The 60948-nt window shown below is 38.5% G+C and overlaps 5 protein-coding genes across 14 annotated transcripts in view; 3 read left to right on the top strand and 2 right to left on the bottom strand.

Annotated features, from left to right (window-relative positions):
* Positions 1–398: 398 nt before the first annotated feature.
* ABCI12 (cobalt ion transmembrane transporter) lies at positions 399–7846 on the top strand. The gene is made up of 9 exons (XM_077363358.1): positions 399–817; positions 1772–1888; positions 2120–2356; positions 2784–2948; positions 3085–3160; positions 3518–3582; positions 5050–5216; positions 5319–5440; positions 7593–7846. The coding sequence occupies exons 1-7, from the start codon at positions 461–463 to the stop codon at positions 5200–5202; spliced, it is 1170 nt and encodes a 389-aa protein (XP_077219473.1). The 5' UTR covers positions 399–460; the 3' UTR covers positions 5203–5216; positions 5319–5440; positions 7593–7846.
* A 1030-nt stretch (positions 7847–8876) lies between these two features.
* On the bottom strand, positions 8877–32616 carry LOC143852223 (branched-chain-amino-acid aminotransferase-like protein 2). 9 transcript variants are annotated; one of them, XM_077361606.1, is made up of 20 exons: positions 32366–32609; positions 31528–31626; positions 31035–31106; positions 29806–29898; positions 25629–25766; positions 25094–25152; positions 23397–23499; positions 22535–22723; positions 22295–22395; positions 22043–22097; positions 21733–21819; positions 21467–21518; positions 21291–21376; positions 20654–20707; positions 20448–20531; positions 20237–20308; positions 17054–17134; positions 10679–10714; positions 9685–9833; positions 8877–9527 (listed from the first exon to the last, which is right to left on the bottom strand). In XM_077361606.1, exons 1-19 carry the CDS (start codon positions 32450–32452, stop codon positions 9705–9707), a joined length of 1677 nt encoding a protein of 558 aa, XP_077217721.1. In that variant the 5' UTR covers positions 32453–32609; the 3' UTR covers positions 8877–9527; positions 9685–9704. The 9 variants fall into 9 exon arrangements, 5 of the variants coding, with proteins under 5 accessions (XP_077217721.1, XP_077217722.1, XP_077217723.1 ...); XM_077361607.1 differs by having other exon boundaries at positions 8877–9516; XM_077361608.1 differs by having other exon boundaries at positions 8877–9470.
* Positions 32617–33302: 686 nt separating this feature from the next.
* On the top strand, positions 33303–34043 carry LOC143853222 (uncharacterized). The gene has a single exon (XM_077362956.1). The coding sequence runs from the start codon at positions 33303–33305 to the stop codon at positions 34041–34043; it is 741 nt and encodes a 246-aa protein (XP_077219071.1).
* Positions 34044–36371: 2328 nt separating this feature from the next.
* TLP18.3 (thylakoid lumen 18.3 kDa protein) lies at positions 36372–41749 on the bottom strand. The gene is made up of 3 exons (XM_077362522.1): positions 41206–41749; positions 39530–39722; positions 36372–36837 (listed from the first exon to the last, which is right to left on the bottom strand). The coding sequence occupies exons 1-3, from the start codon at positions 41638–41640 to the stop codon at positions 36590–36592; spliced, it is 876 nt and encodes a 291-aa protein (XP_077218637.1). The 5' UTR covers positions 41641–41749; the 3' UTR covers positions 36372–36589.
* A 16996-nt stretch (positions 41750–58745) lies between these two features.
* The window catches only part of DAL1 (E3 Ubiquitin ligase family protein), an 18478-nt gene continuing 16275 nt past the window's right edge, over positions 58746–60948 (top strand). The window contains exons 1-2 of one of the 2 annotated variants that reach the window (XR_013237146.1): positions 58746–59132; positions 59238–59290. Coding sequence is in view for 1 of the 2 variants with exons in the window: in XM_077363293.1 (XP_077219408.1) it covers positions 59059–59132; positions 59238–59290 (127 nt within the window). In the remaining variant the exon portion in view is untranslated. The remainder of the gene's footprint in view (positions 59133–59237; positions 59291–60948) is intronic. The other variant, XM_077363293.1, reaches the window with a different exon arrangement.

Raw genomic sequence — 60948 nt, 5'->3', positions numbered from 1 at the left:
CAAATGTCCAGTTAGAGTATGACACCTCATGATCGCCCACTAGATCAATTCAATTCTGCCGATCAATCACACTACCAGTTAGGAGAATGCTTTAGTGGGGCGCAACCTCATTGTAATATAATACAGCGCTCTGCTACAAACATAGTGGGTCCCGCCTTCGATTGATCCAAACCGTTCATCTGAGAAGGCCTTGCCTTGATCTCCTATTGGTCCAAAATTAAAGCCGATGTACAAATTAGTAGATGTTAGAATTGGACAATAGGTTAGGTATATCATGTGGGCCATAAGAGATGGAAAGCAAAATTTATCAAATGAACGGTCCAGATCAAACAAAGATGGGACCACTTTCTCAGTCGCGAACGCCCGAGCATTCATAGTTTCATACCCTAATAACGTTGTTTTATCCGATTCTTCTTTCCTCTTATTTTATCTCAAAACCCAAAACCCAGAATTCTCTCTCATGAACTGCAAACTATGTATTCGCCCAACACTTTCCTTTTCAATTCTCTTTCCAAATTCTACACACAGAATCATAAATTCCATCAGTTCCAAACATCGTTTTTCCTCGAATTCTCTACGCCTTGTAACCCATTTTTCATGGAAGAAAACCCTCTATTTACCAAACAAGAGAAAGCTCCTAATTCGTTCAATGGCAAACGAGAAAGGAGACAAGGGGAAATGGGTTTCTTGGGTTCCTCGTGTTTTCGTAGGAGAGAAGATTTTTAAGCTGATTGCTGGTGGAACTTCGAGCCCCATATGTCAATTTGTCTCGTCTCCTACCACATTTCTCCACTCGCTTGACCCCAGAATAAAATTGGTATTTTTTTCTCTTTCTTTTCATCACAATTTCTTGATTTTATGCTCTGATTTTCTTTTACTTAGATGGGTTCTGGTTAATTTTTTGATTTTTTTTCACAATCTTTTCACCGCATTTCTCCATTCGCTGGACCCAAGAATAAACTTGGTAGTTTTTTCTACCTTTTTCATCACAATTTCTTGATTTTATGCTCTGATTTTCTTTTACTTTGATGGGTTCTGGTTAATTTTTTTATTTCATCACAATCTTTTCCCCCAGAATAAAATGTTTACTGGAGATGTAGAATTTTCATGGCTTAGTTTATAAATGGATTGGTAGTTTGTTATTTTCAGTATCATGGAAAAAAAGGGCTAATGTAAATTATGAGATCATCAATATTTTTTTCATTTCATTCCAAGAGAATCAGATGCACTATATTCTGCTGATAGCTTCTTTTTTCTTTTTTGGGGGGGGGGGGGGGGGGGGGGGATGCTGCTAGGTTGCTTTTCTTTTCAATGTTTTGGCTTAATTTTGGTAAAGGAAATTTTGTGGTGCATCTTTTTTTTTCTTGTGAATTCTCTTTCATTGGGTTCTTCTTTGGAGCTTTATTGATAGGCATGAAAATGCTGTTTCAAGGGAATAGGGGATATTCATGGGATCTTTTGCTTCGAAAAATTTAAAAAAAAAAAGAAAAGAAAAGAAAAGAGGGAAAAACGTAAAAAGGGATCGGTCAATTGATATTCGCATTATATATACATGTGTGTGTGTATTCCTGTATACAATGAAATATAAATTTTTTGATTGCTTTAATAGTCACAGAAGCCTACAGTTGGCTCTTTTTTTTATTATCTATACATAGTCCTTCTTAAGTATGGTTGTTTGTAGAACTCCATTGTGTATCGTAGGCTCTTTTGTGGAAAAAAAAAATCAGGTGAAGAAATTCTAATTCTAAATTCAAGTTTCTTACTTTTGCAGGTATGGCTTTTGGCTCTCGTTCTCTTACCGGCTAGGTCACACATTGTTATGCGCCTTGGATTAGTCATATACCTTGCTCTTCTATCAATCTGGACTCTTCCAACACATGTGTGGACGGTATGTTGATGCTTGTTATACTACTAATAGGAAATTTCATGTATTATGTCTATTGGTCTTACATTTATTGATTTATTATTTCTCGGTTGCTCAAAATTTCATTGTTCATACATATAGATTGTCTTGGTTATTCTTTTACTCATGTGAAGATCGTAAGTATGCTAATAATCTTTTTGCTTTTTAAAGTTTAATAACAGGGCACTCTTAATGGCTTTCCAATGTCTTTTATAGGATCAATTGGGCCGAGTGGCTTTACTTTCGGGGATTTTATTTCTTATGCTGGGATTGGGTTCTGATGGTGTGCCTCCACTCGTCCAGTTAAGAAATCCACCACCAACTCTGATAGGATTGCCTAATATCCCTGCGAGCTTGGCAGGTTATTCATATTCAATCATGAAGCTAGGGCCATTGCAGCTCACAAGAAAAGGTCTCTCGGTGGCAAGTACATCTGCATGCTTGTCCTTCACTGTACGAATTTTTTTTCTCATGTTGGTTGTCATGCTTTGTCATTTATCTTTCATCATTACATTTCTTATCTGGACGACTTAATTGTTAACCATAGTTGGAAAATATTCCAGTTTGATAAATATATGCTTGTCTTCTTGGTAGTCTGTCACCTTTAATTGGTAATTTATGGTTTAGGATAACAAAGAATTGTTAAGAAGATTTGAATCCAGTAACAAGTCACGCGAATTGAAGTCTTCTCACTACACCAATTTTCTCTATACTCTCATATTTCCATTGTAGCATTTTTAGTTTATTTCCTTGTTGATATTGAATAAAGTAGATAGGATATTGTTAGTGTCATAACTTATTCAACAGTCTCTTTGTTGAAATTTCTTTTATTAGGAATTGCACAATTGCCTTAAGAAATATATTTCCCTTTGTTTGCAAGATCCTCCAAAGTGCAAGTCTTTGCTTGACTACAACAACACCAGAGCAACTTGCATCTGCCTTACAGTGGTTTATGCACCCTCTGACACTTATTGGTGTTCCAGTTTCTGAAGTAATACTTACTCTACTACTTTCTTTGAGGTTTATCAATCTAGTATTTGATGAGGTAAGTTATAAATTTGTTCAGCGTGTCCATTTTTCCAGTTTTTTTTTTTTTGAAATTTTCTTCCTAGATTTTGCTGATAATGTTATCCCAAAGCTTTCTTTTGCGCTTCTAATTTGCGCCTACATTATGTTGGCAGGTCCGTAATGCTGCATTAGGGATTGTGGCTCGTAGAATACATTGGCAACAGTTAACAGTGATGGAAACGCTTGATAGTAAGTATACTCTGCCTGTAATTAGCCTTTTGTGGCAAGATATTCAGTAAACACTTGAGAGCAGCCACATAGGCTCACTTTCCAACAGATTTTGTCATTGTTCATGAGGTGGCATCTCTCTCATGAACAGACGTTCCGCGAAATGCCTTTTGCGATGGACCCTAGCAACTCAACTCAACTCAACTAAGCCTTTATCCAAACTAGCAAATTCCCTATTATTTTTTTCAGGAAAAACTTGCCCTCTGAGTGGCTGATTAACCCTCTAATTAAACTATTGAGTTTATAATTTTTTTTTAAATGGACTATTGAGTTTATAATTCACGTTTATTTTTCTTATTAATGTTTTTTCTTTTGCAGTTTTTGTTATGTATGTTCGTCGAATATTCAAAAATATCTTCAGCCATGCCGAGCAAATTTCCCAGGTTAAGTGTTTTTAATACTTATCATTATTTCTTTTATTTTCTAAAGGGCGAAAGGAAGGTGTCCTATGATGGCACCCCAAATTGTGCCTTTCACAATCTCCATTAGACATGTTTATGAGGATTGATGATTTATACTCATCATTTGGTGGTCTCCTTCATGGATGGACCACAATGTAAAAATCTCACTAACGGGGACAATCCTAACCGACTGATCAGAGGTATGCAGTTGGGCAGCTAAATCGTAAAGGCTTATATTGTTAGGATTGTCTGATTGTTACAGTTTTTTGCACTATTGCTCCTCAATATGGGGTCCACTAGATGGATAGTGTGGACACTCAAAACTTTGTGCCACGTATATAGTGGTGATGAGCAGAATACTGAGGACACTTTAGGGTGCCATCAGGAACACTAACTACTACTTTGTTAATGTTTGTGAAATGTTTATAATCATGTATGATTTAGAATAAAGAAACTTCCATATATCTGCATCTTTGCCAATTTACTGAAGTATGTTGGCTTTCTTGTGATTCTAAGATTTGTTTTGTGTGCTTTCTTGGGATTCTCAAGAAGACCTTAAAGTTTTCAGATTGCTTCCCTTCTATTTCTATTTCTCTTCTTCCCTACCCTTTCTTCTTCTTCTTCTTCTTCTTCTTCTTCTCTCCTTTCTCTTTTCCTCTTCTCCAGGCCTCCATCACTTTGTTTCACTCCTAATAATGAGAATTGTCAACTGTATTTAGTTGCTTATAAGCCTATTTAGGGAAGGGAAATTGGGTTTTTTGGTTGTTCTTGCTTGTTGGAGTTCTTTTCTTATATTTTCGTTCTGTATTGACAGGCTCGGTCTTGGAGCTTGCCCTCTCCTTCATTCTTTAATACAATCCAATACCATTCAAAAAAGAAAAAGAAAAAAAGAAATCCAGGTTTTAGAAATCTCTCCCCTATCCTGAGATTTCTAAAACCTGGAAACATGGGAGCGTCTCCTACTCTCTTGCTGACGGAAAGAAGGGCGAGAAATCAGAAAACGAAGGCTGCTCTCCTTCTTCTCTTGTCTCCCGTCTACAATTTTGAAGAAATCCAAGATTCTAAAATCCGCGTATCCAAACGGCCCCTAAAGGTTTCTTACTGGAATCAGGCTTTATGGTTGCAATGAAAACACTTCTGTGGAATGTTCTGAGCATTGAAGAAAGCAAGCTGTCTTGCTCCCTAATCCACATCTATGCTTGTGCAATCACTCCTTATGCTGCTGAGTCTTTTCTTGGTTTAGAATGTAGCCCCCAAATCTGGATCATAGGCTTATTCTATTTTTTATTCATTTAGAGGCATTTTATAGCAAAGTATCTCAGTTAAAGTAATTTAGACTGACACTGTTTTAATTGGGAGCTGCTATTTATGCTAACTTGCTTGGTGCATTGCATTGCTAATAGATTGAAAGTTCTGCTCTTACTCTCTTCCTGGATGTGACTTTTATAGGCAATGATTGTTAGAGGCTTTCGAGGTGATAGCAAGACACACAAGATTTACTTTTTGTCAAACTCTTCAATGGGGATGACAGATATCATTTCCTTGTTGTGCCTTCTTGGCTTAATAGGCACAGCCATCATGTGTGAGCTATTCATTGTCTAATATGTATGCCTTTAGTAAGTATCATGCCATTGTCTTTCTCCCTTTATCTCTAATATTTATTTGCTCGAATAAAAATCTATTTAATTTAATTGATAGCAGATGGCTGTTTTTTTCAGCCTCTATTCTGAAGATTCTTGCATGAATCTGGCAAAGTCAATATTTTTTAATTGCATGGCTTGCCATACTGCCTGGACCGTGAGGTGTCGAATAAGGGAATTCACAGTCTTCTATCTCACAGGTAATGTTTTCTTTACATGATTTGTATGTGTTCTTTCCTTTTGTGAATATGTGAGAACTTCATAACAAATAATTAAACTAGAGTAATCTTGAGGGGCATGTTGCTGGGATCGACGATCAGATAGGATCAACCAGAGAGAACCATTTGAGTTGATTTTCAACCGTTTGCTTTTTGGTCTGATCCATGTCATCAGTATCAAGGCTTTAAATTTCAGTGGAGAACGAAACCAAAATAAACCTTACAAAATTTGATCGAAATTTCGGTTTTCCCGAAATTTAAGGAAAATCCCAAAAAATCTGGAATTTTTAACACTATTTAATATTCTCCCGAAATTTCCCCGAAATTTCAATAATTTCGGCTGAAATTTTAGGACGAGATAAAATGTCAATTTATTGGTTTCTTCTTATTTCGCTTGAAATTTTGGTTTCGGTGAGGTCTGAAACGCATTCCGAAACCGAAATTTAAAACCTTGATCAGGATAACATGGGAGCAGATCCTTGACCTTTAGGCATTCAGGAACTTTAATCTCTCCCTCATTTAGTGGCAAACTTACATGGATTCTTCTACATGGGCGAAGAATCCATGTTGGACACGTCTCGGATTCCAATACTTCAGGATTCTTTGAGACACTTCTAGATCTCTTTTATTTGTTTTTTTTTAAATATTACTTCTAGATCTCTTTTATTAGGTTTTCCAAATCCGATGCTCTATACGCATGTCAGATTCCGACACTCGTATCCCATACTTATGCAACATAGAATTAGTGGGAACAAGGTTTGCAATTTCCTCTAGGCAAACTAAACAGAAAGACACTTTTTCTCATGGTTAGATATGATACATAGTGTTGGATCATGCTCCTAGATCTCCATATTCTTCATATAGTGAACGTAAATGTGGCGCTTCATATGCTGCCCCCACGGTTGTAGTATTTAGCTCCTGCAGTGCAGTTATCATTTCACATGGATTAGTGGGAACAAGGTCTGCAATTTTCTCTAGGCAAACTAAACAGAAAGACACTTTTTCTCATGGTTAGATATTATACATAGCGTTGGATCATGCACCTAGATCTCCATATTCTCCATATAGTGAACATAAATGTGGCGCTTCATATGCAGCCCCCACGGCTGTAGTATTTAGCTCCTGCAGTGCAGTTATAATTTCGCATGGATTTTCATCCAGTCTCCAACCCTATTTTGAGAATCTGTGGCTGTAAATCACTAAATCAGGCATAATTACATGGTGTACACGCGTAGCTGCACCGTAATGGGGAGCCAACATAGGTGCCACCCTTGATGTCTGGCTGCTGTTGGATAAATTTCGAGTGTGACACCAAGTCCTTGTTAAACAGATGCCATACATCTCTTCTGGCAATTCACTAATGGCTTGCCATCAATCTACTCCCCCAACGCGAGTGCCCATTGCAGTTTCTCATACTATGTTGCATTAGTACGGGTACGAGTATCAGAATCCATTACTTGTATTGAGTGTCATATTTGGCTAACCTCAGAAAAAAGGATTCGTGGATTCACCAATATATTTTAATCAATTCTTATCTTATTTTTTACATGATAATATGATTACAATAGTTAATATATTGAAATTTTCAATAGGTCAAGTAAATATAATGTTTAATTTTCATACAAAAAACTTACTACTAAAATAGATAAAACTCAAAACATGTGATAGTTGTAAATTTGTTGTAGTAGTTATTAGAAAAAATAGATAAAAGCAACCTAGAAGTGTCATAGTGAATCCTATCCTAAAGCATTGGAATCCGACATGGGGAAGTCGCTAGTTCAAAAGAATCCATGTAACATAGCTCATAAGCCTACACCATAATTGGACTGAATTAAGAGCATCAGCCCCTTGCCAACTACCACCTTCAGAGTTTGAGATGCATCAGAGATGATCAATCACTTTCATGTCTATATCCTCTGAATATATCTCCGAAGTTTCCACAATCAGACTATCACAAACCCAATTATTTTCCAGTAATTAATAGATGGGAGATGATTTGTTCAACCCCTCCAGGAGTGATGCTCCCCCCCTTCAACGTGAATTGTGGCCATATATTTCCCTTCACTATAAGCCAAGATTTTACATGCCCTGTTGCTTATTTGTGTGTATATCAATTGATTGTTGCAATTTGCAGGAAATGATCACATCATACCATGTGCACTAATCCTGTATTTTAGGCCATGTTCTTTTTACACCAATTGTTTGTGAGATTGTTCGTCTGAGCTGCTAAAAGGGCGGGGAAAGTGCGATTTTTTCCCAAATTCTGAGCAATTGTATAGATTCTCCAGATTTACAACCATCTTATTACAGAGTGCTATGCTATTGCCTTTTGTCAAAAGTTTGATTATAATTAAAAAATCTCAGCTCCTATGTATTGTCCTAGCTAAATTTTTATTAGATTATGGAGAGAAGCCTGATAAATTCAAAAATGGTGGGTGAATTCAAAGAAAAAGCCCCTCTTTAATCATTGATACACTGACAGGGCAATCATGGGCATTGAATTCTTCTGACATAAGTACTAAAGCCCCTCTTTAGTCATTGATACACTGACAGGGGGTGTTCCTGGTGATCATAAGAGGCGGATATATCACTTCCCTTCTTAAAAAACCCAAGGTTTTTTTTTCCTATTGAAGAAACTCTGCAAAAGCTCTGATTCTGCACATGGATGGAGGTGCTAATGTGCATGAAATTGATGAAGAAACACCAGCGTTATTAAACCTGATATCTGCACTCCCTTTATTTTGATATTGGCACTCCTTTATTTTGCAACCCTCATTGGCTGGTATGATTCTCAACAACCAATGATTTGGTGTTTAAAACAAAGAGAGGAGTAACAATACCAAGACAAGGGCGTGCGGTTATCATCTTCCTAATTATGATCCAACTTCATTGTATGTCATAATCGGCTAAATTTGAACTTTTTCTTACATTTAAAAAAAAAAAAGGATGAAGATATTTGATTTGTCACTCATCTGACTTTCCATTTGATTTGAACCAAAAGAAAATCAGAGCAAGAGAATAAAATATAGAAGAAAAGGGGTGGAAATATCATTTCCCCTACTAAATGCTCCATCCATTCAAATATTATTATTTTGTCCTCTCACTACGAAAACCAACATCTTAAAATTTTGCCATCAGATTAATGGATGGGCAACGGTGCGGCTTGATCAATGCCCATCACTCGAAAATCGCACGCTCTAATTGGATGATCTGAACAGCATGTGGAGCTTTGATTCAGTTTTTCTTGCCACCCATTTACATAAGCTGCTGATCAGATGGTTAGGATTGTCAGTGGACGCGGGACAATCGCTTTGGCTGGCGGAGTCCACTGAATGAGTGGTTTGGATCATTTCAAATATCATGGGGTTGGTCCTGCAAGGGTTGCAACCCCAATTTTCTTGGGATGGAGAGATTCATCTTACAATTGTAGAATGATTAGATGATGTAAATGTACCATATCAATGGTTGGGATCATGCCTCATCTACAATGTCCCAGATGGACGGATGATTCAGATCCTCCAGCACTAACGACATGTGTGCACACTTTGAACTTGAACCTAAGACAAATCTTTCCAAAGCCCAACTCTTATCTTAGAAAGCAATACATTTCAAATATCAAACAATAGAGGAACCCTTCAACAGGGTGCAGCAACATTGTAAGACAACGAGGCACATCAACTATGGCAGTGGGCCCCTTCTCTGGTTGATCTGAACCATTCATTTGATGCCTTGTTTTGAATCTAAACGATCCCAAAATCACCCTGCTGATCATCCAACAATGCGCATGTGTCGACCAAAATAACACATTATTGAATGTCCTCGAAACTATTTACGTGATTTTCAAGCCATACAAGAACTGAAACAGATGAGGTGAACGGTTTGGAACAATCAAAGGTGGGATCCACTGCCATTGTGGGTACACCCTAATAAATTGCTGGGTTGACCTTGAAGCACAAGATGAGCATTTCTACTGCTCCCAAGAATGATAGTCATCTGCCTAGAGCGCTGCCCACTGGAAAAATATCAGCTTGCTGTAATTCTTCAATATGGTTTCTGATCTTCCAGTTAGCTCCAGAAACAGAAAATTTTTAACCCAGATCATAATGTTATAGGCCAAAGAAAACATTTATTATCAACTAAAAAAAGCACACACGGAAACAAAGTATTTCAGGAAGCTTACAACTAAAAAAAGCACACACGGAAACGACGTATTTCAGGAAGCTTACACCATGTTCAAGCTGTGAACTCAAGTCCCAGTATATGTAGGAATAGGCTCCCCTAATTCTGCAGTCAGGATTTTGTAAGCATTTTGCAGTCTTCTAGTCACAGGTCCCACTTCTCCGTTTCCAATCACGCGACCATCGATCATGACAACCTGGCATTACAATGTTCTTTTGATTATGAAGAGTTGAATGAAATGAATGCAATTTGAATCCGTAGTAAAACAAGACAATAAAAGGTAGGAGATATCTCAAAGTGAAAAATGGGATAAAATGGGCAATGGATCGAAATTGCAAAGGATGATTAAGGTGGAGTCATTGGATTGCACACTACTTGGAAAAATATGTGGGTCTTCTTGCTTCTTGGACCCAACCGTATTGTCTTTCGGATTTTTACCAGAGCTCATCCCTATGTAAAACCAATGTTTCAAAACTTGGATTCAGACGTGACACAGGAGAGTCAACGAATGACACAATCTATTTTTCATTAGCTCAGCCGAGTCAACGGAGTTTTGATTGACTTGGTATGACAAAACTTGAACTTGGAAGAGAACTCGGCTAAGGTAAAAAGTAGTTGACTTGAGTGGGCCGAGGATTGATGCAGAATATTTCAAAAATCAATCATTGCTTTTGTTGGAACCTGGGAAGTGTAGTCGTGGCTGTTTAGAGACAATGGAACATGAGTAAGTTTTTTTCTATGGCTAGGGCTTAACTAGCATGATGCTCTTTAGACTAAAGCATTGTAGTCAAATATCACAAATATAGATAAATAAAAGGGGCTGATATCCGCATGGCCAAAGTTTGATAATGGGACGAGCTCACCTTGTTTTACATTGTTTAACCAGCTGTCAAAGGCTATAATAATTCCCAAAATTCTCTAAGCAGCCAATCAGAGAAGTGCAAAACAAAGTGAATCGTCCCATTATGAAAAAATTGTCATGTGGATATCACTAGCCCAGACAAATTGTTCATTTCATTGCTCCAAGTAAATAAGACATACCGGGGTAAGTTCACCCATTGTTCCTGTAGTCCATACCTGCAAGTCAAATATGTTATCATCATCAGATGAGGCCTGCAAAAATTTTCAATTAACCAGAATTTTGTTGTAAACAAGATGGACATGACATTTTGAGCAGCATTCTTTCTAGAGAAAAGGTCTATCAGGGCACTGAATAAAGCTGGAGTAAAGTGAATTATCACCAAAGGTAACTTCTGTCTAGATCCAGTCGTTTTATTTGACCTTCTCCATTCTTTGGTGGGTGATTTATATTTTAAAGAGGTTGTGTGCTTTCATAGGGTGTCGAAGTCCATTATTTGAAATTGAGATGTAAAATTTATGAGTCCTTTTTGGAGGACTTTGCGGAAGAAATTTGGTAGACATCTCAAATATTCCACTACCCATTATCCGCAGATTGATAGGCAAATCGAGGTGACCAACCAAACTTTGGGGATTTATTAACATGTCTTGAAGGGGAGCGAGTATGTACATGGGATCAGATTTTATCCCAAGATGAGTATGAGTATGACAACATTCTTAACCGCAATACAGGTCGCTCTCCTTTTTAAATTGCATATGGAAGAACTCCTAATCATGTTCTAGACCTAGCTCCTTTGCCTACACTAACATGCGTGTTAGTAATGATGTTGAAGCATGTCGACCCTGTGCTTCGGTTACATGAAGAAATGAAGAAACCAATTGAGGCTAGCTAGGCTCAAGTACAAGGAGAGGGCTGATATGAGTGGAGGACAAGGAATATAAGGTTGGTGATAAGGTTATGGTTTACTTACAGAAGAAGAGATTTTCACAAGGAACTTATTATAAGTAGAAGACTGAAAAGTTTGGTCTATGGAGGACATGAAGAAGGTTGAAACGAATGCATATATGTTAATGTTGCAAACATATCATAATATCAGTCCCATCTTTAATGCTGCTGATCTATAAGATTATCAGGGTAATGGTGAGAGTGTATCACATGAAGGGAACCATGTTCGTGATGGTGATGTCCCAAGGAAGCCCACGAACTAGATTGAAGAAATTTTGGAGTCCAATACTATCTTCACTACAATCGATGTTGTGGGAAAGGTTCTTGTAAAGTAGGAGGGCAAGCCACCCAATGAGAACACATGGATCACTTTACGAGAGCTACGGGATCTTGATACTTATCTTTTTCAGCAGTGCAACAATACAACATGATGAAGTTGAGTTCTTCTCATCCGGGGGAGTTGATAATTAGGGATGATGACGAGCCTTGAAAGTGTATCAAAGGAGGCGCCAACACAAGAACTTTAAGTCAATGGATGGTGAAGAGTAGTTCACTGCAGATTTTAGCCATTAAGGAGTTTTCTACATCCTTTTGTTTGGTTTATTATCAGTTTTATGCATTTTATGGGCATATTAATCTTTTCCTCTTGAGTTATGTTTAATGAATGTGGGTATTTTTGTGGTTTCAAATAATTGTTATAGGGTTTCCACTCACTTGAAAAAAAGAGTAAATAGTGCTATTTGAAGGAGATGGATAACTAGGGTTAGCTTTCTCCCTCTCTTTTGCTTTGGCTACTTGTTCCTGTTTTCATTGAATAAATCAAATGATTCTTGTGGTGGTTTTACATTCTTTTCTATTTCTCTTGGATGCGTCAGAAACATAGCTCCTCTAGGCTTTCTAGCTGAAGGAGAATAGGAAAAAGGTTTGCTTACTGAAAAGGGATATTTATGAATTAAAGTATTAACCTTCTCTACCGTTGGACAGATTTAGCAGAGCAACAATAACGATTAGTTTTGAGAGAAGTGCAGATCTTTTATGAATAAAGAGAACAATCTACAATTCTTATTGTGTATATCAATGATATTTTAATACATGGAACAATCCTAAGGCTATTTAAGACCTGGATGATTATTTGCAAGGTCTTCGATATCAAAGATTTGGGGCCTTGAAGTTCTTATAGTTTGAAGTGTAAAAGAAGAGGATGTTTATCTCTTATCACGTGTAATGGCCTCTTGAAAGAAATAGGGGAAGCGGGGGGCAAAGAGGATCACGCCAATGGAGCAAAATAGCAATCTTTATGAGAAGAATGGTCATGCCTTTGAGGATCTGCATATGTAATAGTGACTTATAAGGAAATTAATATACCTTAGTACCTTACCACAGTCCTGATATAGTTTATGCAGTCAATGTAAGAAGAGATAGGATCTTCTTCAATAGGAACTTGAGGTATCTAAAATCTTCTTTTGGAAAGGGTATTCTATATGCAAAGAATGCATGCTTACGGTAAGATGCATATTGTTTCAAGTATTACACTTGTTGGTGGGAATTGTATCACATGGAAAGGCATGGATGGTGCAGCGAGGTCATGTGCAGAAGCATACCAGGCAATGGCACATGCCACATGTGAGATTGTCGAACTTCAATCTCTTCTGCCTTTTTTTTTTATAATCACGCATTAAAATATACTGATTCAAATCCTATATTTCATGGAAGGGATAAACATATTGAGGTGGATTGTCACTTCTTCATGGATCATGGGATATCTAAAGTACTACTCATCTATCAAGTCAGAAGATCATCTCGCAGATAATCTCAGTACGAAAATTGAGAAGATAAGACTATTTGGTTGTCCTGCCAAGTTAGGAATGCTTGATATTTATGCACTAGCCTGTAAAGAAGTGTTGACAGACCAACTGCTTATTTATTAGATAGCTAATAACTCTCTTTTCCCTCAATATTTCCTTCCTTTCTTTTCTTTTTTATCACTTTTTACCCATTTTCTTGAAAGATAACTTTATTAAGAAGGTGAAAAAAAGGAAAGAAACAAAAATGATGGGACATGTCAAGATATCCATGTTGCTGATGAAATCTGACCTAAGTTGAATGGGTCCCAGCTGGTAGCACACTTGAGGGGATGACCTGCACTCAGAATCAAACGGTCAGAAAGCCACCCGAAGTTTTGGACTCTGGGGAGGCTCTCATATGCTTAAGTAATAATTGGCAACCATGATACGAGCTCTCTGATGAGAATTTTAGAAAATGACTGAATGTAAAAATGATCAAAAGTCCCTTACCTTGAAGGTTGTGTCTCTATTTATAGGAAAGATTAGGGTTATTGCCATTGGTTGGGTGTCTGCCACATGTCCACTCCCGATTGGTGCCATGTGTCGGCTTTCGATTGGGTGTTAGTTATTACCCCCAACAATATATATGTTTTGTAAGGAGTAAAATTATTAGTAAATATGTACTCAAACACTGAATGTTTCAAGATAAGCTTATCTCGACGGGATAACCAAAACTAGGAACAGTTTATCCATGAATCTTTTATTTAAGAAAAACGTACTTGAATCATGTTCGGTATGAAAGAACAAACAAAATATGACTGATGTCACCATCAATAGTGACACTTCATAGAATTTGGCAGAAATGCCCCTATCTCTCCTAACAGGCTCCCTGATCCTCACCTCCAAGCAGACCCTTCCATTTTCGTCTTCCAAAATTTTCACCTTCAGGCCTTCATCTTCAATGTCGGGCTTTGGGATCCCATTTAACTTGCTTTCCATCATCTAGTCCTACCCCGATGATCAAATTGCAGCAATATAATGCCTCAAACTGCCATCGTAATATTAGTCCTAGTCCATGAAGTGATTTATGATTCCATCTACAACCACCAAAATTAGCAGAAATACACCCAAGAGTCCTTAACAAAACACATGTCTCCTGTCAATGTGATATTTTTGTTCTAATCTCTCAACGCCTATAAATATGTTTTTAGTTATTATTATTATTATTTCGAAAGAGAGCGACCCTTGGCGCAACAGTAAGGTTGCTCCATTGTGACCTAGTGGTCACGGGTTGGAGTCATGGAAACAACCTCTCTGCAAAGCATGAAAAAGGCTACGTACATCTAGCCCTCCCCAGACCCCGCAATGGCGAGAGCCTCATGCACTGGGCCGCCCTTTTGTTATTATTATTTCGGAGTACGTGCTTTGTCCCTTTCGTCCCCTTGGTCTCTTCAATTCCATGGTGGTTGTTTTAGCTTTGCACCACCTCCTCTCCATCTCTGCTATTTCAGTGCTTCATGGACTGTGACTCCTATTAGAGTGGCAGTTTGAGGCTTTATATTATACAATTTGATCACCAGAACAGGACAAGATGATGGAAAGCCAGTTAAATGGGATCTCAGAGCCCGACATTGAAGATGAAGGCCCGAAGGTGAAGGTGCAGGTGGAAATATTGGAAGACGAAAATGGAAGGGTATACCTAGAGGTGAGAGATAGAGAGCCAGTTAGGAGGGATAGGGGGTGTTTCTACCAAATTCTATGAAGTGTTACTACTGATGGTGACATCAATCATATTTTGTTTCTTCTTTCATACTGAACATGATTCAAGTATTTTTTTCTCATATAAAATATCCATGCATAAACTGTTCCTAGGTTCGGTTATCCTTCCTGGATAGGTTTATCTTGAAATATTCAGGGTTTGAGTACATATTTACTAATCATTTTACTCCTTACACAAACATATATGCTGTTGGGGTAAAAACTAACACCCAATCGAGAGTTGACACGTGGCACCAATCGGGAGCGGACATGTGGCATACACCCAACCAAGGGCAAGTAAGGACTCTAATTTTTCCTATAAATAGAAGCACAGCCTCCGGGGCAAGGGGCTTTTAATCATTTTTACATTCAATCATTTTCTAGAATTCTCATCAGAGAGCTCAACTCAACTCAACTCAACTAAGCCTTTGTCCCAAACAAGTTGGGGTCGGCTAATGAATCCTTTAGAAAATTTTCATGAAGAAGGTGAAAGGATCTACCCCGCTCAAATTAACTATGTCTAATCCTGACACTAGTTGGGTTCATCTATGCATTTTCTTCCATTCTATCCTATCCAAGGTCATGTTATCTGTTATGTTCCTAGCCCTCAAGTCTTTCCCCACTGTTTCTACCCAAGTTGTTTTCGGTCTGTCCCTGCCTCTTTTTACTCCATCAACTTGGCACAAGTCAATTCTTCTCACCGGAGCATCCAAAGGCCTACGTTGGATATGCCCAAACCATCTTAAGCGGTGCTCCCTCATCTTCTCCTCAATTGGTGCCACCCCTACCTTTTTATGGATGTCTTCATTTTTAATTCGATCTAAGCTTGTGTGACCGCACATCCATTTAAGCATTCGCATCTCTGATATACTCATCTTATGCAAATGTGCTTTTGTGCATAAGATGAAATATCAGAGAGCTCATATCATGATTGCCAATTCTGATTTAAGCATCAGATAGCCTCCCCGGAGTCCAAAACTCTGGGTGGCTTTCTGACCATTTAATTGTAAGTGCAAGTCGTCTCCTCAAGTGTGCTACCAGCTGAGACCCATTCAACCTTAGGTCAGATTTCATCGGCAACAATATACATAGAGCAAAAAGATGCATGCTAGGCTAGAAAACGGCAATGGATGTGCAAAGTACCAACAATTAATGATCTATTACGTGTATGAAATATAGACAAAATTATTAAACACTAGCATAATGTGAATGCTCTTTGATATCTCCAAACTGACTAATGCAACTCCAAATTCTCGCTAAGTAACAATGTTCTAACATACTATTATCATAGTTGATATTCCTCACTAGGATTTTTTTTTTTTTTTTTAATATTACTCACTAGAATTATAGCATCAAACTATTGTTGGAAATAGTAGGAGAAAAGCACTTTTGTCTTTTGATAAAGAATGCTATTACTAACCTTTCAACTCTAAAAAGCTCTGCAAGGAAAGAGGTGCTGGAAAGAACGGTGCACTTTTACAGTCTTTCAGGAAATAACTTAAATGTGCATTTGCTGGAAATTTAAAAACACGGAAGAATAAAAACTGTTAACACAAAAACAATTTGACAACATGAGAAGTTTAAATGGGTTCATGCGATTAATTATGTTTCAGATCATATGAATTAACATATTAACTATAATCACGAAGAGCATATAGGCCTGTTCCGCTCCTTCCTAGAAGACAGTTATTGGGCCCCACTTCTGCCTGTGTACATGATAAAGATCCGTTGATCCGAATTGCTACCATACAGGCGAAATGCAGTTGAGAACACTTTGATTGGATGATCCTATGCCCTTGATCCTAAACTGATGGTTTTTGTAGTCCTTCATCTTATGCATGGGATGTCCATTCAGGATGGGAGTAAGACAATGTGGGTCGCCTCATGATGTTCTAAAAGATTATCTTTTCTACAAGATCAGCAGTCTTGATTTCATAAACATCTCCCCTTATAGGGCCCAAAAATTGTGTTTTACCACTGATCGTGTGAAAGTGACTTTCTGTGTAGCTGTTCTCTTTAAGAATATTGTCAGAAAACTATAATCAATCATACAAGTGGAGAGTAAAAAACCTCATCTGCAGTATGGAACTCGGATAGACTGATGCGCCGTTCGTGTAAGACAAAGTTTTCTTGTACAACAAGATCCATCACCTGCATCTCAAAGAACAAGAATATCAATTCGATGCCAATAAATTCAAGGTAATGCTAATTCAAAAAAAAAAAATTTCTTTTTCCTTTTAGGAATGCAATTAAATATTATCCCATGTGACAAGGGCTTGGTATTTTTTAGTTGCGTTGAATCTGGCAATACATATCTACGTGGACACACATGTCAATTTGGCTGGATGAAGCTCTAGGTTTTTATACAAAATTTCCAAATTTTTAAGTCTTCGATATGATTTTTCCTTATTACCTGGATTTTTTTTAATGATATTACCTGGAATTTTTTATTTAAATATTCTTTTTCAATTTGATAGGTAACAAGGACACCATTTTTTTTTCAACATGGGATAGTAGAAACACGTTTTTTACAGCTTACAACTAATAATGGTGTTGAGTTCTTAATAATCCACCCACAAGAAATGTGTATGGAAGAAGGGAGAAGGAATAGAAAAGGAAGAAAAGAACAAGAAAGAGGGGAGAATTCGTGGAAGGTGTTGCTTAGATAGATCAGTGATGATTAAAATGGGAAGAAATGGAGAGAAGAGATGGAGAAGAAGAATAGAGAAATATGTGTGAAATGCCAAAGGAGACGAGAGACGTCATTTGCCTTATATTAACATAGACCACATATTACTATAATACCCTTAACAAGGGTGAAATAAATAAAGAACATACATAACGCTAACAAATGCCAGTACTCCTCTGTATACACATATAACAAGACTCTCCCTCAAGCTGGAGCATATAGATCAGAGTCATCAGACATGCCCACCTTGACACAAGTATCCTTAAAAATAGGAAGATCTAAGACCTTAGTAAAAATATCGGTCAGCTGATGTGACAGAGGAACATAAGGAATTACCAGAGACCCGTCACTGAGATTCGTCCTAATAAAGTTCACATCAAATTCAATATGTTTGTTTCGTTCATGAAGAACAAAGCCAGAGAAAATGTGGAAATTGGACCACCAATAGAAAATCTCAACTCAGAGATCACAAACCCACAGAAGCTCATATGCCAATAGACAGAACCATATATTCCGCTTCAACCCTAGAGAGAGAAACAACATTGTTTTTGCTCTTCCAACAAACTAGATACACCCTTAAGAAGACATAATATCCAGAAGTAGAGTGACGATCTGTAACAGATCTAGCCTAGTCTACATCAGTGTAACTAGTAATATCCAAATGACCATGTCTACGATATAAGTCCACAACCAGGGCTGAAATTAATATAGTGAAGGATGCGATGAATGAGAACTAGATGTCAAGAACGAGGAACATGCATAAACTGGCTACGCATGCTGATAGCAAAAAAAGGTGATATCCGGTTGAGTAAAGACAGCCAGCCAGACATTGGTACTCATGAGGCTCTATAAGAAGATCGCTGGAGTGCTTTGGATTCATGAGAAAATGAGAGGGTTTGCACCTCAACATTCTAGTGTTGTTCAGAAGCTCAAGTGCATACTATCTCTGTGAAAGAAAGACCCCTTTTCTAGAACAAACAACCTCAAGACCTGGAAAAAACTTCATGCTTCCCAAATTCTTAACCTCAAAAATACAACCAAGCTTCCATTTCACATAGGCAATGAAGGAGGCATCATCTCCAGTGAAGATAATGTCATCAAAATATACTACAAGGATAGTCCGGCCAGAGGTGCCCGAATGAATGAAAATAATATGATCAGATTGACATTGTTGAAAGCCCATGTCACACATCACTTTGCTGAAATGCTTTAACTGTACTCATGGCAACTGCTTCAGACCATGTATAGACTTGCAAAGATTGCACATCTTCCCTTCCTCACCCTAAAGCAGAACGCCATGTGGAGGATTCATATACACCTCCTCTGTGATATTCCCATGCAAGTTAGGCCAATGCAAGGAGTAAAATAGCACAATACAATTCAATTTTTAATCAAGACTACTGCCAGAAAGAAGACTGGAGCACAGATGATGACAAAACAAAACACTAGAAAGCCAAAAGGAGGATGATATCGAGATTTCTCACTACCACATGACCATGACAGGAGCAGAGAACCCACCAGCAAAGGAAGATGGAACTGAAGTACCTAGAAGCTCAGCAGTTGTAGAACAGGAAGGTCTCACTGGATTGATGGTAGGAGCCTGAGAGCACACCTCAACGTGGTTCATCTCCGCCATCTCAACCCTCAAGAAGCTAAGCAAGTCAATGGATGCAGTGAATAAAACAAAGGATGAATTGGTTGCAACCCTGTGAGTGGATGGATAAGTAGGAGTAGAAAGGCAATTTGAAGAGTGAGCAGGATATCCATGCAGCTTGTAACAATGGTCACGGTCCCAATGACTCCACAATCCACAGTGAGAATAAGTACTAGAAGACTTGTCACGCCCATGACCAATACAACCACCACAACTACCATGGCCCCGATCATCACCATCATACAATGGCTACATGAAGATCGGGAGCTGTAAGGTCAAAAAAATGCAAAAAATAACTTCTTTTGAAAATCTTAAAAAAGGATAACAACACCAAACGAGGATTCCAATGGAACAAGGTTCATACTAGATTGCTCTCCATCAAAAAACGACCATACCTGTTGGCGCCATCGTCCTTACAGTGCTGACAACATGTATACAACCGCCTTACGGGTCATTGACGTTTCGGTTGCTCTTTTGATGTCTTATATTGTCTAGAAGAACTCTGATACCAAATTGGTTTGCAAGTTTAGGGTAAAATGGAGAAGAAGAAGATAGAATGTAGATAGTATGGGAGAGTTAGAGAGTTACTCCCTACTCCCAGCTTATAATAATTTGGAAAGAGATTACAAAATAAAATCACATAAATAAACTCATGGGGTCATCTAACTATAACATAGTACAAAGCTAGTAATGTTCAACCGCTCCAACCAAGGAGGCAAAGACAACATCATATGCTTGATTTCCAACTCAAGTAATGAGAGAGGTCTAAAGTATCACTAGAACTTTTTTCTGTCAGGTGTTGCAAGCATTTATTGCCCATTAGGAATTGAAAACAAAGGGTCCATGCATCTCTTCATGGTATTCTTTTAGATTCTCTCTCAATTAGGAGTTGGTAGTTCATCCAACTTACAGTTGTTCTAGTTATGCCAGGAAGGCAGTAGTCTGCATGAGGTGTTGATACACGCCCTTTCTTCACTAAGAACTGCATGATAAAATACAAGACCATTTTCGATTAGGAGTGCAGCATGGAAAACAATTAAAGCAAACTTGAGAAAACAATTGCCTTCCTTACAATAATAGATCAACATGAACAACAAACCTATGAGAAAACTTAGACTCACAATGTTCGTAGCATTTGTTTCTGACACAAAACCATCATGATCTAACATGATGGCATCATCTGCCTTTGCAAGATTCCCTTCTACCTGCACCAGCACAAGTAGCTCCCTGTCATCAAGTCAATCTTACTTTGGAAGTCAACAAGAAAAACTATAGAGACAATTTGTTTCAATAGAAGAAAAATCAGTTTCCATTCCAAGTACAAAACCTTTGCCAATATGTTGTTAAGAAGATTGTTGTGATGAATCTTCGAATCCAGGTTCTGGAAAAAGGCACAATGAAAAATCAGTTCATCTGACAATGGAAGTCACCTACTGTCTAAGATGAATTAGGGACCAAAACAATCTCAAGATAAGGAAAGCTTTGCAGTAATCAATTTTGGTACATTTAATACGTGTTTGACATATAATGGATTGTATGTTTGCATTCTATGTTTATATACTAAGAATGCAAACATGTATGACAGACAACCAGGAACACCTAATTGTTTGGAAGGAAAAACTGATGACTTAAAAATAAACTCAACTTAATCAGAATCCCAGACTACATATCCTGGACATATCTAAGCATGGTTGTCCATATCCAACAATTCTCAATCAATACTACTCAGACAGTGTATGAGTAAACAATGCTGAAGAGGACTGTGTGTGAGAAGTGGAATGGATTCAATTCTGAGCAATAAACTACAACTTATATCCAGTTTATAAAAGCATGTGCTTTATCCAGTAAACAGAAGTCCAATATATTGTGTTCTTTAAGTTGCACAGCAAAATGCATATATTCCTTACTTGCACAATTAACAACACGAGTGACAAAAAATAGAACAGTATCCCTTAAAATCTCACATTTGGTGAATTCCGACGTGTGGTGGCAGTCACCAAAGTTATACCAGCTGAATTGTCATATACAGGTGGTTTCCACTCGGAAAGAACTGCAATCCCTCAACAGAATAACTCAGTGTAAGAAAGTTCAGATCAACATATAGCAGTAAAAGTTAAAAAGAGAAGCTTGAAGAAGATACCAATTAAGGTACATCCATAAAGATTAAAAGCTGGGCTCATTCCTGATGTAACCTGAAGGAGAGAACTGTACTATGAATTGCAAAGTATTGAAAGAGTAATAAGAGATTAATGTGTAGAAGCTACATTAGAATTTCTACAAAGAAATCACTATGTAGAAGCTACACTAGAACGTTAACTAAAAACGATTGTAAGGTATTTGGAGAGAGAGAGAGAGAGACAGTAAATATTATCTGAAAAATTGGAAAGACATTGTTGAAGAGATAACCTTTTTGCCACGGGTTAGAGTGAGTCGGATGTGTGCATTGTTAAACATCCCATTTGAAATGAGAGTCTTGAAGATGGCTTTCTTAACCTGCATTTTAATGTAGAAACATGGTAAAATCATGAACATAATAATTTATTATCCTGTCACAAACTACAAGTGTAAATCAACAGACCACAACAGTTCTCTTGGCGGATAGGCAGGAAAAGAACCCATGAACTAAGGTATGACCCTTACCACATAACTGCTCAGGAACAAGACTTAGGGCAACATAAGACCAACAAAAAGAAGTAAAATAATGTCAGGATGTCACCTCTTCACGCTTTGGAACATTGCTGAATGCCAACGCTTTTGCCGAGTCGAACAACCTGATAAAGATGAAAGAAGTTCCTGAAATGAATTTAGGATGTAGTCCACGGAAATTGTTTCGATAGGATAAACTTTATTCAAAATCATGTCAAAGAAAATAAATATTCTGGTGTTAAAATAATATCCTACATGGTGGTTTCTCGAAAAGTAATCGTCTAATCAAAAGATTTTTCAATTTGTATTTAAACTGACTAACCGATCTAGGTGTTCATCGAGCTTAAAAACTTTTCCATTGTATACGCGAAGTCCTTCCCATGCGGCATCACCACCTTGGACGACTGAGTCAAACACTGAAACCTTTAAGCAATCACATGGAAAGAGTCAAGAGAAGAGATAACAAGCTAGTCTGAACATCATATCATACAAATGAAAAAGTGCATGTTTTATTGACATAGCTTTTCACAGAGACATTCTTACAAATTCAATTTGCAAATACCTTTGCAGCCTCACGAGGCACAAGCTCATCACCAACCCAAGCAAGCAGCTTCTCGTTGGCAGGAACAGGAAGACTAGGAGGAGGCAAGGGGTACTTTAAAAAGGACGACGTCCGCCTAGTTTGGCGCTTGAGCATGTTGTAGAAAGGAAGACTTTGTTCTAGCAAGTCAAATAGCTGGGATGGAAATGGCTGGAAAAATTCCAAATTTCAAGCATAAGCTAAATAAACAAAACAATCACTATAAATACAAAGCTCGTCCGATACCAATGGTTAGGATTAACGAAGGATTTTAAGGTGTTTTGGAACTATAAATATAAAGCTTTGATGTACTTCTCAAGAGGTAAACGAATGTTACGAGTTTTACCTTTTGGGTTTGACCCCATGTTGATTATACGTTTTGATCAAATCTATTGTTGTTTTATTGATGTACTTCTCAAGAGGTAAACGAATGTTACGAGTTTTACCTTTTGGGTTTGACCCTATGTTGATTATACGTTTTGATCAAATCTATTGTTGTTTTATCTCTTACATTGTTCATTTGTTTGGATTCCTCTGGATTATTTGAGCGATTGTTCAATCCTTTACTGAGTTTTATACTTCTGATGTATTCCTAATAGTTTACTTGCACATCATTTTTTCACTAAGAAACTGAAGTCAGCTCAACATGTTTGATTGTGGCTCAGTCATCTAATTCATTTTACTCTTGAAGGTGCTCCATAATTGTCCGGTTGAGTCATACTCATGTCCCCGTGTTAAATATAAAAAAGAAAAGAAAAAGAATTGATTATAGAAAATTATATATAACTTTGCCCAGCATAACAAATAAGTAGTACACTATTCCTATCTTTAAACTAATTCTTACCGAGGGATAAACTGCTGCTGACTTGAAAGATGTTGATTTATGGACACTTTTATACCACCATGGAGCCCAAATCCCATCCACTAGTTTTGGACCGGCTTCCCACCTGAAGTAGAACATGTTTTGGCATCAAGAATACAATATGCACTAGCAAACAACCACTCAAATGGAAATGGACAAAGTAGAATCACTCACAAAACTTGGATCTTCGTATAATTTTTTTTATGAAGGGATAATATATTCATATACCAGCTTTGAGATTCTTCCAATCTATGCAACTAAAATATTATCATATGATTAAGTGCACTTTCGTACTTTAAAAGCTTTCACTTCTTTGCATTGAATTGAAGAAACGATGGAAATACAACCATTCCCCAAAGGGGAGGATTTTGCATGAAAGGATAAACATAATCTAAATTGAAGAAAAGATGAAATTAGAATCATTCCCCAAGGAGAGAATTTTGTGTCAAAGGACCAGACATAATTGTCTCACAGGGGAACAATATAAGGATTTGTTAATGGGTAATTGTTAAATACCGTGAAATTACATGGTAAAAAAAATGTCCAAGAAGCTCCCAAACTATATTTGCAAAGGCCTATATATAGGTATATGAAAAAAAGGACGGCCCAGTGCACGAGGCTCACGCCATTGCAGGGTCTGGGAAGGGCTAGATGTACTCAGCCTTTCCCCTGCTTTGCAGAGAGGCTGTTTCCGTGAGTCGAACCCGTGACCACCAGGTCACAATGGAGCAGCCTTACCGTTGCGCCAAGGCTTGCCTATATATAGGTATGAAGTTAAATTAAAATCGATTGTGAGGAAAACATTGATTCATAAGTATCCTTAAACTTGAGAAAAATATTTTTTGTTTGAATGGCGCATAAAAATGAGAGACTTGAACGTGAAAAAGAAAATATTAATGCAGACCATTGATCTGCTCGTCTTTGTACATATGTGCATGAAAGTGAGCGCTGCATGTGTGTGCATGTATGTCTCAATATATGTTAGATGTATATGCATACATATCTACATGTCTAATGATGTCTGTATATTGCAAAACTGGGGACTCTATGAGTCCCAATGTGTGTGCATGTATGTCTCTCTATATATTAGATGCATATGCATACCTATCTAGATGTCTAATGATGCCTGTATATTGCAAATCTGGGTACCATATGCCTCCCAATTCACCTCCAAATCACGCAAGAAAATTGCTACCACCACTACAATGGGAGCTCCAAACTTGAGATGGACAAAAAACAGGGAACCAATCTGTGTAGCTAAGATAACTTTGTAGTTCATTGTAATGATGCCACGCCGTTGTAAGGCATGAAATGGCAGCTTTTTAATTTTTGGTTTTCCTTTTTGTTTCTTCCTTTTTGCCCCTTTTTTCCCTTTTTTTTTGGTACAGCTTTGTCGCCTCTTATTTTGTTATCAAAACACTAGTTCAAAAAAAAAAAAACCACCCAAACTCGCAGTTTATAGGAAAATACTGAGGTCATATTATCAACCCTTAAAGAAACTAGGTGAACAAATAAATTTATATTCGCGCACTATGAAGATGCTTGCATACTATTTCTCGCCATCACCATTTTTAGGAAGTCAAAAGATAACCTAGCTATAAGTAGTACAAAGTGTACACTAACCAACATAAACAAGTTCGAAGCCTATTTTAATACTTATATAGCATTGTTTTGCGTACTTGAGCATCGACTTCTGAAAAGGAATATCCAAATCTTCACAAAGACCATGCAAGACTGCCTGCATATAGATGAAACAATATTTTTCTTAGTTACTGGACTGTGTATTTTAAAGTGAATGCTATAACATAATAAGTGTTAAAAGTATAAAAGATTAAATAACGCCTTCTCCAACAGCTTAAGCTTTTGGTGTAGCTGGTTGTTTCACATGGTATCAGAGCAAATGCCTGGGTTCAAACCTCCCGGATAGCAAAAATCCACATGCAATGGGCAAACCGAATAGAGGGGCCACATGTGCCATGTGTAGGCCAACCCTAGAAAGAGGGGCCACACGCGAGGGGGAGTGTTAAAGTATAAAAGATTAAATAACGCCTTCTCCAACAGCTTAAGCTTTTGGAGTAACTGGTTGTTTCACAATAAGCTCTTGACATCTGTCTTGCAACTACAATGGAAAGTCAACATAGGCACAAACAAATATTTTTGCAAGACTTTAATAGAATTTATTAGCAGTATGCACAACACGGAAAGCTCATTAACCTCAGGATCCTCTTGTAGCTCTGCTGCATCTATGACAGGTGGAGGGCTCCCAAGTTCACAAAGCTCACTATATATGGAGACCAAGCCTGCCAAACCCAACTCAAGAAAGGATGTCGGTATGACTTTGTCAAAGGATGGCTGAAAACACATCAAAGAAAGCATAGCATTACATATAAATAGTTAGTAGACTTAGGTAGCTTCAGTAATATAAATAAAAATATTTCCTATTACTTACTACACTTTTAATCAAGCATTCATGATAACAAATGATTAATATGAGGTTCAATATCAACCTCTAGGGTAGCAATACTAAGAAACAAAATGCAACAATGGAAGGAAGCTGATATTAATACCCTCTTGTTTTGGTAGAATACACCCACCTTTTATTTTAGTTTCATTGGCTCCTACAACTCACCAATAGTTGTAACAGCCCATGTAAAAATCTAAATAGAGAGGGTTTATGATACCAAAACCAAGGTTTTAAATTTCGGTTTTGGTTGCCACTGACATGGAAACGTTTCAGTTTCAGTTTCAATAGAAATTTTTAGTGGAAATCCTGTAAAATCACGGAAACATATGAAAACATATGCCAATGATAGAATTATAAGATGAGACTTCAAAAAATGATAGAATTAGCATAAATACACTCAGAGACCATCACATAAGCAAGACAACCACCCATAATGATTTAACAACATCGAACACCTAGTTACATGCGTTGTCGTGCATGTTTGATAATTTGATACATACCACATTTCACATGTAATTCATATATATATATATATATATATATATATATATATATATATATATATATATATATATATATATTACATTCCACATGCAATTCGTATAAATATAAATATGTAACACATACTGATATATATGAGTATGTGTTACATATTTATATTTATATGAATTGCATGTGAAATGTAATATATGTATTATGCAACATGTAAATTATTTTTTTTGAAAGAAGTGTAACATATGCAATTCATAGAGGGCGAGCCTTGGCGCAACGGTAAGGTTGCTCCATTGTGACCGAGTGGTCATGAGTTCGAGTCACGGAAACAACCTCTCTGCAAAGCAGGCGTAAGACTGCGTACATCTAGCCCTCCCCAGACGCCGCAATGGCAGGAGCCTCGTGAACCGGGCCACCTTTTTTTTACATACAGATATAGTATGTCATTACTACACTTATATGAATTGCATATATATCAGTAACACATACTGATATATATGAGTATGTGTTACATATTTATATTTATATGAATTGCATGTGAAATGTAATATAAGTATTATGCAACATGTAAATTTTTTTTTTTTGAAAGAAGTGTAACATATGCAATTCATAGAGGGCGAGCCTTGGCGCAACGGTAAGGTTGCTCCATTGTGACCGAGTGGTCATGAGTTCGAGTCACGGAAACAACCTCTCTGCAAAGCAGGCGTAAGGCTGCGTACATCTAGCCCTCCCCAGACGCCGCAATGGCAAGAGCCTCGTGAACCGGGCCACCCTTTTTTTTACATACAAATATAGTATGTCATTAATACACTTACGATTTTGATTTTGGTACGTTTCAAGTTTTGGTTTCTGTTTCAAGAGGAGGGAAATAGAAAAATTCAGTCATTTCGCGTCGGTTTCGGTGGAAATTTAAAACCATGACCAAAACAAGGGGTATATATTATCAGATTCCTAGAAAAAGAGAGAAATATGTTACAAAGACAAGTTTGTAAATCTACACCTTTTAGAATTCAATGTATCAGTCAACTAAGGTATTTTACAAAAGCTTTCAAACTATGAAAGCATAAATACAACAAAGAACAAAGTCTACATAGACACAAGTGCTAGTGGATAGCTTGAAAAGAAGATAATGGAGATGGCCGTAGAATACGGAGATAGCTGACAAGAGGTGCACTGGTGAAGGTTCATAAGTGCGATCGAAGTAAAGGTAGAGGAAAGTAAGATGGCATCAAAAGAGGGGGGAAAGTGATAGGAACTGTTTAAGGTGGGGCTTAGGATTGTCCGGGAGAAGGGGTGAAAGTTTCTGATTGTTACAAGAGGTTGGAAAGGAAGGGGTTTTTAAAGAAACTTAAAGGTTTAGGAGTTAATTGTCTTTGTTGATCTAATAAACCAGGTCCATTCACTTTGCATGGAAGAAAGATGCAAGCTAGAAGGAAGAAAGGAGAGAAAGGCAAGAGAAGAAATTGGATTACTGGAAATGTAAGTAATCGCCTAATTATCACGGAAGATCATCATTGGCATGCAAACTTCAAAATCCAACTCTTCCATAAGGGTCTTCGGCCACATCAACTCACATGTTGTGTGACACATCACACGATGCTCTGTTTCTACACTGGATCGTACAACTTCATAGTTGTATGTGCTGAAGTTGTCAATCACCCAGGCCTGTCAGAAATTGGGGTGGACTTCAGGGATGAGAATGTTCGCGAAGATGTGGGAATGTGGAGACTAGTTGGAAAGTTAAATTATCTCACTATCACTCAATTGAGTATAAGCTTATGCGGTAAGTGAGGTGAGTTAGTTTATGTATTCTCCTAGTTGTGCCACTTTTTTATGTCATTTGTACCTCAAAAAGGAATTCTATATGTTGCTCATGGACATAGGGAAGTAGAAGCTTATTATGAATCATGATACATAATGGGAAGAAAATCATGAAATTATATGTAGTGCCCAGATCTAGTGTTAAAGCTAAAAACCGGGCTATGAGTCCATGAGACATGATACAATGATGCACCAATCCATGCATCCACCAATCTAGTCTTCCATGAGAGAACAAAACATATTGAAGTATATTGTCATTTTGATAGGTTGAGAGTGATTATAAAAGAAGGTAGCTCCCTATGATTGATCAAGAGAGATGAAGCTCACTATTGTACTCATTAAGCCAGTTCCAAAAGGTAGTCTTCATGGGACACTTTCCAAGCTTGCAGGATAGGATATCTATGCCTCAATTTGAGGAGTGTCTGAATTAATTTTTTAATAATTTCTGTTTGTTATTACTTGTAAAAGGAACTTCTGTAATTTGAAGAGAACTACTTTTGTAGGGTTAATGGGTCATTTATGTAATCATTATTCCCTCTGTCCATGACTTCTCTTCTGCTCAACTCTCCCTCTTTTTTTCTTTTCTTTTTTTTGTACTATTGGTGATTTTACATATGCATTTCATCATGGATGCTGCATGTTTAAATAATTTGGTTTCCCAAAATATAGTTCTAACTCCAAGACTCATCCAATGCAAATAAGGTTGGAAAGAAGATTATTTAGCGATGAGTTGTTGCCACTTCAACTTTCTGACTGTGTCATGAAATCCTAAAAGACGAGAAAGCAATTTTGGAGGAAAAAGAAATGTGTTCCCTTATATTTCTACAGTACAAGTAGTTCCAACCATATTATAGCATAAGCAAACCATAAGACGCTTGTATAACAATTGTCCCTTGTGTGGGTAGCACTGAAAGTCATCTAAACCTTAATCATCACAACTATCACAGAAGCACCACTAAAAGTACAAGTACTATGCCAATATCATGGTAACAAACTACATACTAATATCATTTCAAAAAAGAAAAAAAAAACTACATACTACAAGAAGCGTCATTGCGTGTCCTTTTGTAACAACCTATTTTTATTCTTTGGTAGCCACAAGTATTAGGGAGCAAATAATAAAGAGAATATAGCAATGTATCTAGGAGGACCATTCAAAAGTAAATTGCAATTTATAAATGTTGCATTAATTGTTTACTTCCTTCCAAAAGGTTGGACTGAATTGTCAAATATCTTGCTTATGCATTTTGTGTTACTATAGATGATTGTCACGAGGATACTATTCTCTAAAGAAAATAATACAATAACACCTCTCTTGCAATTATATAAAAGAACTTACTAAGCTAAGAATGCAACTAACGTAAATTGTACATCAATTTTAATAATTTCACATCAAATAACAAATCAACAAGCTTTTTAACTAGTAATAGACTGGAGTGGGGATTAATTGCCAAGTTAGATAAGCTTATGGGGAGAAAAATATGATGGGATAGGACTTAGGACAGAGGAAAACACACTACAACAAACAAGGAAAAATGTCCAAGGGATTTCATGCATATGCATAAGTTATATTATACTAACTTGAAACAGAAAGATATCACTACAAAAGCTTACCAAAATATCCAAGGGATTTCGTATCAATATGAAGTGCTTTCCTTTCTTCATCACTTCATTTGTCAAGCCAGGCACATGTTGGTTTGCTATATGCTGTAGACAGATATTTAATGATAAGAAAATAAGAAATATTTCATTAAACCAAAACCAAAGCTTCAAGCTTCCAAAGAACAAAGAAACGCCGTTAACACTATTACACACAAATGCACATCCACATAAATAGCACACGCCAAATGTACACACATCTATGATATACTGATAAGGATACAGTATTGCCAAAAGAGTGCATTTTCCCCATTCCCAATAACAAAGGATATTTTCAGTTAATGAGGCGTCAAGGAGTTCGAAATGGGGAAGCTACAGGATTCCATTCCCTGAGACTAATCCATCCCTCCTCCCTTTGATATTTTGATAGAATAACTCTAGAGTCTTGACAATAGCTCCTCTTTACTTTTGAACAATCTCCGCCACCATTTAGCCATTATGGACACTTTTTTTTTAATGGTAAGGGCCACACTTTGTGTCCTAATATTTTTTATTCCCCGACAACTTGAAGACTTTGCTCGGCACACTTGGTTCTGGTTAATTAGATGAACCTTCCTCAGAGATGGGTCGTGGCTCCATAGAAAGGTCCTTTGAATTTTTCCAATCAATTGCCAAAATCGAGGTGGCCATCCTACAATGCCCATGCATACTTTGTTTGTGATCTAGGACCCGTAGAACCATCATTGGTAGCCATCCTGATAGAGCTTCAAGGACTAGATGAGTTCCTCCTCCTGCCGACATCATTAAGTTCAATGGTGGTAGTTCTTTGGGGAATTTGGGCTCATAGGGGAAGGAAGTATTATTAAAGAAGGGGGGAGTATGAAGATTGGGCCTATTACCATCAAAGAATCAAATCATCCAAAATCAAGAGCGCTTCTCATGGATCACCAAATCTTTGTTAAGGAGATGACGAACACTTTTAGTGGAGGAGATTCATATGGGCGTTCAATCATATTTCTCATCCTTGGTAGCTTTCTTATACAATTGATGAGATCAATGACATTTGTAGATTTATGCATATTGTTTAATCAAATTGTTAGAGAAATTAGATATAGCCAATATACTTAAAAAAAGGTGTAAATATACGTACTTTTGCGTGGGGCAATCTCAGTACCTGCTGTAATTCCTTTTGTTTTAACATCTTTTAACCATTTCAAGAAAAACTAATACTAAAGAGGACTTACCTTGCAATACCGGTATCTCTTTACTCCGGGACCAAAAATTACATCTTTAACAACTTGATTGACATCTGAATCCTGCTCCATATCAATCAATTGTAGTGTCAGTATCAACTAAATGCAAAACAAGTGATCACTTTGTAGTTTTACACCGCATTGTTAAACAAAAAGGAAACAGATAACAACAATTGTTGGACCTCAACAACGTAATAGCAATCGAGACCGGGGAAGGAGAGCGGGATGTTGGTAAAATGTGAAAAACAAATCCAGGTATTTTAAATGTGATTCAAAGTAAAATGACAAATTGTGGACCAAAAAAGGCTATTTGGTCGGTCTTGCCCATGCAACGGAACATGATAATTCAAAGTATCCACTTTAATCTAAAGGTGAGAAACAAACCAAAAGCCATATATGTATTTGTGAGTGTATCCAGGGTAACAAAAACATAACAATGATCATGATTCTTTTAAAAGAAAACAAGGAGTGTCAAGCGACATACCATTTTTGATAGAAGTTCCTCACGATAGGGCCTATCTACGCCAGTAACCTTAAGGAAATTTACATATAGAGGCTCATCAAGAACTTCCATGTCATCTCTCTTAATAAAAGAACAAACAAACATCAGAACATCGGCAAAGCCAATAGAGTGATGGACAAATAGATGGATAAGAAACTATCACAAATCAAGAAACCCATTCTCAACATTTCGACTGCAACCACAAATTTCCAAGAGTAATCATTTGAAACTCATCACAAAATAAGCAATATGCATACAGTATAGGAAATGCATTCTTTTTGAAGTTGTAACAAATAACCCAATTGAAACCAGTAATCACATACCCAAAGTAAAACAAAAGAAAAAGGCAATGGTTACAGAAATTAGAGATGGGTAACTGAGCAACCATCTTACTTCAGCATAGAAATACACCAAGAACGAGAAAACGCCAAAAATATTAAAATCGATATGCTAAAAAGGGAAAAGAAAAAGAACTAGAACATTCAGGGTTAAGAGATCCAAAATCACGATTATACGCTAAGAGTGCGAGATTCGAAAAGCTACAAAATATAATTTCATTCCCATATCATAAGAAACAAGCCTTACCCACATTCCAACCCAAAAAGAAAAAAAGGATAAAAAAAAAACAGAAAAGCTGCATCCCAAGTAAGAGGCATCAAAATGTTAACACCCCATATTAAGACCTGCTCATTCATATTCACTAAGATGCCAATCATCAGAAAACCTTATTTCCTCAACATGTCATGTAATAAAACCCTAGTTCAAACCTATCATTTCTAGGCAGGAAACAAAAAACAAATATGAAAAGTTATACAGGTACCTGAGCAAATGAGTACATGAGACTAGTACTGAGGGATCTTGGAGCAGACCATGAATGGATAACTTGTATCTCCTGCTTTTCCTCCATGTCTGTATAGAGAGAGAGAGAGAGAGAGAGAGAGTCTTTATTCTCTTCTCACTATTCAATGATTTTGAGCTCTAAATAGTATTGACCTCAATGGAAAAAATTTAACCCAAAAAAGGGACATTACCATTTTTACAGCAGGGCTGTATAAGATTTTATTTTTTTTACTACGAAAATTGCCATTTGTAGAAGAGTAGTGATAAACTCATAAACTCATGGGCGCTTGCAAAAACCCGGATAATTGCAATCCCTGATTTAACGCAATATCAAACCCCCTATATTCTAAACTTTTAACACGGTGTCAAGACTTATATTAGACGACAAGCGAACTTATCGACAAGGGTGCCGTTATAAAAAATTAAGGGAGCTGCAAGTATATCTCCTAAGATTTATATCTCCTGAAAGCACTATGCAAACCATTCAGAATATCCTGTCCAAAGCTTTGATCATTCCTGAGGGCAAAAACCAGGTGATTTGGAAGCCCTCTCCTGATGGAGATTTTACTCTCAAAAGCTCCTGGAATTCCATTCGTACCCATAGCCAAAAAATTCCTTGGTTCTCATCTGTTTGGTTCAGCGGCCATGTCCCAAAGTTCAGTTTTGTTACCTGGCAAGCCCTCCATCAAAGACTAAGCACAAGAGATCGGCTTATCTTCCTTGGAACCAGCAGAGACACTCGGTGCCCCCTCTGTCACTCTGAAAGGGAAACTACTGATCACCTCTTCTTCAACTGTTCTTTCTCATCCTGGGTGTGGAGAACTATCCTACGGCGTTTCTCCTACCGTCGTGCTCCTCATAGTCAGCTTAAAAATGAAGAATTGTGAATTCGAGAAACCTTTAAAGGGAAATCTCGAATGTCAATTGCCATCAGAATTGCGTTTGGGGCCACCATTTATCACATATGGAAAGAGAGGAACAGAAGAATCTTTGAAAACCAGAGCATCCACAAGCAAAATATCCTCTCGGAAATCCTTTCCTCTATAAAACTGAAAATCCTTTATCTGCGCCTTGAAGACCCCCCTAATGCAAGATCGATTAAATTTGCAGAGCTATTTGGATTTCCAATATTTACTAGATCTCCTCCTGTCCGCACATGTTCCTGGAAACCTCCTGATGGAGACATTCTCAAACTGAATACGGACGCTTCCTTAGCTGAAGATAAAGCCTCCATCGGAGGCATCATTCGCGACAAGGATCATATCATCAAGGGAGCTTTCTCCTTGGATTCTCCCCCTCATTCCATAAACGAATTGGAGATTGAATCCATATCGAAAGGAATCAAGTTGGCAATCAGCAAAGGAACGGATCGGCTATGGATCGAATCGGATTCTTTGCAGGCAGTGAGCATCATCAAAGGGGTGCTTAAATGCCCATGGCGGCAAATTGCAAAAGTTCACCAGACCCTCCGAGACCTCAACTCCCTGAACTACTGGCATATCTCTCATATCTGGAGGGAAGCCAATGGCGCTGCGGATTTCCTCTCTAAGACATCTTGCCCAATTAAGGGAGAATGTATCTCTGTTTTGGATCTCCCTCGGGAGCTGCTTCGTATTGTGGCTTCTGATTCTTCGGGAGTCCCCTATGTAAGGATGTAACCTTCTTTTTTATTAATAAATCCGGTGGGGGTCTTGCCTAACCCCAGCTTACCCATAAAAAAAAAAGATTTATGGGCCCGGTCCATTGGTCCGGCTAGTGACCACAAGTCTGGTCAAATTCCATTGGAAGAGACTAACCCCAAGTGATCCAAAAATGTATTTGACCTATAGTTTTAGGGTATGTCCGACCAAAGATTTTACCCACCCAATAGTGAAATCCTGCAAATAAAGTAAGAACGGCTCTTATAGAAAGTACATAATGAAAATGTGCAACCGCATAGTAAGTATCATGTAGAGCAATGTGTAGTCCAGAATTTGCTGGGACTATTCCAGTGAGTCCTAGGCCTTAGGGTTCCGTCAACGAAAGCAGAGCCGTTGATTTTTGAAGTTTTTTATCATGCTCATGGGAGATCATTGATAGAAAAGATAACAGTGTTGCATATTGCATTGGCTCTGTGGTGATAGGAGAAAGGGTGGCAATATCAAATTGTAGCCTTCCATTTTCAATTTACATCTTATCTATTTCATGTCATTTAAGAAGACAGATGGAAAAGAGAGTAGTACCATGATTAGTATGCTTTTTGACTTAAATGAAGAACTGGGGTCTAATCATCTTTAACATTATTGGAACAGAGGAAACAGTTCCATCAATATGACTAACATTGTGTCCAGAGTCCAAAATATCTAAAAAAATTCTGAGAAGCTAAATTCTAGACTGAGGGACTTAGGAAAAAGTCTCATAGTCATAGCATACTACCAGAATTGGTTCTTATTTGTGAATATTATTTTAAGTTAATCTTATTTGTATGTAGTACATTGAGATCATTTTGGAAGCCATTGACTAGGATCAAATGCAAATATTTTTTTAAGGGTATCTAGAAAGGCCCTTAATCCTCGTGAAAAGGGTGGATGTTAACTTTGAACTCTCTCTTAAATGAGTTAACACCCTCTCACATGAGGATTCGACTCAACTCAACTAAGCCTTTGTCCCAAATTAGTTGGGGTCGGCCCTCTAACATGAGGACTCCCCCTTACAAATTCACAGTGAATGGCTCTTTGCTTATATACAATGGGTATGTACCAACAACTCCCATTAAATAAGGGATGCAGAGAAGCCTGCTAGAATAAGTGAGATCCAACGGATTTATTGGGTTGAGATTCACCGTTGGATCATCTTGGTGGTAGATTAGTCATGTTGTTTAAATGCGGTAATATGGCTAGATGAGGCAATTAGAGTTAATTAGTAAGTAGGTTAGATGGGGCAAGCAATATAAATTAGGATATTAGATTTGATTTGATTTGGTGGTAAATTGAGGTAGGTAGGCTTGTTGGGAAAGTAGATTAGATTGAGATTTTATCTTTCCATCTTTTGCTTTCTGAGTGTTCTATTTAAACACTCTTCAGTTCATTGTAAATCATCTAAGATTAGTGGAAATTTCTTTTATTTTACATGATCTTAATCCAATCCAACCGTTGGATCTCACATATTCTAACAAAGCCAACATTGTATCGGAGGAACTGATTCACTCAAATGTATCCATTTGTTACAAAAGAGATGGTGACAATTCTCTTCAGATCATTATGGCAATACCGTTATTATGTTACTATTATGAAACAAGAGAAAGAGTAATATTCACCTGGGAGTCAACTCATCCACGCCCACACATTAGAGTTAAATCTGATGAAGGATTCCTCGAAAAGTTGGAGATTAGTAATCCTTTTTAGAAATCGGATGAATTCCGTCTAATACATATGTAAGGAAGGTAATCAAAAAAGAAAATTAGCGTTAATAGTGGCAGAAGAAATTGAAGAGGAAATCAGGTGCAGACCACTGGACTCCCAACCCCTCACTAATCGTCCTTCTTGTCTTCAAGCCAGAAATGAATGGCAAGGATATCATGTTATAAAAATAATGAGGTGACTTTATTAGGTGTGTTGAAATATGTTTATAGTATGTTTATAGCAGAGGGGGTTTTCAGGCCAAATGTCATTGAGCATACTGATGCTGATTGGGTAGGATTGCTTTCAGGCCATAGGCCCACTACAGGCTATTGCACCATTCTTGGTGGTTACCTAGTGACATAGAGGAGTGAGAAACAAACTGTGGTGGCTTATTCAAATGCAAAATCAGAGGCTCATACTACATGCGAGTTACTAGGCTAAAGAATCTACTATAAGAGTTGGAATTTTAAGTGAGGTTATTTATGCAATTATATTGTGTCAATGAAGCTGTTGTGCATTTAAGCTTCAATCCAATATCTCGTGAATGCACTAAGCATATTGAAGCAGACCAGTTCCTATTGTTGGTTCATCACCTGTCACAAGCAATGGAAAAACCATGGAAAATACATCCATTCTACTTGCATTCATCCCCTTTATATGCTAGAGTGCAATAAAACGATGTGAAACACACGTACACACAAGTACATAAAAAGGATTCTGAATACATATTTATATAATAAGAAACAATACTTGTCAATAACTCCTCATCATTTACATTCTCTACATAAGAATTTACACAGCTAACTGTTGCACAGTTTCACAGCTTACTTCTTGGAGACATAAGCATAGTATTGTGCCATTGGAACCACAAAGGCAATCACTAACAAGCCTCCAACTACAAGGGTAAACTGTCCACGCTTCTCTTCTGTCTCTTCCTTGGTTTTGAAGTTGGATTCTCGCTTATTGTCCTTAAATTTTGGTCCACCAGGATCTGGCAGTCCATCAATAGCAGCGACCAGCCGTTTTGTGCTGCTTAGTACAGCCTCATTGTACTTCTCTTCCGTAGCCAAGACTGTAAGAATAAATCAAATACGTCAATCATCCAATAAGTAAAGGAGATGCACTTAGGTCATACTGCTTAATTAGCACCAAATTCTAAGAGAATTTTCACTTTTTAATCTCATAAAAAGTGAAGAAAGGATTCCAGGACTTAAGGAACGCCCCAGCAATGACAATTCATTGAGCAGTCATGCCCTATATAAAGGTACAAGGACTCAACATCTACATCTCCAAGATTAAGAGGAAATAACTTGCTTAAAGATGCAATCTCAAAAGAACGTGCCTATAAAATTTCCTTTTTTGCATGCAAATCATTCTCTATCCACATAACAAGCAACCGTTTTTTCGAAAGATCGTCGTGTCAAATGCAAATGTCAGTTACAAATGCACAATTGTGATGAGGCCTTATTCTTTTTTCCTCTGTTAGATGTATTAGTTATAAGTAACACCGTATTACTTTAAAAGGCATGCTGTTGTGTTGAATTTTGTGAGGTTAATGCCTTTACACTAACTAAAATGTCTATGTTCCATAGATCTTTTCAACATTGGATGTTCTAAACTTGTTGGTAAATGAGAATGGGATCGTTTGGTCATTACTCTTCGCTATTCATGTTTAGTCATTTACTATATTGATGAGTAATTGAACATATATTAGTGTTACTTGTATATTAATAGTTGTAATCACTTAGAAGATTTAAACCAAATGTTTCACATAATGAGAATTAGATATTTCACTTTCTATTCCTCATCTTCTCTACTCTGTACACGTTACTCAAAAAGGGTTTTTGAAACCCATTGTTCGTCCTTTAGGAAGTAACTGATTAAGAACTAAATGATGAGATAAAGAAAAGGATTTTAATGACTTAATCTTCTAAGAAAATTTTGTGGTGTTCTTTTTCCTGGACACACCAAGTTTTTGTCGATTTCTATTTGTGTCACTTTTTTTATATATCGTCAGAATTTAGTCATATGTCCCTCAGTACGTGTCTGGATCACATGATCCTGGACTCGTTGGGAAGGTAACTTAACAAGGTCCCCATCAATATCAATTTGAAGGCATTTATGGAACATTGAATTCAGAAAAATGAAATTTCTGTTCTTTCTTTATATTTTACAAATGTTTTGATCACATATGAAATCATAAAAGTCTAAAATTGTAGAGTTACCATTGGAGTGGAGAACAAAGAAATTTCCATTGTTTCCTCTTGTTATCTAAGTTTCTATTCATAATCTCTTTCATATTCTGAAATTGGCAATGAACCTATTATTTGTTAGAAAACAGTTGAAATGATTGTGTTGTTTCTGTAGTGATTGTTGCTGATATTTGGTCATGAAGTTAGAATGGGACAAGCCACACAGCTGGAATACTCTCCCACCTTCTGTAACAGCTTTCATAGTTTCATCTATTCACGGGTCCCTTTCTCCTTTGTCTTATTGCATTATAGGCGAGCACGTGTCGAATCACTTTAGACCTATGCCTCAAGACCTTCCAAGTTCAAGTATTCTAGGAGAATTTAAGTTACAGTCATTTGAAAACTCTATGTATGTCTTGTAATAAGCAAAACTCTAAACCCTTTCCCTGCATATATAAGTGAACTGTTTCTATAGCTTGAGTTAATGCATTTTGATCTTTGGAACTCAAGGCTCTTCTCTCTAGGGGAGGCATTGTTTGAGCTTAATCGGAAATAGAAACGTTTTGATTTCGACACGAAATTTCGGTGGAATTACTGTAAAACGTACAAAACATATGCAAATGATAGAATTTTGAGATGAAATTTCAGGGAATGCTAGAATAAGATAAAATATACACCTATTAACCATCACGTAAAAAAGACATCCATCCATAATGGTTTAACAATATTGAACACCTAGTGACATGCGCTGTCGCGCATGTTTGATAATTCATTACATACTACATTTCACATGTAATTCTGATAAATAGTTATACATAATACAAACACCACATATCACATGCAATTTATATAAATGTAATTATGTAAAATATACTAACGCATTATACCACAAATACACTTACTGTTTGGATTTCGGTATGCGTTTTGGTTTCAACATGTGTTTTTGTGGGGATGGAAAAGGAAACATTTCAGTTGTTTCATGTTGGTTTCGGTGGAAAATTAAAACCATGACCAGTGACTTTGGGCTTTATCAAGAATGATAACTAAGGCATTGGACCCTTATGTGAGCAGTGTCGGGCTGGTCACTGAGACGACATGGTGGTAGGGAAGTGGCTAAACAAAAAAAGGATGGAAAACTAGAAAAGGGTGGCTATTGAAGCCTGTTTGGCATCGTTCAATCATGAAATGAAAAGAAACTAGTTGCAGAGATGGAGTCAAGCTAGGGGGAAGGTTCATGTAGACTTTCATGCTAATCCTTATTGGGGAGGCATTATTTTCACTTTATTGGAGTATCAAGAATTCATGAATGGAAGCAACTATAGTAAGAGGTCACGCATATGTCATCCATGCCACATGAGGAAATGTCTCATGACTCCTACCAAAGTAAATCTCACACTCTTTAGTAAATCAGTTTAGCCACCAAATTGGGTTCATACCACATAAGTGATCTATTTAAGCATGTTTTAACCTTATGAACTAACTTGCATCTAACTGTAGCCTTCCTCTGAGGATGGAGAACAAGATCCTAAGCATGTGTTTGTTCTAGGTTCAATCTCTTCGGCCGTAGCTTACCGGGAAGGTTATCCGATACAGTGGAATCAAGAACAGTGTCTCCAACAGCCTTGATAAACTCCGGTCCACCTGTGATAGCCCCTTCTTTTTGACTGGTGACAAGCACAACTATCCCTTTGTTGTTTCCTTCTTCGATGGTGGGATACCAACGCTCCAACACTTGGTCAGCATACTCGAAGGCATCAGCTTTGCTCTGCAATAAGAGGAATCTCAACATTATAAATCTGGTAGTCAAACCATAAAAGCTACCCCATTATTGTAAGAGAAATAGAATCTAGCAAGGGAAATAAAGAAGAAATAAAAGCAAAGAGCATTAGTGAAGAAAATGTAAATAATGATTTTTCAAACAAAAAAGAACCAATTTCTGTATAATTTTCCAGACTGTCGAAGCTTGTGTTTCTTTATTTTCTCATACATTTTATATATTCTAGTTCATGGACATGAAGCTGATTCTACAGTATGCAGAAACCCTGTGGATCATATTACAAATACTGTAGGCAACTTCTACCATTTCTTGAATGGATAGAACTAAACTAAACTAAACTAAAATAAAATAAAACAACTTTCCAAATTTACACATTTTAATCGTTCGTTGACAAACCAACAAATAGTTGTCAAAGAAATTTCCGTCCAGGTTAGTACGTTACCAAAGCCAAGGACATCACTCAAACATGTTACAATTCCAAAAGAATACAACTTACCAACCATTTTTTATGCTTCCACCATCAGCCCTTGATTTAAAAAAGTTCACAATTCCCAACTATAAAAAACAATTCCGCGTCCTCAACATACAGACTGTCAAATGGGTGTTCTAGGGAAACTGGATTACAGTAAAATATTGAGCTACCACAAGCAATAATGGGGGTAAAACTTTTGTGAAACAACCAATTGCTCCAAAAGCTTGAGCTGTTAGAGTTGGTGTTATTTAATCATTTATACCTCAGCAGTCTTAACACACCAACTTATAGAGATAGATGGATTTCACAACACCGGAAAATGCTCTTCTCAAATAATGAAACCAAAGTTTACACTAGCCAAGATCAACAGCCAAAGTAGAAGAACATCAGTCACCGGCAAGATGTGCTTCAATATATATATGAGAGAAGAACAAAACATACAAGACAAGAACAAAAAGAGAGAAGAAAGCTTCAGTACATAGAGAAAATATGGGCAAGTTGGCTCTCTTCTTCAATCACAAGCTTGCACACAAGAGCTTCAAATGGAGGTCTAGGTAGATAGTGGAGAATCTTTACAAATTGAAGTAAATGAGAATAGGCTTAGTCTAAGGAAAGTAGAGAGGTAATGGCTTTGGTAAGTGGTAGTAGGTACGGGAAAGTGGTGTCTTTAATGCATAAGGAAGTGGTGGGTTTGGAGTTCCAAGTAAGAGTTTGAATTTGAAATAGGTGGGTAGTGGGAAAAGATAGAGCAAACATGTGTGGCTCACACATGTGCAAACTAGGAAAAAAGACCAACATTCCGATGGACACAAAAGTACAATTTTGTCCTTACTACATCACTCAAAATAATAATAATAATAATAAAGCTAACCAAAAATACACTTTAAAATTTAGCAAAACTAACAAATGGCCGAATGGGTGTTCTAGAAAAACAAGATTACAGTAAAATAAGCTACCACAAGCTAGAATGGAAGGAAAAAAATTCTTCCAAGAACTTACAGTAAGCTTGCGAACTGTGACAATATTGATGTGAAGATTCTTCCTTGATTCCAAATCCGAAAGCAATCGCTTCAAATCGGATTTTGTAAGCCGACTAAGGACACCTGCATCATCAAAAACATAAGTTTCTGTTGGAGGGCCTTCGTTAAGAATGTCGAATTCTGACGCATTTGCGGGTAAAATTGGGGCAAAATTAATGGCAAGAGATAGTGCTAATGCAGCTAGTCCATGGTGGATATGGTAAACCCAGCTTTTGTTAGAGGGAATTGATGAGGGCAGTTGAAGAAATTGTTTTTTGAGGTTTGGAATTGTGGGTTTTGTGAGAGAGAGATGAGGGGACTTAGAGTTGAGAGAAGAAGAACAAAGGGTCTTTGAGAAAGGGGATTTGGGTTGGAGTGAGGGAGAGAAAGAGTGGGGAGACAAGATGGTTTCCATGGAAAATGGGAGGGGTGGGAAATGGTGGGAAAAGAGATGGAAAAAATAGAGCTCTCTCTTCTCTCTCTCGACTGGTTTTTTGGATTTGGATTGGAAGGTTGAGTTTGGATGAGGATAAGACTAACGGTCTTATATTGTCCACTAACTATCTAAAACGATAAGGGTATTTCCGTCTTTTTTGCATCCTGCGATATTCCACACCAGCAGCGACCCAGCAGCGAACTGCCTTTCTGCGAAAGGGATGGGCAAATCCCCAAAAATTATAATCCTAAGATTTCAAAACGAGCTACTGATTTTAGCATCACCTGTTTTAATAATTGCACCAACTCAGCTTGTCTTTGCCTTTATAATTAGCCTGTGAGAGAGCAGGAACTATAAGTCTATAACAACCTTCGACAGCTGTTTATGTACTAAAAGACAAAATCAGTTGGTGCAATTATTAAAACATGATAGTGAGCGTATCAGTCACTGTTAGACCCAAAATCGGTAACAGGTACGGCAGTGACGTCAGAGCCGAGCTGGAGGACCCGAGGAGCTGAAGTGAAGGAGCTAAGGAGCTAAGCCCTGCGCAAGGAGCAAACGAGGTCAGAAGACCAACCCGGGGTGTTACTCCGGACAGGCCCTTCGACACTCAAGTCAGTATGTGCAAGAGTGCAGAGCGAATTTTAAGAGTGGGAGAGGATAGGTTATTACATTACCCATTGGTTTGAACATTGAATCCCCTTTTATAGGAAAAAATTGGTGACGTGGGATTACCCACCCCTGGACAGGTGGCGGCCTGCTATAGGTTTGAGTTCACCTACTCCAGAACAGGTGTCGACCTGCCATAGGTTTGAGTTTACCTACTCTGAGGTAATTACAATAATACCCCTGGACAGGTGTCGACCTGTTACAGGTTGCTGTTTTTATACCCCATCAGTTGCCCCACAGTTCTCCAAGTCATTGTAGTGATTTGGGGAAGTGTGGTGAGTCACATTCCTGATCGGGAGGAGTCTGTCCGGCGAAGCCGCTTGTTTGGCCTGCCGAGTCGGTCCAGAAATTTTTTCTGTCTGTCCGGTCTGGAAATCAGTTCGGAAAATCTGTCTGTCCGGCCTGGAAATCAGTCCGGAAAATCTGTCTATCCGGCCTGGAAGTCAGTCCGAAAAATCTGTCTGTCCAGCCTGGAAATCAATTCGGAAAATCTGTCTGTCCGGCTTGGAAATCAGTCCGGAAAATCTGTCTATCCGGCCTGGAAGTCAGTCCGGAAAATCTGTCTGTCCGGCCTAGAAATCAGTCCGGAAAATCTGTCTGTCCGGCCTGGAAACCCAATTCGCTAAAACTTGGGTACTCTGGAAACCCAGTTCACTAAAACTCGGGTACTTGCTATTTGGAAACCCAGTTCGCTAAAACTTGGGTACTCGCTGCTTGGTTTGCCACGGCTCGTCTCCGCAAAGATCGGGAGCTCACTCCTGGTCCGGAACCAGCCCGAATGCAAAAACCAACGCCGCTTGGAAACCCAATTCGCTAAAACTTGGGTAATTTGGAAACCCAGTTCACTAAAACTCTGGTACTTGCTATTTGGAAACCCAGTTCGCTAAAACTTGGGTACTCGCTGCTTGGCTCGCCACGGCTCGTCTCCGCAAAGATTGGGAGCGTACTCCTGGTTTGGAACCAGCCAGGATGCAAAAACCAACGCCCCTTGGAAACCCAGTTCGCTAAAACTTGGGTACTCTGAAAACCCAGTTCACTAATACTCGAGTACTTGCTATTTGGAAACCCAGTTCGCTAAAAATTTGGGTACTCGCTGCTTGGTTCGTCACGGCTCGTCTCCGCAAAGATCGGGAGTGCACTCCTGGTCCGGAACCAGCCCGGATGCAAAAACCAACGCCGCTTGGAATCCCAGTTCGCTAAAACTTGGGTACTCTAGAAACCCAGTTCACTAAAACTCGGGTACTTGCTATTTGGAAACCCAGTTCGCTAAAACTTGGGTACTCTGGAAACCCAGTTCACTAAAACTCGGGTATTTGCCGCCTAGAAACCCTGTTTATTAAAACTTGGGTCCTCACTGGTTAGTTCGCCTCGAATGTCTGCCCGTGGTATTCCTGGCCCACAATATTAGAATCAAACGGTATTAACCGGGGACAGACAAGTAGAGAATGGACAACAAGATGTAATTTCTATTCATGAAAAGGTTGGGCCTCTAAGGGCCATTACAAAAAAAATCAGATCAAAAAGAGAAGAAGATGAGCTCAAGGCACCCCTTGGCTACCACCCCGTGAAGGGTCCGTCTCCGGAACCACTGGAGCAGCGGTGGTGCCTGGCTCATCGTCGCCAAGCGTCACTGGATCAGGGAGGACTAGTCCCGTGAGAGTCGCGGCTGGGTTGGATTCTTTAACCTGCTCAAGACAGTCAAAGAATCCCACCTTGTAGGACTCGCTGGACAGGCTGAAAAGTTCGTCCTCCTTCTTCTGAATGGCCCCCCGTGACGGCCTCCGCAACGGCGGCTATCTGTCTCTCCCGGGCTCTCTCCGTCTGTGCGTTGAGAGCCTCAGCAGCTTTCTGCTTCTGAGCGGCCAAGTCTTCTTTGAGCCGCTTGCTCTCCACCTCCGTCCGCCCAATGGACCTTTGAAGCTCTTCAGCCTCCTTCATCAATTTCCCGCTCTCCTCCTCAAACTTTGTTATTGCCGCGGAGAAGTTCTTGCTTTTCTCTTGGAGGTCGTTATAGTACAATGAGATCTACAGGCCAGCAAGTGTTGTTAACACAAGAAAGCAACTCAAAAGAAAAAGACAAACAAAAGCTCACAGGCCGCCTCACCTGGTAAAGTGAAGAGAATATGGCCTCGTCAGCCGCCGCTGGAGGTTCGTTGAGAACCTGGAGCTTGTCGTTGCTGAGGAGAACTTTGGTGAGGAGCTCCTTAGCCACCCGGCTCTCACCAAGGCCGGTGTCATTCTTCTGAACGGCCCAGTTGGGCCGAAAAACATTGTCTCCGGTCCTCGCCAGGGGAGGACGAGTTTCAGCAGATGTCCCCCTGACTTCGAGGGCCCCGCTCCCCGGCCATAGGCGCCCACCACCCTCACTGTAATCTTGGCTTTGGGAGGCGGCGGCGTGTCCTGGGTTTGGGTCGGGCTCGCCATCTCTACGGCTTTTCTTTTCTGGCCCTGCTGGGCCTTTCCCTGCTGCGCCCTTCCGAACGCCCCTGATCTCACTCTCTCAATCTTCAACTGTGCCTGCATCTCTGAAAGTCAACATAGACGAATAAACCAGTCAGCAAAGAAAAAAGAGGATGAAAAAGAGTTGAGTAAGACTCGCTACATACGTGCCGGGGTCGTAGTACTAAGGCCCAGCCAGACCAGAGCCGCTTCACCCGAGAATTCTCCACAATGAATGGGGCCCCGTCATTCCACCTCCTCACGGATTAGGACGAACGTCCTCATATCCTCGCCCTCAAGGACCGGCTTGCGGCTCAGCGCAACTGTGTCCGGGACGTCCCATCTTAGAGGAACCGACCAAGGCTGGGTGGACTCCCTGTCCTCGACATAGAAGAACCTGTTCTTCCATAAGTGGATGGAAGAGGGAGTGCCAGTGATCATTTTCACCTCAGGGCGCTGGCTAATGTAAATCCAGCCCCCTTCCTTATGCCTCTTAAAGTGTGCACAAGTGTGGAACAGCGACATAGACACGTTTCTTTCGAGCTGGCCATGGACGAGGTACATGAACCCAGTCAGCACCCTCCATGAGTTCGGCGCAACTTGGGCCGGAGCCAGCCCATAATGTCGAAGGACCTCGATGAAGAATGGGTGCAAAGGGAACCTGAGTCCAGCTCTTAACGACTCGTCGTATATACATACATCAGAGCTTTCGTTGCAAGCCCTATCTCCCTCTATCGCTGGCCTCAGCCCGAACCTTGAGGGAACATAGTACCTATCCCTAATGTCCCTCATCATGGACTCATCAAGGATATTTTTCTCGTGAAGAGCCCGTATGTTATATTGTGGATTGGCGTCCATCCGAGCCCTAGCTACGACCTCAACGGCCCGGCTAGGGATGAATGTTGTGGACGCCTCGGCGGCGTCACTACCAACACTCGCCTCTGTTCGGTGATAAGTATCCGTTGGAAGAGGAATGGCATTCAAGTCCAAGATCAGCTCCTCCTCCTCCTCACTATCTACGATCTCTACTCTAACATTGGGACTCGCCATTATTTGCTCCGGAGTTCTGGACAGACTATTTTGAGTCCTCTCTGACAAACTAGACCCTGAGCTACTGGAAGACTCCCCTGAACCGGCCCCGAACCGGACTCAAAGCTAGAGCTACTACAGGACATGAACTCAGAAAAAGAAACGAATAAAAGGCGCGCTCAAGAGGATTACCGGTCAGAACTGAAAGCTCCCAAAATCCGCAGACGAACACAACCACAAGCTACGCGAAGCCGAACTGGCAGAGCAAACAGCAGAAAAGAGAGAAGTGAAAAGTAAAAAATGAAGGGTGAAAACCCTCCTTTTATAAGCCTTGGCGATGGGGGTCTGCATTTAATGAAGGGCACGCGCGTCGAGGGTGCCTGCATGGTGCCGCGTGTCTTCTATTAATGACGGGCACGAACTTCGAGGCAAGGGCGTGAGAAATACGCGCGTATCTCCAAGAGACTAAGGGCATCCGTGAAATGCCCGCTTGAAGGATAGCTCTCAAAAGCGATTGAGTCCCACACAAAAATGAGTCCGGCCCAAGCCGGACAGAATATGGCGCGTCCGCTACGCGACAAAAATGAGTCCTGCCCAAGCCGGACATGATATGGCGAGTCCGCTATGCGACAAAAATGAGTCCGGCCCAAGCTGGACAGGATATGACGCGTCCGCTATGCGACAAAAATGAGTCCGGCCCAAGCCGGACAAGATATGGCGCGTCCACTTCTTTTAGTTGACGCAAATATGCCAAAAATCATTAATATTAAAATTAATTGTAAAACCATGGTTGAAATATAGTGTTTCATTCGGTTTTGGGGACCAGGAGAATCTGTTACCCAATTCACAGGTGTATTTCTGATGCTATCACCGTCACCCAATACAGTTGCTGATACTGCCAATATGTACTTGATAAGCTGGACTGATACTTATATTTTGAACCTTGCTTTGTACCACAATGAACTTCCCAAAACCCATCGTTGATTTCCATGTTAAAAGGAGTTTTGTAATTTCTTTCCATGTCGGTAGTATATGTTTATCCAAAATATCAGGTTTGACTGGTTATTAACAGGGGGCATTCTTTATGTGCTTTTCTTGTAATTATTTTTGTTTTCCATTTATATTTCAATTTGTATTGATTTAGCTGATTATTTTAAATAAAGGCCACACAGTTGGGCTAGTAATTTTGGTTCTTGGATATTGGATGTGAAATATCATGCACGCATGAGGATAGTAATCTTATGATTCCCGTAAATATGATAATGATAAGTGCCAACTCTCTATTTTGTCACCCACAGCACTGATTTTGGATACTGTATCCAAAGTATCACCTTTGCTTGTTACCATTTCTGGACGAGTCGGCTCAGACACACCAATCCATTGTGAACGTAGTCATTTGACAGGTGTAATAGTCGAGGAAACGGTACATGAATTTATCTTTTAGACATCTATTTTGAGCAATGCTATAATTACCCAGCTGACTGCTCATTTAAATCATATTTTAATGTTTTGGTAAATTCTCTGTTTCAGGCAGAAGAACACTTTCTAAAGCGTAACGATGCTGAACCATCCAAAATAAAAGAGCATAACGATGCTGGATCATCCGATAAAGAAAAGCATAGCGATGCTGGATCATGGAAAGAAAACTCTGCTTTGATGCATTCTACGAGTAAAGAGGTTCCCTGGTATCTGGTAATTGAAAATTGCACTGGACCTTCTGCAAAATTCTTGACCAGTTCTAAGTAACCACATTTGATCGCGTTAAAAATTTGAGCAAAACAAAAAGTTACCTCATTTCCTTGACTTTCTAAACTTCTGAATAATCCGTCTTCAACTTCCTTTTCTTTAGTTCGACTTCCATATCTCCCATCATTTAATCTTCTCAAACTTCAATTGTTTTTATTGGACAGTGGACCTGCAGCCTGATATAAGGGTGGCCCAGTGCACGAGGCTCCCGCCATTGCGGGGTCTGGGGAAACATGAGCTTTTGAAATGGAAAAATCTGTGATCAGGTGACTGCTGCTTCTATTGCAATTCTAGTGAATCCTCTGACTGCATCTTCATCCATTGCCTTGAGTGGCACAAATTTGGAGTTATTTTTTCGGTCTATTCAAATTTATTTGGAATTTTTTGGATTTATTGTCCACTAGATAATTCTGGTCCTGGTTATCACAAAATAGTGTAATTGGCTTGTCGATTGTAAAACTCGTCTCTTCCATTAGTCTTCAATCACATCATCTCACATGCATTACGAGACGTCACACAATATTCTGCCGCAACAGTAGAACATGCTGGTGAAAGAGTTCAATGGTATTCTAAGGAGTAAGTGTGAGGAGCTAGATCACTATCTGCCCATTGCTCCAACTGTTGGAATATGAGAAGTCAAAAAAGTCAACGAATGATATCAGAGTTCGTCACAAGTTTGAACTCAAGTGTATAATAACAAAGAGTTTATGTTCTAGGTAAGGACCCCCTCCCCCTCCTCTTCCCGAGGCAATTTATAATTATATCGGTAGTGAGGGCAGCAAAAGAAAAAATGCTAAGGACCTTCGAGGTGGTCCTCCTCTTCTTGAACATTCAGTCGTAGCATCAGACTCAAGGATTGGACAGACTGGTAATTGATCTAGTAGTGGTACTATAGAGGGCCCTAACCATAGTGGTATGAACTATGAATATGATACCATCTGAGAAGTACAAGTTGAATTGCAATCATTGTGGGAAGATGACACCTGCACATGGTTTTAAATTTCCACCGAAACTAACACGAAACGTCCGAAATGTTTCCTTGAGGAGCATCATCTCCATCAACTGTATAGCAAACATGATGAGCCCATGATGGTTTTCCAAACGTGTCCCAACACTTCTCAGAAATGTGATTGGCTTATCCACAATGTTCATAGTGTAAATTACCACGACCTCCCCTTGACCCATGGCCACGTCTTCTGGCCAAAACTACATGATCTCTACTAGAATTACCTTTGCTCATTATAGATGTCATGGCAGATTCTTCTCCAATATCGAGATGTGAGGAGAACTTAGAAATCCCAACACACGCAAGTCAATAATAATTTTTTTTTTACAAAGGGAAGCTCTTTGCTAGCAAATCTATACACACGTTGATTAAAACTCTAGATTGAGTCCAGAAAGGAACCTTGCAACCATAATCACTTCTTGCTGCCTTTTTAATGGATCTAAGTACAATGTCAAGTGTTGATGCACATTTAACTCTTCCCACATGCCACAAAATTACTATAATACCCACTTAAGCTCTTGTTTCCTTGTTGAAATAAGTGTATATTTTCCACCAACTCATATACCTATGACATATTTCCGTCTAAAGATTATATTTTATCCGTTATGTCCCATACTTCTTTGGCTGTATCAAGGAACATGACATTTGCACTACCAAGTGGTTTCATACCGTTCCTATAGTTTTAAGTTACGGTTTTGATTTTGATTTCGATCACCAGGGAAATGGAAACACTTTGGTTGCAGATGGAAAATTTGGTGGAAATTCTGTAAAATCACGGAAACATATGAAAACATATGCAAATGTTAGAAATTAAAAATGAAACTTCAGAAAATGCTAGAATAATCACAAATACACACATAGAAATCATCAAGTAAGACAACCATCCATAATGGTTTAACAACATTTAACACTTAATGACGTGTTGTCGCACATATTTCCTATCAGACTAAACACATCCATTTTCAATCAGAAACTTTAACTTTTCTTTTGCCCCAAGAGCTATCCCCATGAATTTAAGCCCATTCAACTTAATAGATTTAAGCTAAATCTATGACATCTTCATGATGCTTGGAAGGTTAGCTTTATTTTCACTCATTATGTTGGCTAGAAATTGTAGGGGTAATCTTATAAAATCACGAAAATGTATGGAACATATGCAAATAACATAATTTTTTAGATAAAACTTTAGAAAATGCTAGAATAATCACAAATGCACACTTAGAAACTATCACTTAAGCAAGACAAGCATCCACAATGTAATTCAGTACAACGTTAATCACCTAATAATTCAATAAACACCACATTTTCCATGTACTTCATATTAATATTTAGGGCAGTGATAAATTCACCCCCTTCTATGATGAATCCACCCCGTATTTTTCAAAATGGGCAGTACAACCCACACCATAGGATGATCCAAACCGCCCATTTGATGGGCCACAATGTAAATAGGTTGTGCCCCAAAAATCATTACCAGAGGATGATTCTAACCCTCCGTTCTAAAGAGGGACTCACATTATGGAAACGTAAACTTCTATAGATCACACGGTTGGGATCATCTTATGGAAATAATTTTTGGGGCACAACCTATTTAGTTTTGATCATCCTATGGTGTGGGTTGTTCCGTCCATTTTGAAAAATACGAGGTGAATACATGATAGAAGAGGGTGAATTTATCACCGGCCTAATATCTATACATAATACATATTCCACATTTCACATGCATTTCATATCACTATGATTCTGTAACACATACGTAATGCACTTACGGTTTTGGTTTCAATATGTGTGTCAGTTTCGGTATGTGTTTCGGTGGGTATGGAAATGGAAACATTTTGGTCGTTGAGTGTTGGTTTCGGTGGAGATTTGAAACAATGGTTGCAAATGGGGCAGCACCGATATACACAATAAGCACAAGTAGGGCAGCAGCTGTCTATACCAGCTTGAAATCTTCCAACAATAGAGTAGCAAATCACTTCTCAAACAGAATTTCTGAATAAAACAGCCACCATTAAAAAGACCAAATAGGGCCAGGAAGCACAGTCTATGCACAGGCAATACCATCACCAAATAGGCAAATGGGCAGCAAGATAGCATATTCCACACTAAGGCACTGCAACCACAAACAACCATTAATGAGGGCATAATACTGGCCATTTCACATGAGGGCAGCGTGATCACTAATTAGGGCAGCTCACTTGCCAATCCACACAAAGGCAACACAATCGCTAACTACGGCATCATGCTAGCTGTTCCATGATCAGGCTAGCAAAACCTTCAAAGCACACCTCCATACCTCTAGATATATGCCACACAAACTAGGTAGTAATTCTCACTTTTATGCGTAGGATCACCAAATAGTCATCTTTCTTGCCACAATTCATTGATTTAATACGGAAAGAGGAACACCTTCCATAGCAATCACAAGGGCAAAAAGCCACATAGAACCCAGTGGGTTTTCTCTGTTCACAAAGAAACAAAAATCCGAAACCTTGCACTCTACAAGACAAATTCTTTATAGAGCATATATAGAAGGATAGTTCAGAACTTCAGATCAAGGGTTTTCATGAAGAAAACAAAGGGAATCATACCAAGGCACTTGCGATTGTGGATTTTAGCTCTGATACCATTTTAATATACAATAAAAATAAATGTTTGAGTTTTTTTTTTGTTTTTTTTTTTTTTTGTAGTTTTAGTTTTTAAACGAGTTTATTGAATTTTAGTGTTGTTATATTGACACGATTTTGTTTTATAGTTGAGGTTAGTATGAATTTTAAAATCATGTTCTGTTGTTCGCTCTTTACGCTGTTAATATTATTTGAATTGTAAAGTTGAGTCCAAAATTCACTTCGATTCTGCATTGGTTCATTTTGAAAATCTTTGTTTTAGTAATATCTATTACCAACCTAATAGCAGTATGATGGGACCGGGCGTGTACATGTTGTTGGAGCCAGAAGTGCCACAGGTTTAGAGCTAACTGTTGCAAGTGAAGTCTTTGAGGAATCAGGATGGTCTCGTGTACGTGGAACACTGGATTACCTTCAGGGACTCAAGGTTTATTTTCTTGATGATTTTTTTCCAATAAAATGTTGATGATGACATCTATTTGACAGGAATTATGTATGGCGCTGCTGGGAGTCGAGCGGATTAAAAGGGTTCCACTGGGAGTCAAGCGAATTGAAAGGGTTCTCCCACCGGAATCTCCTTGACTGTTGTTGGTGAGGTAATCTTAGATATCTAGTAAAAAGTGTAGAAAGGTCGTGCTGCCATTTGGTCGTTTGCATGCATGTATGCTTTTTAAGACATTAAAGGTCTCTGAGTTTTAGAGAGAGGGAATTCTCAAGCACCTTATTGGCTGGCCAAAATTGGCAACACAAATCCCAATTCACAAGCTTTCGAATTTTCCTTTAGAATGTCATTTCATTTGGCAACACTTTGGGATTTTGGCAATGGGTAAAATTTTCTGTAATGGGTGCATTAATTTGGGAAACATTTGTTTCATGGTATTAGAAGCTAAGAATGGGGGTTGGGCCAATTCCTTAACTGGTCGAGGCTTTGTACCTGTACCTCAACCTCGAGGTTGCAGGATCAACCCCAAATTACTTAGCAAAAAAAGAACCAAAGAATTACTCCTCTTATTGCCAGGTCCTCGTTTTTTTCTTTCCAGACCATGATAAATTACATGATCTCAATTATTTCATGTAGTAACAGTACCATTGGTTCTTTGAAGAAACTAAAAGCGCTTGTTACACTCAGAAGACTGATCGTCTAATTAATTGACCATTGGTTATTGTTTCTGTCAGAAACATGTCTCATATGTATTACCTTTCTTGTCTTCAAATTATATGGCATCTATTAGTACATCATTTGGTCTAACATACGGGTGATGCCTTCCTTTTCCTGAAAACAAGGAAGCATTTTATTCAGTAAAACCGAGAGGAATTCTTGTGTATTCTATGCTTGCAATGAGAAGTTCAACTTTGGTCAGATTATATGCATCCATTAGTCATGTTTTGAATATTTAAATTCTACTTCTGCTCAGGCTGTTAAGGACGATGTAGGAACAATTCGGATTCGGAGACCCCATAAAGGGCATTTTACGTGTCCCCGAAAAGTATTGATCAGCTGATTGCAGATCTTGATGGATGGGCAAGGTAGTTCTGTGAATAATCGTGATTAATCCTGGCATATTTTGTTTATTTCCATTTTTATTGAAAAGGAATTTCAACAGGTTGTATCGATATGCCTCTGTGGGGTTTTCAGTTTTTGGTGTTTGTCTGATGACTGAGCATTGCATCAAATATTTTCCATAAAGAAGATGATGCAGGGATTTACAGAGAAGGTAAAATCTTATCTATGCTTAACCATAATTTAGCTATTGGGAACTAGATAATTAGTCAAATGTAGAAATGGTTTTTAATTCTTAGAACCAAATGAAATGCAGATATTGTCTGCAGTGTGATTTTATCTTTATTGTCTTTGAACTTCATAAGTTGAACTAATTCTGAAGTATCTTTGGGAATTCCATACTTAAAAGAAGAAGAAAAAAAGATGCGGTACACATTGTTACTGAAATTCTTGTGGATAAAATTTGTAGTATGTAATTTTCCCAATATGTTTGCTTTGTTGCATGATGAAGTATGTGAATTCGCTTTCCTAAATATCTAATAAAGCTTTTTCATCTATCCAGGGTTCTTGCTGCTGCTGCTCAATGCTTAGGGCAGGATAATGAAGGTATAGGACATAACTTTCTTGTTTTTTTTCTCTCTTTTTTTTTTTTGATAATGTGAGCTTTATACTGATACTTTTTCTGATATTACCTGCAGTCTCGAAAGGGAAGCCTGAAGATGGATCAAATAATGCGAAGAGGGAGCATTTAATACCAAACTTATGTGTGATATGCCTTGAACAGGAGTACAATGCTATTTTTGTTCCGTAAGCACCGTTTCAATCTTTTCCTACTTTTAATGATTAAAGAAAAATCTTAATTGATTGGATGAATAGTTCTCATATTCTGAGAATTTCCTTACGCTCTTCCTGTGGTAGACCTGAATTTAGTTGTGCACCAATGACACGAACTAGAACTTACTAATAAGGTTCAACAATATCGAACACCTAGTGCCATGCGTCGTCACGCATGTCTAATAATTCAGTACATACCACATTTCACATGCCATACACCACATATCACATGCAGTTATGTAAAATATATTGATACAGTCAGGGAAGGAGCCAGGAATTTGCTCTTGGGGTGGGGGGGCAGTGATTGGTTGTTATATAGTCAATCTCCCCAAACCCATGTATAAGGTGGGACCCAAAATTATCTACTCATATTTTGGAGTTTTTATATGGTTTATGCGTGTATGGTCATTGTTTTTCCAAAAGTACTGTACAACCCACACAATAAAATGATCGAAACCATCCATTTGATGGTCCACAACGTAAATAGGTTGTGCCAAAAAAGTTATTTACATAGGATGATCCCGGCCCTCCAATCTATAGAGGACTGAATATCTTTGAAAAATCTATGGATTGGAGGGTTGGGATCATCCCATTGAAATGATTATGTTGTGGCCCATCAAATGGACGGTTTGGATAATCTATGGTGTGGGTCGTACAGTACTTGAAAAATGCTCAACTACAAGGACCTACACGATATAAAATCTTTATATTTTGTTGGAGCCACACATTAGTTTATTCAACATGAGAGATTTCGGTTGCTTGTACGAGAGGTTAAATGGCGAATCAAGAAGGGCAAGGTGAGATTTCGGTTGCTTGTATGAGAGGTTGAATGGCAAATCAAGAAGGGCAAGGTTGGCAATTGTTATTTTCAGGGAGGCAAGTTCTATACAGCAAGTCAGGGGATTAATTTTGGTTGCTTGTATGAGAGGTTAAATGGCAAATCAACGGGGCCGAGGGGGGCAGTTTCTATTTACAAGGTGGCAAATACTCTACGGGGAGTCAGGTACATTGAGAAAATCTAATTTTGAGAGGGGGCAAGTGCGCCCCCCCCCCCCGGCCGCGGGCGGCTCTATCACTGATACAGTACGCCTTTAATACACTTACGGTTTGAGTTTCCGTATGCTTCAACATGTCTTTCGGTTGTGATGGAAATGGAAACATTTCGGTTGTTTCCTGTCGGATTCGATGGACAATTACAACCATGATGATCAGTGACTTTGGGCTTTATCAAGAATGATAACTAAGGCATTGAACAAACAAATGCCTTACCAGGAAGGTTATCAGATACTGTGGAATCAAGAACAGTTTCTCCAACGGCCTTGGTAAACTCCTGTCCGCCTGTGATAGCCCCTTCTTATTGACTGGTGACAAGCACAATTATGCCCTTGTTGTTTCCTTCTTCGACAGTGGGATACCACTGCTTCAACGCTTGATCAAGTGTTCAGCATACTCGAAAGCATCAGCTTTGCTCTGCAATAAAAGGAATCTCATCATTTATTAACCTGATAGTCAAACCTTAAAAGCTACCCCATTATTGTAAGAGAAGTAAGTCTGTTAAGGAAAATAAAGAAGATTAACCAAAGAGCACACACTTTTAGTGAAGACAAAACAAATAATGATTTTTCAAATAGAAAATAACCAAATTCTGGTTGAAGTGGATGTTAACCACGGAATAAGAGCAGGTTGGTCAGGAGTTTTTTGTGACCGTAAAATACTTTTGTGCGACCGTAAAATACCTATCAAGTTGAAGGAGAGGTTTTATAAGACAACTGTGAGGTTAGTCATACCGTATGACTTAAAATGTTGGGCCACCAAGAAGCGGCATGTGCATAAGATGAGTGTAGCGGAAATGCGAATGCTTAGACGGATGTGGGGCCACACAAGGTTATATATAATTAAAAATGAAGATATCCGTAAAAAGGTGGGGGTGACACCAATTGAGAAGAATATGAGAGATTACCGCTTAAGATGGTTTGGGGTGGTCTTGAGGCATATCCAACGTAGGCCTTTGGATGCTCCAGTGAAAAGAAGTGACTCGTGCCAAGTTGATGGGGTAAAAGGAAGTGACTCGTGCCAAGTTGATGGAGTAAAAAGAGGTAGGGCCAGATCGAAAACAACTTGGGTAGAAACAGTGAGGAAAGACTTGATGGCTAGAAACATAACAGAGAACACGACCTTGGAAATGAGAGAATGGAAGAAAATGATCCATGTAGACGAACCAATATGGATCAGTTTTAGCTTTTATCTACAGTTGTTTGTGTTGTTGTATTTGAAATAAAGTGCATTTTTGTAGTGTCAGGATTAGACTTAGTCAACTTGAGCCCGGTAGATCCTTTCACCTTCTTCATGTAAATTTTCTAAAGAATTCATTAGCCGACCCCAACAAGTTTGGGACAAAGGCTTAGTTGAGTTGAGTTGAAAATAACCAAATTCTGATAGAATTTTCCGGACTGTTGAAGCTTGTGTCTCTTTATTTTCTAATGGATTTTATGTATTCTAGTTAATGGACGAAGCTGATCCTACTGTATGCAAAAACTCTGTGGATCATAGTACAAAAACTTAAGGCAACTTCTACCATTTCTTGAAAGAATAGAACTAAACTAAAATAAAACTGAAATAAAACAGTTTTCCAATTTTCTACATTTTAAGTTTTCATTAACAAACCAGCAAATAGTTGTCAAAGAATTTTTTTTATCTGCATTACCAAAGCCAAGGACATTACTCAAACATGTTACAATTCCAAAAGAATACCAACTGACCAACCATTCTTAAATTTTATACTTCCATCATCACCCCTTGATTTCAAAAAGTTGACAATTCCAAACTATCATGATGGTTCCCCATCTTAGACACGCATACTGTCAAATGGGTGTTCTATGAAAACAACATTACAATATAATATTGAGCTACCAGTAGCAAGAATGGAAGGAAAATTTTTCCTACAATAACTTACATGGAAGAGAGGGAGAGAAAGAGTGGGGAGACAAGATGGTTTCCATGGAAAACGTGGAATGGGAAATTGTAAGAAAAGAAATGGAAAAATGGAGCTCTCTTTTCTCTATCTCGACTGGTTTTTTGGATTTGGATTGGAAGGTTGAGTTTGGATGAGCATAAGACTAACGGTCTTATATCGTCCACTAACAATCTAAAACGATAAGGGTAGGTAGGATTACCTCAACCCGAGCTTCGGGTCGAGAGTAACGCGGTCATATCTAAATCCATCAGCCTTAATCCAATCTAACCCTGACTTTCTAAATCTGCCTGCATCGATTTGGGTTGGGTTAGGTTAGGGTTCTCCTAGAAATATAAAAAGGAAAATTTGGGACTTACTAGTGACTTTTGCAGAAAAGGCATTTTGCGGTACTGGCTGTTGCACGAGAGCAGCCACAGGGGCTCACTTTTCAGCCAATTCTCTCTCTCGTGCAACAGCCAGCCGCAAAATGTCCGTCTGCGCAAGTCCCTAGCAAATCCCAAAAAATATAATCGAAAGATTTTAAGACAGCTATTGGTACCGGCGTCACCATGTTTTAATAATTGCACAGACTCAGCTTGTCATTACCTTTGTAATTAGCTTGTGAGGGTTTTTTGTGAACTGTGACAACCTTTGACAGCTGTTTATATACTAAAAGACGATGAGCTAGTGCAATTATTAAATCATGATAGTGCCTATATTAGAAACCTTTTAAAAATCACAATAAAATTATGCCAGTTTAGATACCATCATACCAACAAGATTTAGATTTGGAATTCTCACATTTGCAGTTGAGATTTGGAATCGGATTAGATCCATCGATTTCAAAATCAGCTCAACAGTGAAAAAAAATCCAATTTTCAAATCTGTTCTGCCCTACTCTAAACTAGCATTCCGGTCCCATGTTATAAATTGTTGTACAATGGTGGAACCCACCCTAGCGCATAGGTCTGGCCAGAGATGGTGGGCCCCACCCCACCCCACTCCACCAAGGTCTGGCCAGAGATGGTGGGCCCCACCCCACCCCACCCCACCAATAACATTAGGGGTAAAAGGTGGGCCCTGCTCTATGTATGGGTATGGGTGAGATGGTGTGTCCCAAACATCAAAACATGAGGTGTAAAATGGTGGGCCCCCACCCCCGTAAAATCATGGGCTGTAAAACAGTGGTCTTATCAGTTCATTAACATAAAGTGTAAAATATTGGGCCCCACCCTATGCATGGGTTTGGGTGGAGATAGTGAGCCCACCGTATCAAAATATGAGGTATAGAATGGTGGGACCTACGATATACATGGGTTTGGGCAGAGCTAGTGAGCCCACTGGATCAAGTGTAAAATGGTGGCCCCTACCATGCTATGCTTTGTCATGAAATGTTGAGCGCCATCCTAGCAGAACAAAACATGAGATTTAAAGGAAATGATTTCTAATAAAACCCTTTTTTGGGGAAAAAAAAGAGTGAATGACACGTGAAAAAAACATGCTTTGCATATATTATAGATTATAGATGAGATTTGCTAAAGACCATCGCATAAAGACATTTCGCGGACAGGCTGTCGCACGAGAAAGTAGCCGCATAGGCTCAGATTTCGTCTCATTCGTTTAATTTATCTGAGGTGGCTGCTTTCTCATGCAAGAGCCAATCTGCGAAAGTAGACACATATTTTGATATTTGCACGAACTCAGTTGTCTTTTCTTCTTTCATCAGTCCGTGAGAGCTTTTATGGGAAATGGAGATGATATTTTCACTTCCCCTGCCTCATATACACGCTCCCCTTATGATGTCAAATCACGTTATAAGAGGAGCGAGAGAGTCAAATCACATTATAAGGAGAGCGTGCATGTAATGCAGAGGGAGTGAAAATATCATCTCCCTGTGGAAAAATGTAATAACCTCTTGACGATAAATTATATGATGAAGGGCCGTATTAACACGTAAAGGTGGTAAGTAGGAGTGCAACTTAGGTTGGGTACAGGCCAACCTGGCCGGAGGAACCCTTTTTTCCCCTAGTGGTACGAGAAAGGTACCACCACCCTTGATATTTGATCCTACACACCTCCTCAAAAAGTGAGCTGCTATTGGTTCATAAGGCCCTTCATCATGTAATTTTCTCCTTTTGGCATCTATATATTTAAATACTAAAATTCAAGATGGTTTGTGAAAATATCAAAACAGGGTTGTGCTGATATCATTTCGATAGATTATAAATAGGTACATAGATTGGTAGATTAATGATCTATAGATTATTATAAATAGATAGGTAGATAGGCACATAGATAGATATATAGATTTAGTGTTTGCTCATGTTTTTTTTGTCTTCTCTTTCTAACTTCACCTCCTTTACCCATTAGCAACTCATCGCATCAGATTCGTTCTTTCTCCATACACGTCCCCTCTCATGCTTTCTATCTATTGCTAAAATCTTGAAACCCTAGATCACAGTTTCACATCATTCAGTTTCTCACAGAACACAAAACCCTAATTATCTATTTGGATATCATGTTCCTATTTATGCTTCCAATTTTTTTTATGAAGCTGGGATGATAAGGTTTTGATTTTTGGGTTTTTGGGACGATGATTCCGTGGGGGGGATTGAGCTGCTGTTTGAGTGCAGCTGGTCTTTATCTTTTAGGGAGGAACAGTGGAAAGTAGGACACTTTGATTTTGTAGATTTAGTTTTACTATTTGATTTTGCAATTCCATTGAGATTTCTGAAATCTTTCCTATGTTAATTGCTGGCTTTTTTCATCCAGGGATGCGGAACTTCTCAAATCTGTTACTAGGGTTAATCAATTGAAGGATTTGGGTAAGCATGTTCTTTATTTTTATTTTTTTTCTGAATTCTTGTTATTAGGTTTTGTTTATCTTATTTTGTGCTTTTGGACAGAGCAAATAGTGTTGTTGGGTGATGATTTCTGCATTCACTTTTTTTTTTATATTGGCACTTTCTCCTCTCCTTTTTTTCTCTCTGATTGTCTGTTGATAGCTTATTGGGAATTAGAATGCCCAACGAGAAAAGTGTAAAATAGAGATAGGAGTGCCAATAACGAAACAGTGGGGTTCGGATATAATCTCCATACTGTTATATTGTTATTAGGTCCATGAATGTTTCAATTTGATGTTCTACTATTTTCTGCCATCTACCATTCTCATGTTTGTTTCCTCAGACTTACCTATTGCTATAAGGAAAAGGAAAGTGATTTTATACTGACCATCCTTTGCAGAACTTCGTGTTATTAGTCTTTGTGTTCTTTCAAGGTGAATCTTTCAAAAATCTCTTCCTAAAGTTCCCAAAAGTGTTTTTTAGGTCGTATGTCCTTGAGAATGGAGGAATGCTAGGGAAGAAGAGATGGTAGCTCTTGCAATTCAGAAAACAAAACAGAATAAAATAAGAGACAACATTTGGGGAGAGTCGGGTGTTCATCTTGAAGTTTGAGCACAATTGCTCCAATTGATCCTATCAGTTGCTCCTAATCGTGGCTTGGGATATTGTCAACTTGATCTCAAGAATGTCTTTTTGTATGGTGATTTGAAAAGTTCTATATGGGTACACCACCAAGTTTTTATCCTCGGGGAATATAATTATTATTATTTTTATATCTATTACTGGTTTGAAACAATCTCCTAGAACATGGTTTTGTTCTGCCAGGCATTGTTGGAGGTCGGTTTTCGAAGAAGCACCATATACCATTCTGTATTTGCTAAGAAAAAACAAAGATTGTTTTTCTTAGCTGCATGTTAATGATATTGTGCTTTCACATGATGATCATGATGCAATTGTTGAGTTAAGAGAACTTTAACAAAGGAATTTTGTGATTAAATATCTAGGATCTCTTAAATATTTTCTTGGGGTTGGAGTTTCATGATTTTAGAAAGTCATTTTTTATATAAAAAAAACATGTGATAGACATGTTGGAAGAAACATGACAGTTTGGTACAAAACTTCCTGACATGGAAATGACTTGCAACTTGGAAGTGGAACCTCGTGCAATTGGGGGGCAGAATCACTATCATCAAGGCGGTCCTTGCTAATATCCCCATTTTCCTCCAGGTTTACTGACCTCTTGGATTGCTGGTTATTTGTTCCAGTTTGAATAATTTTCTACATGCAAACATTCTCTTGCACCTATGATCCAAGGTTTCTGAATACTTTGCCAGTTTCCAAATTCCTATAGCTCATCAGCAAGGTTTTAAATTTCGTTTCAGTTGCCATAGAAACGGAAACGTTTCGGTTTAAATATCAATGGAAATCATGTAAAATCGTGGAAACATACGGAAACAAATGCAAATAATATAGAAACCATCACATAAGCAAGACAACCATACATAATGGTTTAAAAACATCAAACTCCTAATGACATGCAATGTTGTGTATGTCTGATAATTTAGTACCTACCAAATTCCACATGTGGTTCAAATAAATATTTATAAATAATTTATGTAACACATTTCGCATACAATTCA

The sequence above is a fragment of the Tasmannia lanceolata genome, unplaced genomic scaffold (genome assembly GCF_043159265.1).
Source record: "Tasmannia lanceolata isolate RefF3 unplaced genomic scaffold, GAP_Taslan_0.1 ptg000019l, whole genome shotgun sequence".
In the NCBI taxonomy this organism is placed as follows: domain Eukaryota; kingdom Viridiplantae; phylum Streptophyta; class Magnoliopsida; order Canellales; family Winteraceae; genus Tasmannia; species Tasmannia lanceolata.
This window is presented reverse-complemented; position numbering and strand designations above follow the sequence as displayed.

Bases quoted from the DNA above. Each gene is read 5' to 3' on its own strand.
- LOC143853222 (XM_077362956.1), top strand. From the start codon at position 33,303: ATGTCAATTGCCATCAGAATTGCGTTTGGGGCCACCATTTATCACATA.
- ABCI12 (XM_077363358.1), top strand. From the start codon at position 461: ATGAACTGCAAACTATGTATTCGCCCAACACTTTCCTTTTCAATTCTC. The intron at 818-1,771 runs GTATTTTTTTCT...TTACTTTTGCAG, and splicing joins TTGACCCCAGAATAAAATTG to GTATGGCTTTTGGCTCTCGT. The intron at 3,161-3,517 runs GTAAGTATACTC...TTTCTTTTGCAG, and splicing joins AGTGATGGAAACGCTTGATA to TTTTTGTTATGTATGTTCGT.
- LOC143852223 (XM_077361606.1), bottom strand. From the start codon at position 32,452: ATGGAGGAAAAGCAGGAGATACAAGTTATCCATTCATGGTCTGCTCCA. The intron at 29,899-31,034 runs GTAAGTCCTCTT...ATCTGTCTACAG, and splicing joins AGAGATACCGGTATTGCAAG to CATATAGCAAACCAACATGT. The intron at 21,377-21,466 runs GTATCTTCTTCA...GAGGGATTGCAG, and splicing joins TTATGGATGTACCTTAATTG to TTCTTTCCGAGTGGAAACCA.
- TLP18.3 (XM_077362522.1), bottom strand. From the start codon at position 41,640: ATGGAAACCATCTTGTCTCCCCACTCTTTCTCTCCCTCACTCCAACCC. The intron at 39,723-41,205 runs GTAAGTTCTTGG...CTCTTATTGCAG, and splicing joins TCACAGTTCGCAAGCTTACT to AGCAAAGCTGATGCCTTCGA. The intron at 36,838-39,529 runs GTAAGCTACGGC...TTATTCTTACAG, and splicing joins TGTATCGGATAACCTTCCCG to TCTTGGCTACGGAAGAGAAG.